The sequence below is a fragment of the Gopherus evgoodei genome, chromosome 2 (assembly GCF_007399415.2).
Source record: "Gopherus evgoodei ecotype Sinaloan lineage chromosome 2, rGopEvg1_v1.p, whole genome shotgun sequence".
Lineage (NCBI taxonomy): Eukaryota > Metazoa > Chordata > Testudines > Testudinidae > Gopherus > Gopherus evgoodei.
In genome coordinates, this window is record NC_044323.1 from 179,401,105 (window position 1) to 179,460,956 (window position 59,852).

At 39.5% G+C, this 59,852-nt stretch overlaps 1 protein-coding gene across 1 annotated transcript; it reads left to right on the top strand.

Moving 5' to 3' along the window:
* Positions 1-4,988: 4,988 nt before the first annotated feature.
* On the top strand, positions 4,989-55,588 carry SYCP2L (synaptonemal complex protein 2 like). Its single transcript, XM_030549436.1, has 35 exons — positions 4,989-4,997; positions 7,369-7,434; positions 8,449-8,586; positions 8,679-8,798; positions 9,822-9,926; positions 13,951-13,975; positions 14,870-14,955; positions 15,163-15,251; positions 15,550-15,584; positions 16,370-16,512; positions 17,802-17,854; positions 18,795-18,840; positions 19,706-19,798; positions 19,874-19,934; positions 20,940-21,088; positions 22,519-22,579; positions 24,783-24,889; positions 25,294-25,369; positions 25,480-25,558; positions 27,085-27,142; positions 27,934-27,998; positions 30,368-30,419; positions 32,985-33,040; positions 38,319-38,464; positions 39,683-39,732; positions 41,104-41,200; positions 42,443-42,537; positions 42,685-42,754; positions 46,344-46,475; positions 47,750-47,871; positions 49,068-49,090; positions 52,640-52,739; positions 52,831-52,889; positions 53,789-53,858; positions 55,526-55,588. Exons 1-35 carry the CDS (start codon positions 4,989-4,991, stop codon positions 55,586-55,588), a joined length of 2,799 nt encoding a protein of 932 aa, XP_030405296.1.
* Positions 55,589-59,852: the final 4,264 nt, after the last annotated feature.

Here is a 59,852-nt window from a genome sequence, read left to right on the forward strand (position 1 = left end):
TCCTAAAAGTTGACACTACTATACTGCTACGGTATGAAATATTCATTTTCCCCTCCCTCCGCCCCCGCGTCTGATTTCTAGAAACTAGAAATGCGACATGAAGGACAATAATGAATTCAAGGCTATACTAAATCACCAAGATCACAGCTTGTCTCTTGGTTTTAGATCAAGCCTTATTCATTTGGCCTCCAGTTCTGAGAGGGCCAAACAGCAAACGTCCAAAGTTTTGCCTCCTCAGTAAGACAATATATTCTATATATTGTGCACACACTGGTACCGATCATGATTTATGTCGCAGAAGGGGCGGATTTCTAAAAGCACCTGCATGTTGGAATCTGTGCAAACAGCAGGAGATTACATATGTGCAAACTCTACAGTGCTGCATTTTTGCTGATCTTGTAGCAAAACCTGCCTGATTCTTATCCAGCCCTGTAATTTCAGGAGGGCATGATACACCTGTGCTCCTGCAAGCCTTCGGGTATGGTACATGAGAAGATGTTTCCAGCAATCGCTAGGTTCGGAGTCTCCTCTCTAGCTGCTGCTATCGCATTCATGTACCATACCCGAAGGCTTGCAGGAGCACATGTGTATCATGCCCTCCTGAAATTACAGGGCTGGATAAGAATCAGGCAGGTTTTAGCTACAACTACAACGAAACATTCGAAGTGTTTTTAGCTGCTGCTATCGCATTCAGCAACAGCTAAAATCATTCAACAGCAGCTAAAAACACTTCGAGTGTTTCGTTGTAGTTGTTTAAAATGTGGCATTACAAAAATAATTCCACTTCCCTTTCTCCTGAGTTTGTGAAGTAGGTGCTGTTTACCCGCGCCTTGTGTGAAACCTGGTCAGTCTGTTGTTCCAGAAGGAGTTCTATCTGCTAAATACACATGAGGCGGGAATCTACGTTACAAATCTATTTATCCCAAATTCTATCCAGTCAAGCCTCCTAATGAAAACCAGAGAAGAATGGATGCAGATGAAACATACTCACTTCTTCTCAGGTAACAGGGCACCAGAGCTATACAATAAACCACCCTATTTCAAGACCACGCATCAGCTGAAATCATTCTTTGACAATGTATTCCTTACTTATTTTCAAGCTGATATGTTCACAGTTAAATGCAACAATTTTCTTTTCCCACATTGCAGCTGATCATTTGTGTAGCTGCAGCAGGATACAGTTTGTAGAGGAACTAAAGGTTTGCGATTGCGGATATCTTCCTATTTAGCAGAGCCAAGTTATCCTGCGATCGTTCCTTAAACAAAGTTCTCATGGAAACCGATGGGAATCTTGCTCGAGTGGATTTGCCTTTTCTGTTGGCTGGTTGCAGCTACGCAGAGGTTCCAGCTGCAGGAACAAGGTTGCTGCTCATCTCCGCTGCAGTGTCTCCGAGACACAAAATCACGCAAGCGGCTATGCGTATCCTCATTTATCCGAAGGTGCTTTCCGAAAATATAAACGGACACAGTATTAAAGGCCTAAGCCTGCACCACTGAAAACAATGGGAGTTTTGCCGTTAATTTCAGTGAGTCCAGGATAGAACCTTCATTTTGCACCACTGTTTGCAGCTTGACACAACTAGGACTTATTAGAGATATTCAGATCACTAGCCTCTAATTTCAAATATGTCTGAACAAGTTTGTTATAATCTGAAAAAAACCGCTTGGGAGTGATACTTATCACTATGATGTAGGCTATTGTTCTTTAGCTTTATGCATATATACAAAGAAAACATGCTGCTCTTACTAATTAATTTGTTGTGCTATTCATATTTGTACCCTTTCTACACACACTTATTCGAAATGGTTACATTAAGAAATAAAACAGCGACTACTTTAATCAACGCGTAGCAGCGTCTTCAGTGGAACTTGTATGATTGATGCATGACAATATTTGGTGTGATTTAAAGGAATTACTTTTTATTTTTACTCTTTCATTAGAAAACCTAATAAGCAAAACATCGTTGTCGTTTACTATCATGGAGATGTGGCAAGACATTGAAAGCTAGCTTTATCCTTTAGCTGGAAAGAAATTGGACATCTGCGTTTCTACAGTATGCGAGACGATAGTGTGCCTTGCCACTGCATTTCCGATTCACTGACTAGGTTCCTCTTTAGTTCACCTGTGAAACATACAAAATTTTCGTCTTAATTTAATAGCAGTTCTCTTCTTCCTTTTAATCGGGAAATAACTTCTAAAGCCAGCAAGGGTCTCGATTCTCCTCTTCTACTCACAAGGGCACTCCGAAAAAATTCCCGTTAGTTACTTTGTTCATCTATCTAGCGTGTATCCTTTTAGCTGTATACAACTTTGGGGGTTGTGTAATATTGCTCACACAAAAATAATTGCGATCTGAGCTGGCTACTGCAAAAGGAGAATCTTTCTTCTCCATTGCAGAAAAGGCCCCAGTTCCCTCCCTTAATGGGTTAAAGAGACATTTTCTTTCCTGGAATCTGGCGGACATTAGGGAAAGAATTGTAGTTGTTCACGTTCAGTATAACAATTCCCGGGCTGGAACTGCATCTGTAAGATGTATGAGCAGATGCCAGCCGTCTTTCCACGGATAAAACTCTCCAGTGAAGTCAACGGCGTTTTTGCCAGAGTTAAGGCTACCTGATCTGGCTCATTAGAACGTTCTTTCTTAACTAGGCAAATTCCACACTCTAAGAAACTGACGTCATTGATTAACGGAGGAAGAGCTGAGTCCAAAACAATGAGGGTCAGAGTGCCCCTACTAGCCCCACTTGTAGAAGTATTCATTGCAGCCTCAACTGTGCTGGAAAGCAGGGAAGGTCAGTTGTCTCTAGTACTCAGCGGAGCAAGCAAGTTCACGCCGATGCCCAAGGAAAAGTTTTTGCTGTCTGAGTCTGCCCTAACTTTACAGCAGAGACCTCTGTGCTAAGGACTCCACCCCCTTGAGATGGAACGTCGGGGGAGAAGCCTTCAGAGCAACTCCATCCACAGAGAATGGCCAGAGGTCAGGCAGAGATTGCCCTGGGCTTCAGGGGATCAAAACTAAAACAGGATTTAAAAAAGAACTAGATAAATTCCTGGAGAATAGGTCTATCAGTGGATGAGAGCTAAGGAAGCGTTATTCTAAGTCAGCCATAAAGATGTTGCCATATTGTGGGGCCATGCAGGTACCCATAGCAGTGCCTCTGACTTGAGGGTATATATTGTCCCCAAATGTGAAATAGTTGTGGGTGAGGAGAAAATCACAAAGTTCAGCCACCAGGTTTGGCATGTAACTAGTTCACAAAACTGGAGGTTAGGAAAATGCAGGGAAATCACTGCCGTGGATTGAGCTGGGCTGAGGGCCAGACACCCTTGCTCCTTTGTCAGGCAGCTGAAGGGAGGGAGGGGATTTGTCCAGGAAGAAGTGGATGTTAATTCCTGTTTGTTTTGGTTTAAATGTCAAGCACTTACCCTCCCGGGCATGATCATATAATTGAAGGAAAGCACCGAGCAGTCATTCAAAATAAAATAATGCTGCAGAATGGAATTGCCTGTGAAAATGCGGAGAGACTGTCCGCCCCGCGGCGGAGGCACATATAACAGGGGAAATAATTGTAATCAAGGCGCCTAGTTCGCCACTGCCTTGCGCCCCTGGAGTCATTTGCACCTGTGCAAAGTGGATGTTAAAACCTATTGTGTCAAGTATCAGAGGAGTAGCCGAGTTAGTCTAGATCTAACCAAGTGTAATGGAAAGCTCTTATTTGGTAGCATTTTTACCACTTTCCATAGGCGTAATCAGGCCCAATGTATATTTATTTTACTCCTAAAAAAACACGCCCCCAAAAACCCACAACTTTTCAGGCCCCTCCTGAATAGTTTATGAATACTATCTAGCGGTCTCACGTGTTATTTATTTACTATCAGCTTTGAAAGAACACAATTTAGAAATAGTCTGCAACTTTTGTATTTAGTTTAGTTGCAAGTGTCCCTTAAAGTTTCTAAAACCGAAAGATTAGCAAAAATATTTTCTCATCTTTTTCAGTTTGTTTACTTTGTGTAAAGCCCGTTTAATTGTTTCTCTTCCTAATCAGTTAAAGCCTAATCCTGCACTTAAACAGCTGCATATATTTACTTAAACATATTGACTTCAATGGAACCCATATACATGAAGTCAGGCATGTGCTTAGTGTTTTCAAATCGAAGGCTTTGATCGTACAAAATATTTCATGGGTTTGATCAGGAGTTCTTCAGAACAAATATAATTACAAATCCGTGGGCCTCTTCCTCAAACTAACTGCTGGGAGTAATCCGTATGAATGAGTAGTCCCAGTGAAACCAAGGATTGGTGTTTAGGCTCCTTGTTCTGGAGTTGGTTGCATCTTAAAGGTTAGTGCAGTAGCATCTACATGAGCTCGATATTGTGCAACTCTCCCCACCTCCAAGACTCAGTTAATCAAAACACCTGTAATTGTATAATTAGTAACCTACTTTGAGATACCGCTGAATTCATTACACAGTTACCAGGCTGCCCCCCATATAACGAGTTTGCAACTCATTGGTCAAATCTTGTAGTCCTACTGCAGCCTCCACGTTCCTTTTCGCTTAGCCGAAGGGAACCTGCGGCCAAATCATACAGCCCTAAGTGGAAACCAACCCTCGCTGCAAGTTCTCTCTGAGGAGATCTCTGTCCCCAGCTGCAAGTTCCCTGAGATGCAGATCCCGCAGCGGGCTCCTAGAGGCTTGGTCCCCCGAGGTCAGTCCCCAGTGCCCCCCCGGAGGAGTGCAAAGCGCCATGCCCGCTGGTCAGGCTGGAGACAAGCTCCGTAGCAAGAAGCACCCTCAGATTCCCCCAGTGCGGCTTCTCTCTGGGCTCCCCAGCCCAAGCCTAGCTGTCCCCTCGAGCGAGGCAGGGGGCGCCCCGGGCTCCATAACCAGCTGCACCTGGGCGGTACACGAGGGCTGCTCGGCGTCTCATTAAGGGCGCAGCTGGGTGGCTCGTGGTCGCCTCTTCCCTTTCTAGGGGATTCGCACCATGTTGAAGGTGAGTGAACGAACGAGCGGGCGGTGCCGAAGATCGAGGCCGGGAAATGGCCCTGCCCCATGGATCAGCTGCTCTAGTTCCCTGGCTGATGGAGGCTTATCTTTCTACCTCCAAGCCTTCCCAACCCCCATTCCTGTCTGGGGCGGCGGGGGTGTTCGTTCTCTTTCTCCTTTCTCTTCCTACTGCTCCATGGGTCTGGCCCTTGCCTCTTATGGCAGGTAAAGGGTATTCTTACTCCTCCTCCTAAGTGCAAAAGGGACCGACCTTCTGCCCTGGGCTGGGCCCCTCTCCAATTTCCTCCCTTTGCTTTAGAGGATCCAGCGCTGGTAATCCAATGTAGACACTTACCAGCGCTTTTCTTGACCTCCGTGGAAGGAGGAAGCCTCTGGTAATCAAGCTGGTCTCCTTTCCCGGTTTGCTCTCTCGTTCCCGGAACCCCGAGCAAGCAGGTCTCCTTCCCTGCGGTTTGCTGGGTGACTCCTGGAACGCGAGAGCAAACCGCGGCGAAGCTGGTCTCCTTTCCCGGTTTGCTCTCGCGTTCCCCGAACAAGCAGGTCTCCTTCCCTGCGGTTTGCAGGGTAGTTCGGGGAACGCGAGAGCAAACCGCGGCGAAGCTGGTCTCCTTTCCCGGTTTGCTCTCTCGTTCCCGGAACCCCGAGCAAGCAGGTCTCCTTCCCTGCGGTTTGCTGGGTGGCTCCGGGAACGCGAGAGCAAACCGCGGCGAAGCTGGTCTCCTTTCCCGGTTTGCTCTCTTGTTCCCGGAACCCCCCTTGAAGCCGCCCAACAGCGCTGCAGTGTGGCACGGATTTAAGGTCCGATCCCTTTTATTCATCCCTTTCAAATCATGCTCTTCTTCTCTCTCCCCCCCAAGGCAACAAAGGCTCCCTGTAGGCACCCTACTCCACGCAGTTTTAACTGCAGCTTTGTCCCCCGGCTCTCTTGGGCTGCGCTGTAAGGATGTTGATTTACCATCTCAGAGGTCCCCACTGCAAAGATCTTTCTTTTTAAACAAATGAAAATATGATGCCGGAATCATGGTGTCAATAAAGGCTATTTATGAAATAAAATCTATCCCTCTCTTTACTGTCTAGCCTTTGGGGTAACCTAAAGGCCAAAAGCTTCTGGCTCTGTAAGAAAATCAGGGGAATGAATTCCAGAGCCGAGAGCTCTTCTCTGTTTGTCCTTGAATATTAAAATCTACCACTGAATTCAAGAGTCCCAAGTGCCGTGATGATGGGGAGAGGGAGGAAGGACGGAGAGAGCCACTGGTAGCCGGAGCGTGAGCCATTTTTACTTTCTTTTGGCGTTTCAGCAACAAATCTCTCCTTTATCTCGTTACATACTATCCGGGGTATTCTGGTAATTTGGGGGAGCAGGCAGTGCTTGGTTCTTTCTTTTAAGTAATTAATAATAAGGTAATAAAAACCTGATTAATGCTTTACTAAGGAAACATCACATGTACAAAAAGGGCTCTGTTTAAAGTTCGTATGAGTCAGATAGTCATTTATTAGGAGGAAAAAAAAAAACCCTTGGTGCTGTAACACACACTGGAACTAACGTCCTGGGTTAATTCTTAGCCATGTTAAGAAAATCTCCAGCAATACTGGGATTACTACCTCAGTGAGGGTTGCGAGATTGATCCCTTTGTGGAGCATTTTCTGGTCTCTGATGAATGGAGCCACTAAAAGGAAAAAAACAAACAAACATTAGAATGTCATTGTGGCTGTATCCTTTCTTGAATGCTGCTAAGGATTCGTCTGGCCGGTTAATTTTATCGTGCGTTACAGAAACCAGGCTTCTTCTAAGGAAGGTTTACTTTCTTTTTCTGGCTTTTATTTTTAAAATTAAGATTTCTGTAGCTTTTAGAACAAAATTTAAATATGGATTCATTCTGGAAGTGAAAGTTTACCACTTTGGGGGAAATGGCAACTATAAAACTTATATTGGTTCTGTAAAAAAAAAAAAAAGAAGAAGACTTTTCTTCCACATACATGGGTTGTCTTTGTTCTGGTGGACTTTTACAGTTCCAACTGCTGTTGTCCCCCCACCCAGTTGTGGAAACTCTTATGATGGAGCTGAGGCTGGGGAGGGAATAATTTGAATTTGGAATTTTTGGTTGTAAAACTGCATATTTGTGGAGTGACCTGTAATGGAATGAGAACCTGGCTTTCTATATTTATCATTTTGTTTTAGTTATTTAGTTATTACTTTTAAGCACTGGTGGTTTGACAGATTGGGGAGAAATTTTGAAATAGTGTCTTAAAAACATGCAAGTAAAAATAGTTGATCAAAAGAGATTTTGATTACAAAGTACATTTTTTTTCACTTTTTAAGCAGCAATGAGTGCCTTTTTTTTCCTTTTCGTTTAAAGGAGGAAGAAAGTCAAGAACAGAGCAGTGAGATAAAGGAAAACATGGCATCCAGAACAGAATACTATGTAAATACCCTCTCCAAGCTGTTTCACCTTCTTTTGAATAGCCATTACTGACATGATCTTATATACATCAATTTTCAACATACTCTCAAATTCCTAATTTTATGTAGTCAAAGAAGTGAATGCATAATGACAGACATATACACACTGATGGAAATGGAAAATGTAATAGAACATTTAGCAAGAGGGTAAATATGGTATGAGCCAAATGTAGGCTCTAGTCCTACAGTTGGGTCAGTGCTAACAAGTCCATCTGATGTACTTGGATGGAACTGTGTGTGTGTGTACTCATCAGCTCCATCCAAGTACGTGTGTGTGTATATACAGACACACACAAATGGGCAATGTATATAAAAACAATGTTTTCTGAACAAGTAAATTCTTAAATGGAGGTGACAACAGTTAATTTTGGTATCTTATAGCAGTATTTATAAGGGCTGCCTGGGGGGGAGGCAAGTGGGGCAATTTGCACCAGGCCTCGGAGGGCCCCCCATGAGAATATAGTATTCTATAATATTGTAACTTTTTTTTTTTAATGGAAGGGGCCCCCAAAATTGCTTTGCCCCAGGCCCCCTGAATCCTCTGGATGGCCCTGGTCGTCAAGTATTTACAAGTCAAGTAGGTAACTATCAACTTCATTGTCTAATCAAACAATGCTAAAAAGTGATAAAATTAGTTATGAAATGGCTGAGTTGGAGGAATTATGAACATCCACTCTCTGAAAATCAGACTCTTTGGAGGTATCTGAAGTTAAATGCTGAAAAATTGAAACATGCCAAATCACTAGTCACTTCAGAAAATTTATGCCCATGTTTTTACAGGAAGTGATATACAAATTAAAAATATAATGCTCTAATTCTCATTGAAAGTCCTCTTCTCTCCCACGCCCCCAATAAGCACTGTTATAATAGCTTTAGGTGGGAAGAAAAGCTATGTTTATGAAATATAATATAAAATACATATGTTTAAAGAATAAAGATTATTTTCAAAGTGATCAGTCTTCATGTTTTTCCCCAGCTTGAATCACTCATAACTGATGCTTTTAAGGGAAAGGGATTTCAGAAAATAAATGAACTGTTTGAAGAAAAAGAAATTTACCCTCCTCAAAAATACAGCAAACAATTGTTTAACCAACTTGACAAAGTGCTGAAAAAGGCAAGTTGGTTAACTTATACTGTATCATTTTAAGACTCAAATTAAATAATTACTAAGATAGTAATCAAATTATGGTGGAAAATGTTTTATAGGAGTTGGACAAGAATGAATTCCAAAATGTTTCCCTGTTGTTGAAATGCATTCAGATGTACTTTAAAAGTGATCCTCAAGAAGGGGCAAGCTTGCTTATTCAGCAAGGACTGATACCAAAGATAAGTATAATGTTCACATTTAGTTCTGTAATCAAATTACTGCAATTTGATGATGCGATTTATTTATTTTTTTTAGACAAAACATTAAGATTTGACAACTTAGCTGTTCTGAAATCAAATCCCAGGGATCCTTTTTAATGGGGATGAAACGAACTAGGTCACCAAACTGAGTAGGGCTTTTTTTGTTTCTTTGTTTTCAGTTTCAGTTAAATATTATATTTGTTTTGCATTGCTTAGAATAGAAGCTAATGACTTTATATAGTATTTAAAAGAAAGCAGTCTTACTTTTAAAAACTTGTTATAAACCATGTACTGAATACTCACCATTAACCAGGTTAAGAGGGACAGTCTGCATGTGAGCTGAAATTTTCTTTCCTCACCTGGTTCCTTTTAGGTCCTGCAATGTGCAGTCCACTGCCACAGGCTGCCCAACTAGCTTTTGCAAAGCCCTTACAAGCTCCTACAAAACCTCTACAGAATCCTAGATCTTCCTGTAACCTATACAGGATGGAGAGGTGTCCTTCGTGTATTTCACATGGTTTAACAGCATTTCTTTACAAAATAAGAGATGTTGCAAAACCATAAGTAGAGAATAAAAAAAAAATTGACTTCCTCCAGAAGAGTTCCCCAATAGTTATTATGTCACCAGCATAATGTGTGCTGGAGCATCACAGCAGAGCAGGGGTCAGATGCAGTGGGGATGTAGATTTCATGGGAGCGTAAAGGCAGATGAAAGGTGAGTTGCTGAAAACAGAAACTGCTGCTCTTTATTACTTTTTTTCTTAACTAGTGGGTGCTGGGAGAGGCAATAATAACAACACAAAGTATTGTTAAAAAAGATGGGATTCTACAAATTTCGCTTGCAAGTCACCTTTAATGCAGTGTGGTACTGCTAAGCTCAGTGATCAAGCAATCTTGCGTGTTTGTGTAATGTCTCTAGCCACTGATGCCTTTGAGGTGAAAATCCATTCAACTGAATCGTTGTTAGCGATCTCTGCTTTATGAATTTATTTTTATTTTTACATGGTATCTTGGTTTGAAAGAGCAAGAGAATTTTTGATCCTCATAGAGCCAGAACAGAATAAATCTCTGCTGAGACTTGTGGAAGATTTCTTTGACTCTGCATTGGTAAGTACCCAATTCAAAAATCCATTTGCTTCCTTCAGTGGAGACGACCTCCTACTAGAAAGGCAGTTTTGTTCATTCAGAGCACCACCATTGCAAAAAAGAAACACAAGAATTTGCCTTTTTTTTTAAAAAAAAAATGAACACTGTTTTTATTTAAATAACTCAACAAACTTAGGAAAAAAAAGACACCTAGGGAAACTTTTGGCACCCTTTTGTTATTTCTTGAGAAATAAATCTGAGGTAAAGGACTGTTGTAGCTCGGAAAAGCACATCAACACAGAACTTGCATAGTGGTGTTATGCCTTTTCCTTGAATGCTCCCCTCATGAATGTGTTACAAATTTTGAGATGTTCCTAATGTGTAATAGCAATTCGAAGGGTTATAATTGTGTATGAGTGTCTCGTACAATCCTAGGTAGTCAAGGAGGCATCTCTTAAAAAGCTCCCCCTTTAAAAAAGGAGATGTGAGAATGGCGTGGCTATGAGTAATTTTGAATTTTAATGCATGTTAGTGCTCACTTTGATGAACAGATACATAGGCAAAAACTAATACTTCTAGAGTAAGTTAATGTACTGTCTGTTGATCCCTTTAACCATACCTGATGGCTGGGAATTTTCCATCAATGTTTGTTTGATGAAAACATACATTCTGCAAAATAACAAAAATTAACATTTTCTAGTGGATTGTTTTGTTGTTGTTGACACTTTTGTACTTCTCCTTTCCCAGAAATGAAAAGAGAATATTTCATGTCAGACTGATCCAAACTGAAACATTTTGGTTAGTCAAATAGAATTGAAATGTTGACCCAAGCCAAAATGAGACATGTAATCTGTCTCCCTGAGCTGCTGCAATGCCTCATGAAAATTGTAGTGAAAGTGACTGATGTCCCAGTCTTCCTTTCTGATTGGCCTGGCCAGACTACATCTCCAATTGTGCACCATGGTCTCCACTTTTCTTTAACTGCCATGACACAGAATGGGAGTCCTGTGCTCACAGTGAATAACAGAAGATGTAGTCTGGCCATTCAGGGAGAGACAAATTAATCTTGAATCAGACCTAAACAAAAAAGTGTCAGCATTATTGGATAGACACCTTTCTGAACATTTCACTCCACACAAAAACAAATTGACTTTTCATCCCACATTTCAGGACAAAAACAAACATTGAAATATCAGAATTTTCTGTGGTTTAGAAATTTTTATCTTCAATCCACTCTAATTTCTCTTGTTTTCATTGCAAATGTGATTAAAATAATTTTTAAGCTTTTGGGGTGCTAAGGCTTTGACCATCAGAAAAGATTTTTTTCTTTTTTTTCTATTATTGAGAATTGGAAAGTGGGTTACATAAGCTATCTTGCAATATATGTGTATATAGACGCCATACCCTATTTTGCTGTACATGAGCTGAGCTGTACAGTCAAGTCTATATATCAAAACCTGTTTGATCACAGTAAATTATTAATTGCAGGTAATGGTAATTGAAGTTTTCCTATAATTAAGACATTTTAAAAGAAACTTTAGCAGAGCTAAATTGTCTTGTTCAGACCACTAATAAAACCAGAAGTGGAATTGTATTCATAATTTATGCATGGTTGGGCATGGAGGAGGCAATTAATATATTTTAAAAAAATACATAAGTGCATTATATTCTGGTTTGTCTTTCTAGCCTCAGTTTTTAGGTCCATTCCTTTTGTGTTCCTTCATTTGTGTCCATTCATAAATTCCAAGGCCAGAAAGGACTATTGTGATCTAGTTTGACCCCCTGTGTAATACAGGGCATAGAACATTCCCCAAAATAATTCACAGAGCAGATCTTTTTGAGTAAACACCCAATCTTGACTTCAAAAATTGTGAGTTATGGGCAAGCCATTGTGACCCTTGGTGAATTGTTCCAGTGGTTAATTACTCTGTGTTAAAAATGCCCACTTTCTTTTCAGAATGAATTTATCTAGTTTCAACTTCCAGCTATTGGATTATGTTATCCCTTTCTCTGCTAGGTTCCAGAGCCAATTATTACAGATTTGTTCCCCATGTAAATACATATAGACTGTAATCATGTCACCCCTTAAACCCTCTCTTTGTTAAACTAAATAGATGAGCTCCTTGAGCCTAATCCCTATGAATATGTCTACACTGTAATGAAGTACCCATGGTTGGCCCATATCAGTGGACTTGGTCTCATTCAGTGGGGCTATACAAATGCAGCATAGAGGTTCATGAGTATGCTGGAGCCCAGGTGCCCACAAGTCGAATGTCTACACTGCACTTGTATAGCCTCACAGTCTGAGCTCCACGAGCCCAAGTCCGCTGACGTGGGTCAGCTGCAGATATTTTACTGCAGTGTAGATTTACCTTATAAAGCATGTTTTCTAATCTTTTAATCATTCTCGTGGCTCTTCTCTGAATTCTTTGCAATTTATCAACATATTTCTTCAATTGTGGACAACAGATCTAAACACAGTATTGCAGCAGTAGTCCTGCCAATGCTAAATACAGAGGTATAATAAACTCTGTATTCCTACCCAAGATTCCATTGTTTATGCATCCCAGGATCTTATTTAGCTCTTTTGGCCACAGTGTCACCCTGGGAGCTCACCACGACCCCCTGTGGGATCACACTAGAAACACACTTGTTAAATGATCATTCCCTGTCTGCAGTTACATTTTGAGACCTTCATTTAGGCAGTTTTTAATCCATTTAATGTGCGCCATGTTAATTTTATATCATTCTAATTTTTAATCAAAATGTCATGCAGTACCAAGTCCAATGCCTTGCAGAAGTCTAAATATATTACATCAGTACTATTACCGTTATCAACCAAGCATATGATCTTATTTAAAAAAAGATGTGAAGCTAGTTTGACAGGATCTATTCTCCATAAACCCATGTTAATTGGCATTAATTGCATTTCCCTTTTAACATTCTTTATTAACAGAGTCCCATATCAGCCATTCCATTATCTTGCCCAGGATCAATGTCAGGCTGACAGGCCTATAATTACTCAAGTCATCCCATTTACCCTTTTTAAAAAATTGACACAACATTAGCTTCTTTCAGTCTTCTGGAACTTCTCCAATGCTCCAAGAATTATGGAAAATCAACATTGATGGTGAAGTGAGCTCGTCAGCCAGCTTTTCTAAAATTCTTGGATGCAAGTTATCTGGACTTGGTGATTAAAAGAAATCTAACTTTAGTAGCTTCTGCTTAACATCTTCCAGAGCTACTAGTGGAATGGACAGAGCGTTATCATACGATATGATTATATCATCTGTTTTTCCCCCAAATACTTAATATATATATATAAATATATAATACTTCTGCCTTTTCTACAGTATTATTGATAATCCTACCATTTCTATCTAGTAATGAATTGATACCATTGTCAGGTATCTGTTTGTTCCTAATACATTTTAAAAACTCCCCTATTATCACTAACTCTGCAGGCCATAAATTCTGATTTATATTAATTACTATCAATTTACCCTTTCTTCCATTTGTTATACTATATTATTTTATTTTTAAAAGCAGCCTTTCTTCCCCTTTAAACCAGGTCAGTTTGACTTTCTAAAACTACTTAAATTTCCCCCAGAACTTCAGATATCAATGTCTTGTTATGACATTTAGCCCTATACCATACAAGTTTCAATGGTATACATAGATGGCAAAAATAACACTTTTCCTGCTATGGTTTGGGTTTTCAAAGGAACCATGTCTAAGAGAATTAGGTACCCAAATCCCTTTTGACATTTGAGGACTCCATTAAGTGCTTCTGCAAATCTCAGGATATAAGTTTAATTAAAATTTTTCACTAAATGTAACTGCAGCTTCTGAAGGGCTTATCTGGATGCAAAATTGAAATTATACCCTACTAGGGTGCTAAAGTGTCTCAGAAATGCCAGTGAGGGGTGAGTGGGATGGTGCTGGCTGCATAAACACACAGCGGTTCACTTTACTAACTCTGTTTGTTTGTTACAGTATCCAGTATGTAATCTAGATTCCCCTCTTTTTTTTTTTTCTTCATCAGGTTATTTGCAAATGCAACAGTGAAGGTCAGTGATTTTCCACATACTTTTATTCTGCACATGTCTCAGTAACCTTTTCTTTGTATTTTTTTTTAAAAGGGGGGAAAATAGATCTTGTAGGGGTAAGAGTTCCTACAAAGCCACGTGTATAACTATTTACAGGAAATTTTACTGTAACATGCAAATAAGAGTATTAACTTTTTAGTAACTATTGGGATAGACTGAGAACATGTACCCTTGCTAGTGCTACAACTAAAATGAAATATTTTCTTTCAAATTGTTGGTAGTAAGTAATTAGCTTGTTGCAAGGTAAATGGTATTATTGAAATGGATTTAGCATAGTCAAAATCCTCATGTTGTTGTGTCTGTCCCCCACCCCGGAAAAAAATTATTTTTTAAAAAAAGATCATTTGCCACTGAAAATGGCTGTGTAGTTCTATAATTTTTCTGTGTCTAGAAAGTAGAATTCTGGGTTAATAAGAATTGCAAAAAGGAATTATAGGGGGTTGTGTGTGTATGTATCCCCATGGAATAAGAGATAAGTTGCTTACTCTGCCTTAAAAATAACAGCTAGAAGCAGAGGAGGAAACAGCATTATTCAGAACATGCTTGTCTAATAGCCTGGCCTACACACTTTTTGGGTCAATTTAACTATTTGGGTTATAGGTGTGATTATTTTTTTCCTATTGAAATAGTTACATTGGTACAACTCCTCTAGCATGGGTGCAGTTATAGCTCTATACAAGTAACTTCTACCTGAATAGCTTATTCCCCTTATCATGTAGAAAGCCCCCTTATGCTAGTATAACTTCCTTCAGACTAGGAAGTTGTACTGTTTCAATTATAATGGTATAGCTATTAGTGCAGTTCTGTGTGTAGACAAGTCTTAAGCCAGATGTAAAACTTTGACTGTTCTCCTAGGAAAGAAACAGTTGCTGGATTCATTCTTACCTGACCTAGGACAGCTAGTGACTGAAACAAATGTTGGCTGTGCACTTCGGCAGGAGGTGAGACTCAAGTGAGAATACAAACTACAAATGTATGTCAAATGTTTAAAAAAAAACAAAACAAAAAAACCAATCCACCCCTACTTCCCCCCCAAAAACCCACCACCTTTTAATGGCTTATTTCTCCTCTTCTCCATACTGTCTCTTTCCACCATCTTCCCCCCACCTCATCCCACACCCCTCTCCAAAAAAATCCCTGCAAAAAAGGCTTTGAGGACTCTCAACTCTATGCTGGACAGTGTACCACGAGAAGAGAGAAGAAAATTTCCTATGTCTGAAGAAATGTGTTCGCTTACGTGAGTATCTCTACAGCAACTGTAACATTTGTTGCAGTGAGAAAAGCATTTAGTTATGGAGTATAACTTGCTTTTCAACAATCTGAGGCCATAATCTATAGATAGAACTCAATTGGTGAAAAGCTGATGAATTGTACAAGTGTGGATAAAAGTTGCAAGCTTTTCATTTTATTTTAATGAGTGGTTGCACTTTTGTTCAACTTTAGAGTAAAAGTTTTTTTTGTTTTTTTTAACTGTCCATATGCTTTGAATGGATTAAAATGGAAGGAAAAAACATTAATGGATTATGTTGTTTCAGGAAAGATCTGGCAAAAACAATTCTGGAGGTTGGTGGTAAGAAATACTTAGTCATTATTTTCATGAATTGAAGCTCTTTCCCCCTAAAATCCCTAATGAATTGTTACTTTTATACTTCACATTGTATTTTTAACTTTTTGAACAGGATTGTTGAGGAAAATAAAAATTAAGATGAAATATATTTTAGGACCTATTCATTCTTGTACCAAAAAGCTACTAATACTGACTTAAAAATACTCAAGTAATTAAATAGTAAGAAAGGATATGCTGAGGTACAGTAAGTCAAAACTGAACTTGTGGGAGATCAGTGTCAGGTGTTAGCATTTTGTTCTGTTAGTCTGGTAAGTGGTTAAGAAGTCCATCTACCTGTTAACAATTGAAAAATAAAACGTATGAGTTTCATCTGTTTTGTTCAATATAATAGCTTTGACCAAGTAAGTACTGTAAATATAGATCTTAGCCTTTCTCTGTAAAAACAGCATTTTGAGGTATCTGTGTTTGGCAAGTGAAATAACAGCCATAAGGAGTTTTGGAGATGGTGAAGTTCTCTTCCTTTTTACTTCATGGAATGTCTCCCAGACACTCATGCACAGAGAGTTAACAGTGCACTATAATTAGTTGAATAAAATAAAGGGACTATATGAAATCTCAGAACCGCTTGTGATATTTTGCAGGACAGTCTGGCTTTTGTCATCACTGAATCAAAGCACCAGCTTCTTAGGATAAAATTTAATGCAGTGGGCTGATATTCATTAAGCCATCATATTAACCTTCTGGTTTTTTTTGAGGGACGCGTCTATTCTTGTATTTATCACATGTAGATTATGACCTTCAGGTTGCTCTTTCGGAAGCACTATGTAGACTGATAACAAAAAAATGGAGGGATGACCTTGTTCACAACTGGTTTGAAGATGATTATCTTGCTGAAGCTTTCAAAGAGATAAAGGATAGAGAATTTGAGACGGTAAGGGTCCTTATTTTGAAAACAAAAATTGACAATTCTATATAGGGGTTAGTTTAATCAGGGTTTAGTATATAAAGTTCTTGATGATGTCGAAGAGATGTTTTAATGTCCTTGTAAGAAATTTGGTTCAATTACATTGTCATAATTGTATTAACATAAGGTATCCTTCAGTAAGCCGAAGAAATAATTTCATATTGTTAGCATCAACAGAAGTACATAATCATCATATTTACTTAAATATTAATTACAAAATAGAACTAATCACCTGGAATAGAGGCTACAAGAACAAGTGTGTGTTACAGTTGTGCCTTGCCTTCTTCTTACACCAGACCTTATACAGTTAATTTTTTTACTTTAGGACCAGATTCTCACAACCCTACTTCTTAAATAGTCCTAATGCGAGTATTATGTGACTCACTGTCAGTAAGGACAGCTGTCTCAAGCCATTTGGATCATGTCATCTGCTATTAGATATGTCTTGTCAAGCCTATGTCCAAATATTCCATCTTGTCAAGCCCTTTTTTTTAAACTTGTGCTCAAGACTTCTCCACATGCATTCTCTCATTCCAGAGTGTCCTAACTTATTCATCAAAGCTTTATATCAGAGCTTTATATAAGAGCTAAAATGCCCTTTCTCACCACTAGAAAAGGAATGTAGTATAGACAGTTACAGCAGAAAGGACAGATTATGCTAAAATGTGTGACCATTCTACCTAGGCATGTAACATGCCCTCAATTCAGTGAAGTCAAGGAATGACAAACGTAACAGTAACATTCTTTTCTGTAAATAAAATTGCTCAAATAGAACATGAATATAAATAACCATGGGGAATTATTTTTTAAATGACAAGCCATTTAGTGTTGTCTAACAGCTCAAGAAAACTGAGCAGAAGCTTAATGTAATAGGGTACATATAATTTGGATAGGGAGTTTTTTCCTATTATGAGTCCAATCCAACTCCCACTGATTTCAGTGGTAACTAAACTAAGCCCCCTAGTGAACAATCATTGGACCTGTGATGTTACAATATGTTCTCTTCCTTTGAATTGTTCCTCTTTTCTCTCTCGTGTTCCTGTACAGATTTGTGTTGTTCCTGTGTGGGATTTAACTAAACTGAGTTTGAATCAACTGATAGCTCCAATGACGCTAACAGCTTGGGTTTGGATCATTCGACAGTGATCCTGTCGGTGGTCTTAGTCACCACACTATTATTTACCCAACAAAATATTGCTTACAAGTGTAAACAGGAGCTAATTTTTTTTTGTAACAAGCTGTCCTTTGTTTTGAAGGACTGCAGAAAATTTCTCAATCAACTAAATGACAGACTTGGGGATAAAAAAAGGTAATTTCTCCATGCTGAACATGGAATGTGGTATCTAGCCTGCTGGACAGTCACAGTGATTGGCAATCTATACATATTGGAAAGAAAAATGCAAACCTTTTGGTTATGTAGTGTGTAAATTGCAACATGTCTGTAAATGAGTGGTTAATAAACCCCTTTTACAAATCCTGCATTTATTTTGGTGGAAGAGAAAACTTTCACATCTAAAAACTGAAATCATTTATTATGTGTTTACCAGCCCTCAGAAAGTAAGTTAATGAGGTTATGCTAGTCACATCACTTAATGCCCTTCTGAAAGGTGCTAAGAAACTGCAGCGATCAGGGAGGTATTCTAGCTTATTCAAGCTCTTCTAAAAGTCTGTTGCATAGATTTATAAAAGCTACCAATGAGTGAGAATCAGTTTGGTTCAGTTGGTCTCCTGTTAGTGCAAAGTGGCTCCTATAAATTTATCTAGCCTTTTTCTCAGTCCAGTGTTACACAACCAATGTGCTGAGCTACTGTTAGTTAGTTTGTTTACACTATTGAGATATTAATAAAAGAAGGCACTGGGATAATTTTATTCTTTTCTTTCATAAGTTAGTAGTCCTTCCTTTACTGTTTATAAATGAAATGGTGGCCCACAGGTCACACATTATTTTCTAAAGTACACCTTTTAAAACTACCCAGTGGGTCACCTTACAATTGAAAACAAATAAATTATTAGAGTTGATCTCCTCTACTAAGAGAATGAAGACCCAATACCTGCATAGTATCTGCCTAAAAGGATATTGCAGATGCTTAAAGGAAAACAAACTTATCTGATTGCTAGAAGAAATAGCCTTTTGATCAACAAGTCTAGAGAGACTTAACCTCTCATTCAGGTTTTTGGGTTTTCATTTAAATTCCCATTCTGACTTGTTCAGGAGCAATTTATTATGTTCAAGTATGCTTCTTTTGCAGAGTTTATTCATTTCCCTGCATATCTGCTTTTGCTGACATGGAGGAGGTAAGTGTTTTTTATGTACTGTGGTGCATTTCTTACACTGTTACTACGCTGTTGAAAATGGACAAAACAACCTCATGTGATTAAAGTTCTGCTACATCCTACAACCATGTGAAGGGAATACTCCTGTACATGTTTGCTTTGCTAAACTGCTGTTTTACCACTTTTTCCATTTTATTGTCTAGTTACCTACTATTTGGGTCAGCCAGACAATAAAGAAGCTGAATAGACTGGCTCTCTCTTAAAGACCATGAGATGAATCACCTGTGTTTTACTACAGGAACTAGGAAGGGAACAGGGAGGAAAATGGAGATTGCCCTTGAACAGTTCCTCCCAAAATGGGTGTCAAAGGGCAAGGTTTGCCTCCCTACCCCCACAGAACAGATCACAGGCTAGCATCTCATCCTACAGATCCACATGAGGATCCCTATATTATGGCTAGGTTTCACAGCTCTTTATATAAGAGGATGTTAAATACATGGTGCTGTGCTCCTTAGAAATTTATCAAACTAACGTAACAGAAGTATTAGTCCAAAGAGGCAACCATCGGCTCTGCTTAATAAGTACTGAAAAATACATAAGACTTCCTAGAAACTTGAACAAAACAATTGTGCAGTATTTGCTTCAGTCTTAAGTAAACATTATTTTCCCTTGGCTAATGTACAGCAATTTTCTGGTTCTGCTGGCATTATAAGTCAGTTACAGGCTAGTAGTTCACCTCTTCATACCATTTAGAAACAAATTTAAGTGGTGACGCTAAGGATAATTCATTTCTAGTTAAGCTAGTTAGCAGAGTTGAGGGCACCAGTACTGTATTTTTGTATGGATTCTTCTGGAAATAATGGCAATGGCTGTTCCATTTCTTAAGGTGAAGAAGCCATCAGATGAGAAACTGGAGGAGTTTTGGATTGACTTCAATGCTGGAAGTCAGAGTGTGTCTTTCTACATAGACAGCGCTGAGGTAAACACATCCTCTGATTACTTTTTGATTAGGCTAAAATATTTGAAGAGAATTCACTCCCAAATCCTTTTTTAGGGTGCTCTTTGGGACTCAGTGAGGCTGCCAACGGAAGTGGTCAGTAGTTACAGTCTGAGAGGTAAGATTATACAAAGGATATTATCTTTACAATCAAAAGTAGCCAAAAGAAACTGCAGATTTCTGTTCATACCTTTACACTGAACTTCCAAGAAGCATCCAACAGGATCACAGTTGCCAAGTGTAGTCAGCTGCTAACACACGAAAATTTGCAACATAATTTGAGGTCGAGAGTCTAACTCATAAAACTTTTATTGTGTTTTTGGCTTTATTTTCTGCAATATATTTAAATAAGAATTGAAATCAAGTTCAATCCATTCTAACAAATAGCATGTTTTTTAAATAACTTCATTTAAGTATTCTGCATATACATAAATGTCTGCTGCTATGAATACCTATCATGAAAATGTATGATCTTCCCCATGGGCCCAATGTAATGCTAACTGAAGTCAATGGAAAGACCTTCACTGGGAGGGAGAATGGGCCCTGAAAAGGCTTTTTTTCTAAGGCTAACCTAGCAAAGGGTACTTTTTAGGGATGTACTAGATTCTGTCTAACATAGCTAAAATAGAGATCAAATATGTGCTGGGACCATGAAGCAATAAATACTAATTTGGGCCTCCCCCTACTCCCATGGATGTAATTGGCAGTTCCCTCCCACTGGGAGCAAACATGGATCTTTGAGGCAAAGACTCCTAGCTGTGATGGTGAAGTAGACAGCCACAAACATGACCTAGCTGCTACATTTTAGATACACAGGTGGCAAGGCTGCAGAGGGGGCTCATAGAGGGACTCTGTAACCTTCTGTGTGGTATAAAGTTTAGCTCCATGAGGGCTGTGAAATCTAAGTGCACTGGTTGGTTTATGGAGAGGCCCAGGACATGGATATACACTTATTTGTACCCTGTAATGAGAGGAGGATAAAACTTGGTGCATACTCAACATTTATTTACTTTTGAAAAGAGTGACTCTCTTGGTGTGGGAAATGGCATGCAAATTATTTCAGTGATATACTAGCACTTTCTGTGTAATTCTAAAGCAGATTCTAATTTCCTTTTTTAAATAGAGGATAATGGAGAAAAGATAGTTAAAATATACATGAAGAACCCTACTATGATCAATGGCAAAGAAGTAACAAAAATCAAAATTCACTTCAATGCCAAATTTGATATTTTAAATACACTCTACGAAGTTCTGGGAAAAGACAAAATGATGGCAAGTATTAGTTTTTGGCTTTATTGTATGATCATTTACAGTCATAAGACTTTTAAACATCGTGGTTCACTTTTCAAATGCATTGGTTGAAAGTTTAACTAGCCCTGAAGATCTTGGCTATTAGATTTAACCAGAGAAGGAGAAAAATGTTTTGTTTCCTGTTTTGATGCTATGGAAAAATCTTTCAAGCCTTCTTAGTATACTATGCAGTCTTTTTCTTGTCTCCCCTACCAAGGCCAGGTCTAAACTAAAAAGTTCTGCTGGCATAGATATGTTGGTTCGGTGTATAGGAAAGCCCCCACATCCTAGTCAACATAGTTATGCCAGCAAAACCCTCAGTGGTGAGACAGCTATATTGGCAGACAAACGCCTTCTGTTGGCATACGCTGCATCTACACCAGGGAGCTTTGCTGGAATAGCTATACCTGTCTAGTTATACCAGCAAAGCCTCAGTAGTATAGACTAGTCTTTAGTCTTCTGCACTAGAAATTCAGGTTGTGTCTACCTAGTATTCCACCAGAATACTGGACATGAACTCAGGTTAAGGCTGATGTCTGTACTCTTACGGATATCCATAATTAAATGTTCCTTCTCCTTCTAATGTTCAGTAACTGTCCATATGTAAGTCAGATGCTGTGGCATTTTGACCAAAAGGGAAGACATTCCCCACCCCTTTAAAAAGTTTCTTTTTAATGCCCAAAAGAATGGCTGTGTTTAGAAGGTGAGGCCTTGAGCTACTACTGGCTGCCTAATAATGGGTTTGTTTACCTGCATAGTTGAGTCAATACAAGTATTTAAGTTTATCCTATTATTGTGCTTTGAAGTACATCATTCTATTCAGATAAATGGGGAACCTAAAAATACAAACGTGTTTTCTTGTTAGCTCATAGCGTAAAATGGACCATGACATGCACATTGGGAAAAGAGAAGCTTGTGGGTCCTGCAACATTCAAAATATTCAGATGAAAGTAAAAAACTGTGATCATACTCCTGTAAACTAATGGAACTCTATGGGCAAGGAAGGAAGACAGACTGACTTTGTTTTTTTTATGTACTTGGTAGAAACTCTCATTATGGAACCCATAGAAGTACCTAAATACCAAGGGAATAAAGATGTGTGGTGAATGAGCATACTTTTATCCTGGCAGCAGAGTAAATGATTTCCAAGTATTGACTACAGTAATACCCTGAGAGCAACAACATTATATGTCACTAGCATTATTCAATGCTTTGTTACCTAAAATATTTCTGTATAGGAAATTGGGTTTCTTGGATAAAGAATTGTGGTTGGGTTGGGTTTTGTTTTTCATAGAATCATAGAATATCAGGGTTGGAAGGGACCTCAGGGGGTCATCTAATCCAACCCCTGCTCAAAGCAGGACCAATTTTTTTAAAGATAACAGTAATGTTAGATTAGTTTACACCAACAGATCAAGACTGATAACGAGGATCTCATCAGCACCGAGGAACAAACAAAGCAAAATGGAACATGTGAGTTTTTAAAAACCTAGATTTCTTGTAGCTGATGGAATTCTAAGAATTATGAATGACACCAGAAAATGGCTATTCTCCAGAAAGCATCAGCAGCTGTAGAGATTTTCACTTTAAAGTAACTTTCTATATAATTTCCATAGTGATTAGATCTTTAACAGTGGGAACTGAGGTACTGTTGCTGAAGTCATAAAGCCATGTTGAAAATGTCTCAAGACAAAAAGCAACATTAATGAAAAGAATCAAAATTGCAAACAGGATTTAGTAGCTGAAGTAGAATTTATGCCTTAAAAATATCTCTCTGAAAAATGGAATAGACTCAGATATGAAGTCTTAGCATTAGTCTCTAAAATGTAAGTTTTCTATGAATGAGAAGACTGGGTAAAACTTTCAAAAGTTCACTTTGGGACTTACCCTCCAAAGTCACCTAGGCACCTCAAAAAGTTTTACCAAGTCATCTTTGATAAGAACACCAGCAAGTGGTTTTGGGGCTTCCTTTTGTTTCCAGAGCTGCAATGTTTTCTTACAGTTCTTATGGTTTGTTTTTTTCTTCCCTTGGAGACTTTTAATGATGCTGAGTCCCATGTATTTTCAAATTAAATCCTGGTTCCGAACTTTGAAATTGAAAAATAAAGCCTTCCTAATAAAATCTTAAAACTGTAGACCTTTTCATAACTCACCTTGCATATTGAACCCATGGGATGGCTACTTGTTTTGGCTACTAAATCTACCTCTTTTATTTTCTTTGTATAATATTTACAGTGAAATTCAGAAATAATGCAAGTAGTTATACATTAGTGTATTGGGGCTTATCTCTTCTAGAAAACTAGGTCATGTTAAAAGACTATCTTGAAGTCATACTAATGAACATATTAATCACATTTTTCAGTTAATATTGACAGGTACAAACTTTTTAACACTGTGTCACCTGGACTTGGGTAAACCCCCTAGTTTCTGTTGGGTATACCACGACCAGTTGATAAGATGTTAAACATGATTTGTCCCTGTTCACACTAACTGCAAAGGCTCTAACATGACCCAATTTTCTAATAAAAACTAGACCATGGTGCTCTCTTTATATGCTGATGGGGCAAAATACTGCAGGAAGGTTTAAGACAAAGAAGGCACCACAGTTTTTTGTGTCTGCTGGGTTGCTTTTTCTCCTACAATATCCCTGAACTACCAGCATTCATGGTACTTCTGGATTTAATTGACAAAATTTGCAGCAAATCTCTTAGGCAGCACTCTCACTTTGGTGTAAAACATAAAGGCAACTCACCACTTTCCTATTAGCTATGGTGATGCATTGATGCCACAATTAAAGCATCAGAAATGCCTAAGGCAGCTACTCAACTACATTTTCTAGCTCCAGTTATCTGAGACAATAACTAGCACTGGTTTAGTAGCTTTTCCCCCATCTCCCTGCCAACCTTGCTGCCCCTAAATCAATCTGTTACTGAAGGTCCCCAAATTCAGTGGAGGCTCAGCTGTGTAAAGTGGACAGCAGGTAGATTAGATGCTGCGGCTGTTCATTCTTTCAAGTATCAGAGGGGTAGCCGTGTTTAGTCTGGATCTGTAAAAGCAGTAAAGAGTCCTGTGGCACCTTATAGACTAACAGATGTTTTGGAGCATGAGCTTTTGTGGGTGAATACTCACTTCGTCGATGAAAGCTCATGCTCCAAAACTTCTGTTAGTCTATAAGGTGCCACAGGACTCTTTGCTGCTGTTCATTCTTTGTCTATCTGAAATACGCAGGAAGGCAAACCTCACCAAAATAGATACCCTTAAGTATTTGATCACCTAGCTGCTCCATGGAATGTATTTGTGGGGTTTAATGCCAACTGCAGAATGTTGGTCTGATATTTTCAGAATAATAGCTCAGAGAGGACCTAGCCATGATTTATGGGGAAGGGTTTGGTCCCATTATGCTGTGCATTGTACAAACATAAATTATAGTCTCTACTCCAAAGCGCGTATAGCCTGATTAGAGACAAAGGTGTAGAACACAGTGGAGAAGTGTCTTCCCCCTGCTAATACCTACCTAGTTGTTTCTATTGACTATGTGTTCAGTGTGGAGGATTTGTATGTCTTTTGTTGGTCAATACAATGTAGAAGGCTGTAGTGCCCTTCACATTTTGCTGGAAATAAAGAAAGGAGAAAATCTATGTATTAAGATATTATTTCCCAAATTACTGTTTCACAGTAATAACTAATGAATCCAGCTACTTACAGTGGAAGAAAGATTCTACAAACATTGAAAAAACAGACTCTTTATCTGACATCCTGACATCTCAATATAGTGATCAATCAGTAAGTACTTCTACAGTAAGTATGAGTGTTTTGGGATCCTATGTAGAAATGTAATAGTTTCTCCCTTCTTTTCATAGATGTGGTGGATGGTACTTTCAAATGTGCTACAGTGACTTAGGGTAAAATTTTCTAAATGGCCTGTCTTTCCAAGTCTCACATCTATCAGGGGAAGGTAAAAATGTGTTTTCCCAAACTTTCAAAAAAAGATGCTAGACTTTACTGCTCAGGAACATTTCAGTTCATAAGTGCAGCCATAATTAAGTCACACAGACTAGCACTTTCCCACCAAATGGAACAATACATTTGAATATTCAGGAATGTTTCCTAGCTGCACTTCTCTTGGAGTAAACATAAATGTTAGTGTCACATGCATATCATGTTGTTAATTTCATATCTCAAACCAGCATAAAACTAGTTCTGGTATCACTACGAGCATGGGAAGCCAACAGACTGAAACTGAAGATGCTAAGCTAAGCCAAGGTCAGGCATGACTTCTTGTAGTTTATAAATATCATTCATGCATAACACTTAAGAAATGGGTTGCTTTTGTAGATCTGCACAAATACTGTTTTACCTCTTAAAATTTTCAGAGTGTGAAGCTGCAGTTTCCCAAACTCTTTCAGCAAAAAAGTCTAAAACTCCGTCACCTCAACTGAATGATAAAACCAGGTAAGCACTTTGGAGATACAAGATCTTGTCCAAAAGATTAAAATTTCCTAGGGAACTTCTGTATGTTTCTGTTTAACAAGCCATCCAGAACTTAGTTGTTACTACGTCAAAACTGGTGTTTACTGCTGTAAACCTAGCCCTAAGGCATGGCTGCAGCCGCCTTCTTTTTTCTTCATAGTTATGGGTCCTGGATTTACCTATAAGGTGCCTGGTGCCTCCACTCAAGGAAACCCCTCCTAGCTCAAAGAACACAGTATTTCATACACAATCTCATACAGAGGAGTGTCAGTATTTCACACAAATAAAAGAGCAATCGCAATTCCCAGAGTAACAAAACAGTAACTGGAGCTTTATTAGGTATGGGGCACTCAGAATAAGGGACAGTGGCAAAGAGGATTAAGATAAGCACAAACAATTATACATAACTCTACCTCTCCCAACATTTACAGCCAGAAGAAACAACACTATGCTCCCTGCCAGAACATGGCTAGGCAAATAGTGAATTTAGGCTCAGTCTGTGATGGGTGGTGCAGTGCAGAACTCAGTGGCCATCTTAAAATAAAATAGCAAAATAAACAAAGCATCCACACCAAGGATGGTAAGATCATTCTTGTGGCTCTGTAGTCTGGATTCCACTGCTGTTAGGTTGGTTCTTGGTAGCCTGACCATGATTCTCCTCAGCCTTCTAAGTTTCTGGCCTCTGCTGAGATGACACTGAGCCAGGAATCTCAAAAGGCTTTTCTCTTGGTAAGGAATGTGGAGAATAGAAGGGTCCTCCCTGACTGTGATGTTTTTCTCCCTGCTGCACAACAAACACAGCCAAAAAACCAAAAGTAAAACCAAAAGTAAAACCAAACACTTTGTCTCGGAGTTCTGGTTGGTTCTGGTAGTGTTGCTAGCCAGTTCTCTCTCTACCCTGGATCTTAAGCAATTTGGGCAACGGAATCCTGAGCCTCTGTAGTCATTGCTGCTATAGTCCAGGAGTGAGTCCCTAGTGGGTCTGGACTCTAAAGGGGTTACACTACATTAATAGGAAAAAGGGTTGGGGTGGGGAGAAGCTGCCTATTGATCATAGAAGAAAAGTTTATAATCAGAACTTCTGAATGTTATTCCTGTTCTTAGTGGTTTGCTGTGACCTTAATTGCTGTTTTTCATTTAACCAATCCAAAAAATTGGTCAAATACTTTGTATTACAGGGTTAACTTTTCTAATGTGCTCTGGGTTGTTTGGTTGTCAAGTAGCTATATTAACACAGTTTTATCTTTGCCATGTAGTAGTCCCACTAACTGTCTCCAACCTTAAAGCCTAGTTATCTCCTCTTTCTTAATAGTGGTACAGAATAGTATTTCCCTTATTACTAGATTGTGTTGTTGGAACTGAACAATTCTCTCTCCTCTTTCCCCCAATCTTTATTGCATTGAAGTTAACTGGGCTATGGCATTACCTTCACATCACTTGTTTTAACTGGCTTTAAATTGATGGTACTTTAGAATTGTTTTCTCACCCTTTCCTTCTGTTGTTTATAGTGAGTCACCCGTAGAAGAACAGCCAGATATACAGGTTATAGAAGAACATTCCCCAGAGGTAGATATGTCTGTATTGGGGCACAATTTCCATGCAAAAAATTTTTCTTCAAGTGCTTTTTTTCTTCACAGTAGAACAATTAAATTAGAACACTGCAACTATTGATTACATATTGAGACAGAACAGTCTTGTTCTGTGTTTGTACAGTTCTTAGCCCAATGGTAACCAGGCCCGTGACTGGGGCTCCTGAGTGTTACCATTATTGTCTCTTGGTCTGTTCTTTCACCCTTGTAATGTGGGGGAGAAATTAATAATAAAGAACCTAGAAATCTTAGCTAGAATCTTCAAACATAAATGCCTAAAATAAGGTACCTCATCAGAAGTAGTCTGATGTCTCTTCAAAAGGATTCGAATACCTGGACACCTAAATAAAAGTGATATTTGATTTAAGGTCAGTGGTCAGCACCTGTGAAAATTCAACCTACTATAACTGGTCCCTGGCCTCGGGTGCCCAAGTACTATGAAACAAACTTTTACTTTTGTCTTTTCTGGGCAGGCAAGGTCAAACTTTCATGACTGTGCCTATCCTGTGAATGAATTAAAGATTTTAAGTATTCTATCTTCTCTACCCCTGTTCTGGTTGTTTCCTCACTGGTCCACCCCTTCCCTAACTTCTGGGTATAAAGTATTATAGAACATGGTATTATGGTGGATTATGTTATTAATTAGTTTTGGAGTGATTCTATGAACTGATATGGATGAATGTGTCCTATTTTCAGTTTCAACATACTGAGTAAATAGCTTTACTCTGTGTGCCGTAGTTTTAAATCCTATAACCTCCTTTCTTTTAGGTCGTTGAATGGGGGGAGAAGAAGAATAGAAGAACAAGCTTGGGCAAAGAAATAATAGAAGCAAAGTACAGTATATGAATCTTGAACGTGTATTAAACCTCAGTGCACTGTAGCTTAAATGTTCCTACTAGTCATGTTCATTGTTAAAACTGGATTAAGGAAAAAATGCTTCTCGGCTGCTCTCAGAAGATAGTGTAAACTGACTAGAGCAGCCATGCCCTCTAGTGATATTTTCCAGTACAGCAATTAATCAGTCTTGTTGAGGTTACCAAAGGAGGATCCATTCCTATACTGCCAATACCATAAAAGAGCTAACTGATATACCACAGAGGAAATTTCTTTTTGACTTGCACTGATTATATTTATGCCCTGAAAGAGGAAGACTGGTGGCCTCTGTAAATTTACTTTAGTATGGCTGCCAGTAACCTAATTTGCAAATGTTACTATATGATGTCAAATAACAATTTCAGAACAGATTAGACAAGTTCCATCAATAATTTTTTTGCATGCAGTGTATGGGTTTTTATTTTTATATATATATAATATAACTTTTAAACTTGGAAGCACTAGACTGATGTATTCTTAGGTTTTGAAGGGGTCTGCCTAGCTTTTGAGTAGCCCCTTTAGGGACCCAGGAAGCAGAGGATAGCCAGAGTGCCATGCTTTAACACCATGCTCCTGAACTGCACCCTTTGTCATGCAACAACCCAACACCACTCTGTGAGCCACTGAATTAAAATCCAGTCGTTTGGATTCCAAAGGCATACATGGAGTACTTCATGGTCTGCTGTAGCAAAAGATGCTGACTACCATTTTCTAGACTAGTTAAAAGTGAAACTCTGGAGAAATTCTTCCAAAAGGCTGAGAGGAAATGGGGTTTAGCTGACTGGCTCCATTTAGTGGGTTTAGACGATCACTCACGCATGAAGGCAACAGAAAATGAAATAATTTAGTTGCTTCTTTCAAATGCATCTGTCTTCTCTAAAATCTGAATATAATCTTTTTAGTGTCTACATCTCTGAGAGCCATACCACTATAAACTCGGGCATTGTCGTCTTGAATCTGCAGGCAGAAAAACAGGGAGGAAGCAACATCGCTAAATCTCATCCATCCATATGACTGGGTGTTGATTCAAACACAATTATACCATTTAAACTATGGAACCAATTCTCTGCTGCTTGTAGTAACCGCAACTTCCCTCACAAAGTTCTCCACAGTATCTGGGTGTTCTTTTTGTACCCTTAGATGATGTGTCTATGCTTCATATGTATAACATTTTAAGTTTTGAATATCTAATGTTCTGTCAGATTCTTAGTGTTATCAGAACAAATAAGAATTATTGTTCTTAAAATTAGGGTGATATTGAGATTTTCATTGCAGTTAGCTAAAAATGTGGCAGTTTCAATCCCCGAGTGTTCAAAAATGAGATGTCAAAGAAACAGAACTTTTAGCTGAAATTTTGAATTGGTTGTGGATGGAAACTGAATAATTGACATAGAAAATCTTTGGTTTAAAACATAGAAATCTTAGTGAATATTTGAATTTATCACAGCAGGTGCCTCCTGGGTTTGAGAAAGGGGTTGACTTCACAGACATTAGAAATGGAGAAGATGAAATTCTAGGTTGTCTAGCTCTCCATCACTTTGCCACTGCAGGATTGCTTCAATGTAGTTCTAAAAGCAAAGTGGCTTCCATCTTTCCTGTTGGGAATCCACAGACTGAGAGAAAGGACCTAGTTCTGTGCATGCACCAGTCTTCCGCTGTTAAACAGAAGGGTAGAATACACAGCTATTTTGACAGCTAATTTTTAAATGGTGCTGAATCTAATAAACACTGACGACTTTACACACACACTTTTACTAATGTTAGGAAATATGAAGCCTACTTCCAGATGCAATATAGAGATGTGACTAGAGAGCAACCAGTAAGAGGTGACTTTTTTAGATGTGGTTAGGGAAAAGGCCTCTTTTTTAAAGCCTCTTGAGTTCTTTTCAAAATCCTATCTGCATACACTAGTGATGTTTTTTTCTTGCCTTTCTCTGTTCACCAAAAGCCAGCAATAATAATAGAAAGATAATTTATATAAATTTTAAGTAATGTGCTAAGTTGGCTTAAAAGACGCACAATTGTCCTGAACTTACTTTCTAAGGAAACAAGGCATGAGAACTCCCCCCCCCCCCCAAAATAGAGTAGGGAGGAGAAAGAGATAAGAAACCAAGACTTAAAACAAGAATAAATGCTTGCTCTGACTGTTGTTAATGCATCTTGTTAAGTTTTAGATACATGAACTCTGTGTATCATATTAACGATAGATATTGTAAATGGCTGCAGTTTTTTTCAGCACTCTATTTTTAGTGAAGTTATGCAAGTTGAGTGTTCTTTCATAATTGTATGCCAGAAACATTTGACATATTAAGTACGTGTTGCTTTGCAGGATGAATTCTTATGACTTTGAAAATTCCTCTGACTCTCTGAATTATGAGAAGGTAAAGTTTGAGAAAATATTGGTGTAGGAACCAAAACTAAATCACATTTGCTTTATATTCAGCAACCAGTCAATGGTAATAAGTTTCAATAGGCTGTGTCTCTTAACTGCAGATGAAGTGAAAAGCTTTTCTGAGAAGGTTGAAATTGATCCTATAAGCTAGGAACAAGCAATGATAGACATGGATGAAAACTGGAGATGTGAGACTCATGTCTCATTTCACAGGATTGGACCCAAAAGCTTGTGTTTCTCTTTAAAGGAGTAATTATATTTTGGTGCAGGTTGTAGTGGACATCATATGGTGCAGCCATTTGAGTCCAGACCATTAAATTTGTTTTCCTTACCAACATACATTAACTTGATTTAAATGAGATTGAGAATATCTTGCTGTGTTTAAATAGTCAATTTTTTTTTCTTGCCTGGATGGAGAGGATGAACTAAAGTCAGTGGTTCTCAGCCTCTTTCTTATCATGACTCCATGTTGCAACAGAATGTTTTGGGATCCCAGTCTTGCCATAGAGAAATGGAAGGTGGTCATATCTCACAGGCTGAGAAACCGCAACGAAGTCAATAATGGAGAAGATACTCTTCATTATAAAATAGGTGTCTGACTTAAGCCTGAAACTTGTCAAGAACTTTAATGAAAGCCAAAAAGTTGCCTGAATGGTGCATGTCTTTACAAGAAGTTAAGAAGTACTTCTGCTAACTTCCTTCAGGATAGATTTCACACATGAAACCTCTGATTTTTGTTACTGTAATTCTCATTACTATTTGGTAGCATACAAAAATAGTGGTGGTATAGGCAGGGCTGATATGGGTGCCGGACACTTCTCGTTTTCATATTCTGTTCTCAGATGCTTATAGCTTTTCCAACTTTAATGATTTGGGCTGAAATTTTTCATGACAGATCTCTGCCTCAGGCTGAAATGGTTTGGAAAAGTTCAGCCAAAATGGTTGTCACTTCTGAGAACAAAGCTAGGGGAAAAGTATTAGCATGCATTAAAATTCCAGTAACCTTTTTGTATGAGAAGTTCTAACACTCCATGTTTGGGAGCATGGACTTGAAATTTGGTGTGTGTATTGGGAGCTGGTGAGGCCAATAGCCTTTGTCATGGATGTGCCTCTCAACATCCCCATGAAAAAAGTTCTAAGCCTTGGAAAAGTCACAATTTGTACTTGGGACTTGCTAGAGAAGCACAACATCCTGAGCATGTTCCAGCCAGAGGATCTGGAGGATTTTCTCTGCAATTGCAGCTCTGGTCTGCTGCAAGCCAGATCCAGACCTGGGCACCAGAACTGAAAGCAGGAGGTTCTTTCTTGCTCTTGTACCCTTTTGATGTCCAGGCAGGATGGAGAAGAAAGTTGCCGGATTCAAATGCAGAAGGCATGAGAGCTGGACTTGGTGCGGTAGTTTAGAAAGGAGGCTGGCAAGGGTAGGAGGGGCTGGAGGCTGGGCTGGAGGCTGGCCTGGAAAGGACACGGACTGGAAGTAGAGAGGAGACTGATACAGGCTGGGCAGGAAGACTAGGACTGGGAGCCATTCAGATGGGGGAATGTAGGTGGAATTGGGGGGGGGAACATCTCTGATGAGAAGTCAAAGTGTTGGTTGAGAACTGTGTTTGGCTGGATAAAGAGAATGGAACAAGGAGGGGTCGAGAGAGGGGTGTGTGTGAGAAAGATATTTATTAACTAACCTACATAAGGTAAGACCAATCTAGTAAGTGCCATTATGCCAGGAGAATTCTTGTTTGTTTTGTGGTGAGTACAGTTGCCCCTAAAGCTTCTGTTGCTGGTGGTAGAAAGGGTGCAGCTGCATCACGGGTGAAATATAGTTAAGACGTTTGCTAATGTAGATGTACCTTGAGAGTGTTTTGATGTAAAGCGAAGTGTCAAAACTCAACTGTTCTCGTAGGAACTCATTGCACTTCTATGTTAGTCAGCCCTTAGTGAAATATTTAAACAGATGTTGCAAAGAAACAAGGTTATTGTAACCAACTGCAGTTTAACTGCTCTCAGCCAGATTCCATTACTGCCCCTACGCTTGCTATCAACTCCATTATTACCTCTTCCTAGTTTAATGTCCCTTAAATTCTAGCTGAAAAGAAAAATCTGAATCTCAGTCAAGTATTTGGCATCTTACATTTTTCAGTACTACCACTAGGTGTCAGCATAAAGCACTGCTCTCATACATTCTACAGTATGTTACACTTATTGTTTATCTCGGTCTAAATATCTTTATCCAGCATTTGCCATGTCTAGCATTTTGTTTTTTATCCTTAGCAGTTATCAGGGATATCTTGATTTGAATGCCATTTCAGTAATATATTCTGTGATTCAGAATTCTTTTAGTAATAAAGCAAGGAAAAAGAGAAAATGCTATTTTGAGGAACCCCATTTCACTATATATTGTTTCACTTAACTGATTCCTTCTATTTTAAAAGCAATTTTATTCTGGAATATTTTTAGTCAATTCCCACTTTATCCCCCTCCCAAGACCTGACATATATTCATTTAACAGATTATTGTAAGGAATATTGAAATTTAAAATATGTGGCTTCTATTTTAGGTTACTGAAGCAAAACAAAAAATTCTTGGCCAGAAGGTTTCTTTACAAAACCAGAGGTACAGCATCATAAACATTTTTTTCATAGTAACATCTTGCATTGGTAAAGAACACAGTGCCTTCTTTAAGAAGATGCTGTGTTCGCTTATGCCCAAATAAATCTGTTAGTATTTAAGGTGCCATTGGACTCCTCATTGTTTTTGCGGATACAGATTAACATGGCTACCCCATGTTGCTTTTATAAGGTTAGAACAAAAAGGAAGATGCAATATATTTTTCATTAGAAATATTTTAGTTGTTGGTATTGTATCTGATACAAAAAGACTCTGGGAGAAGAGAATAACCATTCAAATCCTGTTTGCTTGTCTCACAAAAGAGATCCTATTCTATTCAGTGCCCAGGATATTCAACTTGGGCACCTAACATTAGGCACGCAACTAAATGGCCTGATCTCTCCCCCTGCCCAAGAGAAGTGCTACTTACACCACTCTCAGCATTCTCGTGAAGTTAGAGAGCTGTAGGGTGCTCAGCATTTCTGGAAAAATCAGGCCACTTAGGTATCTGATTTAGATGTCCTTTTAAACATTGGCCAATGACTATCTGTGACTATGGAAAGTGGGATCTGGCCTTCATTTTTGCCTCTGAATGATGGCTGCTGTTATGACTGCCTCTTTTGAAGGGGTTGGGGGAGTTCTCTGCTACTCGTCTTGTGTGGTGTTTTTTTTTTAATCACTGACCAAATATCTCTCTTCTGATGGGAAAGAGGCAAGATACTTTGAAATCTACGGCCCACAAAAGGATCAGCCAGTAGAGTGTTCTAAAAGATTTTCCATATTCCCCCTTTTCTAAGCGCAAACATATCACCTTTATCTCCCTTTGCCCCTCAGACCCCTTGCTAATGCAAGCTGTTCCCGCAGTGTTGCCAACTCTCATCTTTATCCTGAGGTTCACAGTAGTTGGTATCTATCTTAAAGCAAAAGCTTCTGGAATCAAGAAATTGGCCTGAGAATCTTGGCTTCTATTTTTGAAAAAAGAAAAAAAAATTAAAAGCTTCTGGTCCTGAGTGTTGCAGGGAAATAGTTGAACATGTGAAATGAATGCATCCTCAAGACTCAAAAACCAAAAGGCAAATAAACTCCACACTGAAATATTTTTAAAAAATCTTATTATTTCTGTTTGACTCATGATTTTTGAATGCCTGGAGTTGGCAATGCTCCTGCTTGCAGAATGGTCATATCTTTCCCAATCCATCATGATCTGTCGCAAGCTTCATTGACTAGTTCTAACAGGCATAATTGTGGATTACTCAACAGAAGCCATGAAAATGGAAACATGAAACGAGAATCAAGCAAACTAGAGAGAAGGCCGGTAGGTAATATATATTTCATTATGGTAGATTGTGTAGAGCATTGTGTAAATATTAATATGTGGCCTGTTTCTGCATGTAAATAAACTGAAAGCATGGCCTATTTAAATTAACTTGGGGAAATTGAGAGATTAGAATTGGTGATAGTGAACCTCCCCCAGACTTATTCAGATGCATGATTACTTTCTCCTACCTAACCAAACTTCCATACCTTTAGAGAACCTATTGTGGAGGCTAGCACCTCTGGTGCACTCTCTGTGGAGTTGTGACCACCACTGAACTGAAAATTTAGATGCATTCTTTTGTGCTCAGCACTCTGGATCTGAAGTTGGATGGCTGATGCCCAGACAGCCTGGCTTGAGTAGTCAGGAGGGGGTTAAGCTAATAGTAAAATGGGAGTGTAAAAAGAAGAAAGATGGGACCACTCGGCAAAAAAATCAAGATGTTGAGAACAAAATTAATCAAGGAACTAAACAACATAAAGAAAAGAAATTATTCATTTGCCTGTACATCAATGCTAGGAGCCTGGGTAACAAACAAGAAGAATTGCAATTGCTCATTTATGAGAGAATATTTGATCTAGTTGGTATTACTGAAACCTGATGGGATGGTTCACATTATAGTCATTGATTGTCAAATTAAAATCATCTATTTAGGAAGGATCACATGGGCAAAAGGGAAGCGGAGTACCATTCCCCATCAAAAATGGCTTTACCAGTTTGAGTCACTGATCACTTAGAAGAAAATGATCTTAAATGCTTATGGATTAAGGTGCTAATAGATAAAGTGCAGGATAGGGTATTAGTTGGTGTCTGCTACAGACCACCAAATCACCCAAGGGAACATACTGGCCAGCTCCTTACACCCTATCTATAAGGTGTAGAAGGAAAGAAGCTGCATGATTTCAATTTGAGTGACACATGTTGGAGGGCTCATGCTGCCAGGACTAAAACATCCATGGAATTTCTGAACATTATAGATGACAATTTCCTAATCTTACAAAGTATTGGAATATTAGACCTTGTCTTAAGAGACAAGAGGATGACAGAACTAAACATTAGATTAGGTACAAGTGACATTAACTAAATCACATTTATAATGTGCAAGCAGAATGAAATGCCATATAGCCCAGATATATACTTGGTGCTTTAAAAACACTAATTTTACAAAGCTGGAAACAATTATGAAAACAGGGAGGAAAAATTTAATCTGAAAAACTGAGAGTCATAATTGGGAATTGTTTAAAATCATTTTACTAGGTGCCAAAAAGTCATAATCAAGAAAGAAGCCCATACTGGTTTAAAAACTGACCCAGTTTTGAAAGGAAGAGATGGAAGCTAGTGGAGGTGGGTGCAGAATGGGGTTGGAGGGACAGTTCATAGTAATGAGTCTAAATCAGAAGCTAGAAATTGTAGAAAAAGGATAAGGGGAAGCAGAAGGACACAAAGAGATATCTATGGCCAGCAGAGTTAAGGGCAGTAAGAAGGATTTTTAAAAAAATTTATTTGGAACAAAACAGAATCCAGGAAATAGTATTTATCTGTCACTAGAAGGAAATGGTAGAACTATTTCTAATAATGCAGTAAAGGCAAAAGTGTTCAATAAATATTTCTGTTCTGTATTTGGGGGGGAAAACAGATGATTTAATCATATGGTAACAACACATTATCTATTCCACTTTTTAAATCAGTAGGTCTAGCTAACTTGCATCCAGGAATTTTAAAAGAGCTGGCTGAGGAACTCACTGGACCATTAATGATGATTTAAGTCTTGGAACACTGGGACAATTCCAGAGGACTGGAAAAAAACTATTATGCCAATATTTCAACAGGGTAAATGAGATGACCTGAGGAATTATAGGCTTGTCAGTCAGGCATTGATGCCAGGCAAAATAATGGGGTGCCTAATATAAGACTCTCTTAAAGGAGAGCAATTAATGCCAACCCCTTAGGTTTATGGAAAATAGAACTTCTCAAACTAACTTGATATCTTCTTTTGGGATGACAAATTTTGGTGGACAAAAGTAATAGTGTTGATATAATAGACTTGATTTTTTTTTTTTTTTAAATCAAGAGTATGAAATTAACGTGGATCATATTAAATGCATTAAAAGCTAGCTGATAGGTTTCAAAATGTAACTGTAAAGGGGAACTCATCATTGGGTAGCTATGTTTCTAGCAGGATCCCACAGAGGATTAATTTTTGACCCTACTCTATAAATCAATGACCTCGGAGAAAACAAAATTTATTACTGATAAAGTTTTCAGATGACCCAAAAACTGGGGTAGTGGTAAATAACGAAGAGGACAGGTCACTGATACAGAGTAACCTGGGTTGCTTGGTAAGTTGAGTGCAAGCAAACAATGTATTTTTAGTATAGCTAAATCTAAACGTATACATTTAGAACAAAGAAAGTAGGCCATACTAACAGGATACTTACACTGCTTTCTTGGGAAGCATTAACTCTGAAAAAGATTTGGGGATTGTGATGGATAATCAGCTGAACATGAGCACCTACCTAGTGCAGTGCTATGGCCAAAAGGGTAGTGCAATCATTTGGATGCAAAAATAGGGGGAATCTTGAGTAGGAGTAAAGATGTTATGTTATTTTACCTTTGTATTTGACATTGGTGCAGCTGCTACTGGAATAACTGTGTTCAGTTGTGGTGTCAACAATTGAAGAAGGATGTCAATAAATTGGAGAGGGTTCAGAGAAGAGCCATGAGAATGATTAAAGGGTTAGAAATCATGCCTTTATAGTGATAGACTGAAGGAGCTCATGTGGCTTAACAAAGAGAAAGTTAGCGATTAGATTACATGGGAATGTGGGAAACAAATATTTAATCATGGGCTCTTCAATCAACTACAGAAAGTTCTAACATGATCCAGTGGCTGGAAATTGAAACTAGACAAATTCAGACTGAAAATAGGTGTAATTTTTTTTAATGTTAAGAGTAATTGACCATTGGTAGAATTTACCCAGGGTTGTAGTGGAGTCTCCATCACTGATCATTTTAAAATCAAGATTGGATGTTGTTCTGAGAGAGCTGCTCAAGGCATTATTGTGGTGCCATTCTATGGCCTGTATTATATAGGAACTCAGACTAAGAATCACTGTAATCCTTTCCTGCCTTGGAATCTATCCGTTTATGAAAGTTAGTCACTGCCTGGGCTCTGTGTCTAATGGAGCTTTAAATGAGTGAGGTGGGTGAGCAGGGAACTGGGCTTTATTGTTGGGCTGAGGAGCTTGTCTACATGAACAGTTAGACTATGGCAAACTGTGGTATAAATCTACTCCACACTAGCTTACTATAGTCTGTCCATGTGCACCCTGCTGACATGTGTTAAGTTTGTTAAAACATTAGAGCTAGTCCTGTTTTCAAAGCAGACTAGCTCAAAGCATTCTAATGAACTGATCACATCCATCAACTGGGTGCATGCTGATGGGCCATGGTAGGCAGGCCTGGGGTAGATTTATACTCTGTTTGCCACAGGCTAATGGTTTGTGTAGACAGTCCTTATGTTGCATGCTGCTACAGTTTTGTAATTCAGAGCAGCTGAGGGTATGTTTAGACAGCAAAGAAAAACCTGCATCCATTGGTGACTTTATTGCTGTGTCTTGAAATGATGATTTGGTAGCGGCTGCCCCTGCACCCCAGATGTGTATGTGATCTTAATACCAATAAGAGGTGCTGGACCGACAGCTTTAGACACTTCGGGTATGTCAGCACAGCCACTAGACCCTCACAATGGGCCCATGCCATCTGACTTGTGCTCACGGAACTTGGGCTGCGGGACTGTTCCATTGCAGAGTAGCCTTCCGGGGTTGGGCTGGAGCCAGAGGTTTGGGACCCTCCCACCACACAGGGTGGTGTTGTGGGCCATTGCTAATCTGCTGGTAAAAAGATTTGCCCCGCCATTTGTTTTTGGGAGTTAGAACTGACATATTGGTATATTTAGTCTGATTATAGGAAACATCTTTTCTCTGAAAGTAATTGGGACACTGCAAGCAATAGTCACAGTGAAAAGAGCTGGATCCTTGATTCTCAGAAAAAATCACTACCAAAAACCCTAGATTATACCCGAAGAAGGCCAAGGGTCAGGAGTAAATTAAAAGGTAAGGGCTATGTCGTGTGTGGCACAACATAGCTGATGTAACCTACTGTGTAACAAAGGTTTAAAATGAATGATGAAAATGTCCAAGTCTGGGTTTGGGTTAAGCAGTGTTTGGGAGATTGAGAACTTGGATGAAAACTGTCCAGCTTGCACAAGACTAAAATCATGCTGGGATTCTAATAGGTTAGGGAAGATTTTGCCAAGATTTTTGTCTGCCTGCCCCTGCCTTGAGGGAGTGCATCAGCTCTTAGCAACACGTGTCTATAATTTGGGTATAAAATGAAATCTTGGGGTGTTCATAGATGCTCAGGTAGTAGCAATGTTCAAAGTGCTTCTTTTGATCTCTGCCCGGCAAGAATGTTATGAGCTTTCCTTGAGGTTGGGGTCCCTGCTACAGTTTTGCATGACTTTTTGTCTCTAAGATTCCTGAAATGTGAGCTACATGGGCTGCATCCTCAGACCCAGCAGAAACCGAACTTGTGGCAGAAAGAGGCTGCCAACTCTTTTACTTTTTCAGACTCATGAGTGCTCATCTTCTGTTCTGGGTACGTCTGCAAAATAAATATAAATATATATATATATATATATATGGACATTCTAAATTTTGATGTCTTTTCACTCTCACATCATATACTGTATATCTTTTCTAAGGAGTACACAGCTCCAGTGCTCCATAATCAGCAGTAGTTTCTGATACCCTTGAGTTTAACCTATAATCTTCTGAATGGGTTGGAACCTCCTCACCATTGGCATGAGGAGATGAGCTGCACAACTACTCATGATGGAGCCCTTTAGCGTGTGTGAGTGTTTAAAAAACAAAAATAAATGAAAATAAAAGGAAGTGGCAGCAGAATGTCCCCAGTGTGGATCCCTCAACTTTTAAGACCTCTTCCCATTTCTCCATACTTGTTCATCAGGCTTTGGATTTGTTGCCCTTTCAGACAAGCTGCAAGGTCCACCTCTTTGCCCAGATGTTCGAGGATGAAGTGGTCTTAATATTATTTGCATTTGTGCTAATGGGCAGCTCTGTAAGCAAATGAGTGTTTTTTTTAACATTTTAGTGTGGAAATATCTTTAAGTTGGGCCTTGTATGTGCTATGAAAATCCAAATAAAACTGAATGAGACATAACCATGTTGCAGAAAACTGTAAATTGACTGATGAGGAGCAAAAGTGTGCAATGTCTCCAATAATTGGTTAAAACCTTCTTTTTTTCTTAGTGTTGCCATTATCATCTGCAAGTAGTGGCAGTGACTACCACACAAAGAAAGTAAGATGCTATGGTATTTAGATTATGCTGCTACTGATGCTAATGCATTACTTATGTGAAGCATATTAAGGGATGAATATGTAGCATGTAGCTAGGTAAATATCAAGAGTTACACCTGGGTTTTCAAATACAACCTAAATTTATTTATTTATTTATTTTTATTTTTTGATGGAACATACAGTTCATAATTAGTCATATCTATATAGTAATAGACCAACTCCTGTAGTCTGCTACCATCAAGATGTACTGAGCTGTTAGCTGCAGGTGTGTTGCACCTCAGGGCTTGTCTAAAGGGTAAGTGACTGTGCAGCAAGCCAGAGTGTGAATCTATAGTGCACCAGCTTGCTTCACAGTAACTAGCCATGGGGACGCTGCTACAGTGCAGTGACAGCCCTGGAGTGCACCTTAGTCTGTACTACACCCTTCAAAGCAGTGTTCACTAAAGGATCTTACCTACATTCTCCTCTACCTTTTAGAAATGAATCTGCTAGAGATTAGGGGTAAAATGTATTTTAGTTGGAGATTTAAGGCCTAGGGGCATATGGAACATGTAAAATTGTAGAATTTCTACCCCAAATAAGCCTCACTTAGATTTTATTTACCTGTCCTTCTTGAGAGGGGGGCAGGAATTAGCATGCATAATCCAACATCAGCTTTGGAAACCCAACGGTACTTCAGTTTCAGATAAGCATCCAAGAGCCACAGCAGCTTATTTGAATATTTGGAACCTCATGTCTGGCCTGTGCTCCTCTATCCTGACACAGTTTCTCCTCTCCCTTCCCGCCTCTGTTTTTTGTCTGAGCCTCCTGTCCTGCTTCCTTCAGTGGTAGTCCTGATTCCCTCTGGCCATTTTTGGGGCTCATTTTCCCACACTCCCACATGCTCCCTGGATAACTCTCACTCCAAATCAATGTTTCCATTTGATTCAGAACTACACTTCAAACAATGGACAGTAGTGATGCCAAACTTTTCCAGTGTTCCAAATGTTAGTATTGCCATGTCTTGTGAGCATAGGAGATACTGTATGAATTTGAAGATGTTTGCAAAAGCATGATAAACAGTAACTATCAGAAAGCTTATATCAGGCTTCTTAAATTTTCTCTCCTTCTGCTCTCAGTTAAAACATTTTGTGGTGTTTCATATGAAGAATGACTTGAGCTGTAACTGTGCTTGCTAAAGGGGGAATTTTAGAATTGCCTCAGATTTAAGAGCATGAGTCCCTTGCAAATCAATGGAGCTTATGTTCCTAAACCGCTTGAGTGTTTCAGGAAATCTTCCTCTAGTAGTAACTAGGCTATTGACATGTATAGGCTCCTAATGTTTTTTTTTACTTCTTGAATAAAATAGGTACTTAAGATACATATATTTTAGGTTGGTGTTTCAAGACCAACAATGCACAGGGAAGTGCTGAAGAAGGAAATTAAATCCAGTGCAATGAGGCTTGATTTCTCTGCAGTGGAACTCCCTGGTATGTTATGTATGTTTTTCCTCCCATTCCCATAAAGTCTAATAGAAAGAGGCCACATATATTTTATATTTATTTTATACCCGTTTCCCATAAATTCCTGCCTACTTGTGCCTCTTATTGCAGTGGTGAGACTTCAGCAGTGTTTTAAGTAAACTGTTTTGGGAGGGGGGCACTGAGCGATATTTTGTTCCCTGATACACAGGTTCAAGTCAGCTCAGCTCATCACTACATTAGGAGGGCTGCTTATGCTTATGCTTTGTGGTAGACTGGTTTGTCATCCAGGCTTGAATGTCCAATCCCAATAGATGGAGGGGAGAGGAAGGGGAAGAAATCCAGATTTAGGATTTCTGGCACTTGAGCCACTGATGTTCACCTCATATTCAGTTCCCAAATCCATGAAAATTTGGAATTTTATTTTCTGAATAGGACTCTTTTTTTACAAATTTTAAGAGGCAGTTAAACTGATTAATGATTTGTATTGTTTTAAACTTGAAACAAATCTTTGCTGAAGACTTTTCCAGTCCATAAGACTGGTATCTCTTATGACATAAAAATTCCCAACACTGATCTATAACAGTTTACAATGTAATTTCAATGTAAGTATATTAATGTATCTATCATACATTTACATACTGCTTTCAGTGCTTCTACTGTATGCAAATAACTATAGCAGTTATGGATCTACATAGATAATGCTGTTGTGTCCAAATATCATGGGATATTTGGAGCCAGTATGATGTATATTATGGTATGCTAAACCTTACAGTTTGGGACGGGAAAAAAATCTGTCCAACAGTTTTTACAGTGTAGTGTCTACATATCTGAAAAAGCTACTGTAATAAAATGCCATCTTGTTCCTTTCATGTCCTGGCATCATAAAAAATTATCCTGCTGGTTGTGTCTATGCTTGTAGCTTGCATGGTAGTACAGAATTTTATATATAGTAATCTGAAGTATTTTCATTTTTCAATTCCTTACTTTGTCCCCTCCAGGAGCATACTGGCTGGAATAGATAGTGATGTATGTATTGCTTTAGATGTGTGTATTGCCACTGCAGCAGTCCTGTGAAGGGAAAGAATGCTGTTCAACTGCAGCTTAAAATACAATAGCACTCTTTCATGTGCTGATCGTAGAAGAAGGTGGTGGTGTGGTGTTTGTTACCCACTATTCAATGCACAGAGAGATTGATTCTCCAAAATCGATTGCCTGTATTACCTGTCCAATAATACTTCACTTATGCAGTTAAAGCACTTCTTTCAGATGATTTGGAAGCAGACGATCTGACACTACCATTAAGTGCATCTTCCCATGAGTATTCTGATGCTGGAGAGAAGAAGGTGAGGTATAGAATACTTTATTTTACCCTATTCTATTTTAAAACGAATAGTTAGAGAACAATAAGTTTTGTTTGGAAATGAGGTGGTCTTTTCTCCCCCATATACAGAGCTAATGCAATGCATCTTTCTCTTTCCCTCTCTGTCTAGAAATATGTGGAGGTATCCAGTAAGTTACCAGGAAAAGATAAAGTCTCCAAATTTAAACGAAAAGGTTCAGGTATAGTAGACACCGTCTAACTAAACACGAAAGCTTTTCAAAAGCATAACTGCATGGAGTGGGGCACCTAACTGCCCTTTGTCTCTGAAAATCTCCCCCTATATGTCAAGGGTCTGAATAGACTTCATTTTCTTGTGCAAATTGTGAGACTGTTAATTCCGTGCTGTAGCTCTTATATAACTTTGCTCCTGTCTAGCGCTCTCATATTTATTTTTGGCTTCAGTTAGCCAGTAATGTGACTACCTTGAGCAGAGACACACACAGTGAAGACCCTAAGAATGGCATGAGGGTGGAGAAATGTGAACCTTATTACAGATTTGGAACTATGATGTAATTAAATCAGTATTTCATTTAGAAATAGTCAGTTTCTATTCCCCAGGTATAAGAGTGGAGGGTAAACTTTGTGCTCAAGGTTATCCTTCTATTTACCCCTTTCCAATAATAATCTTTTTGGTTTCACTGCCCAGTATTTCTATTAAAGGCAAGCAGAGTGTGAAGCCTCACAATATTGAAACGTTTTAGCTGCTGTCTTGTTGGACACCAGCATGTAGAAATCCAATTCTTTTCTTGTTTTGCTTGATTACTATCTGATGTCTTTTTTTGAGTGAGCACAATTCATTTGTAGCAGGGCGTATGTGTAGTTGTATTTATCTTGAGGCTGTGCTTTATCTTTGTAATTAGCAATATGGCACTGCTTCTGTAGGAAGCAGAAGACCTTCAGAGGATCTTCTTTCCCTAGCACTTTCTGCGTGGCCTTTGCATAACTATCTGGCAACTAGAAGAGTGTGGGGAGGGTTAGCAAAGCCAAGAGTGTGGGGAGGGTTAGCATCTTGTTAGAGAAGCATAAGGGTTCAGGTTCTCTGGCCTGAGGTGTCAAAATGGAATGTCCTGCTGATAGTGGTGCATGACCCATATCTTGCCTGGCCATTCAGTTCTTCATTAAGGTGCTAATGACTTTTATTGCATTAAAGGTGCTCTATCATAATGGCTCATTGACAATGCTGTAAATCTTAATTGAAGCAAACTCAAACAATTTTTTCTGGCTTTAGTGAAAGAGAAATTCCTTTAATCACTTCTCTTTTTATATCTTTCCCCTCTCTTGTATCCTATTTTGCATACAATTTAACAGTGGGGTATTGCTTGTGTTTGCAAGTTGTTTGTGAATATTTAATTCCCATACTTAAAAAGCATCAGTACAAACTACTATCATCTGCTCTAAGTAAATAAATTGCCAGTGACGTGTAAGTACGTGTTTTCAGTGAGAATGATTTCACATAATCTTCTTCTAATCTGCTATTCAAGTGGAGCTGCAGCACATCCTTCCTTGTTGGAAGAAAACTAGTTGTATGAGAGCTAAACAACAATAGGGTTTTGGGGTGTGGTATTCATGCAAACATTCTCAACACTGATCCAATTACCAGACAAAACATGTGGTTCACTGTAAGGTTGCTACTATCTTACTATGTATATATGGTATACCAAGGAACTGTTGGTTTTAAAAAAAAACAAAACACCAAAAACCTGTTGTGAGTCTGAGACCTCATCTTCCGGATACAGGCTGCATATCCACCCAGTGTTTGTAGGAAGTGAACCTCAGGCTACGTCCACACTTGGAGCAGAGGGTGTGGTTCCCAGCCCACGTAGGCGTACCTGCACTAGCTTTGCTCAAGATGAGATGCCAGCCAGAGAAGCGTGGGCAGCAGCAATGTCATGGGCTAGCTGCCTTGAGTACAAATCTGCCCCTAACTCATGGATATGTATTCAGGGAGGCTAGTCCATGCCACCACTCCCTGTGCTAGTGCAGCTAAACTACTGTTCTTAGTGCCTTAACTCAAGCAAGGCTAGAGTGGGTGTGTCTATATAAGCTGGGAATCACTTCCCCTGCACCGAGTGTAGATGTAACCTCTGAGTACCCATACACCAGATCAGGTTAGCACTTTTTTCTTAATTACTATACAGTTGCATTTTGTTTATACGTAGGCCATCTTGATATCTTGTTTTTCTCACCAATTTAAGCTATAGTCTACATTCCATACTTACCTAACTCAAGGTTGCAACAACTTCTCTCACAGTTCTTTCCCACTCCCCTCACACACTCCTCGCTTCTACAAATCTTGCGTTATTAGGATTACAGCTTAGCCTGACAATTGCTCACAGAGGGGACTGTTTGCATTGAAATCCCCTTCAAATCCCTGTTAGTTCTTTCTCTACTTCCACAGGAGTCAGCGTGTCTGCATTTATTATCATTTGCAGTTAATGGTGGCTTTAAGTCAGCAATTGTGGTAGCTCTAGTCTACAGTGTAAATGTAATCTTATTACATGGTTGGGAGGCTATCTGGTGGCAAAGTTAAGGTTATTTATGGAGAATATGCATTGTGATATCGTGAGTGCTTTTTTGTTTGGAGATATACTTAGGGGTGTAATTGATTATTTACTTCATGAGCTCTGGGAGGGTGCGAGCACCCCAAGATACCACTGCCTTGTAGAGCTTATGAGCTACTCAAGGGGCAGTGGCAGATTAATGATTTTGCTGCCCCTAGGCCCTGAAATAATTGTCGCCCCACCTGCCCCTGGCCCTGCCCTGACTCCACCCCTTCCCCGCCCCCATTCCAACCCCTTCCCCGCCCCCATTCCAACCCCTTCCCCAAAGTCCCACCCCAACTCCACCTCCTCCCTGCCCCTCTTGGATCCCTTCCTCAAATCCCCTCCCCAGCCCCACCTCTTCCCCCAGCATGCAGTGTTCCCCCTCCCTCCCTTCCCCACGAAACAGTTGTTTCGCAGCACAGGCGCTGGGAGGGAGGGGAGAGAAACAGGACATGGCAGCACGCTCACAGAGGAGGTGAGATGGAGCAGGTGAGCTTCTCCGTGGGTGCTCATATTTGCCCCCCTTCAAATTTGCTGGCCTAGGCCTTGTTGGCCTAGGCAATAATATGCCGCTGCTCAGGGGCCCCAGCTGCTCCTGCCTTGCACTGCCTTACCAAGTTTAGGAATAATTCAAAGTTCCTATTTCTCTTCTGTTCTCCTTGCCCTGCATAAACTTCAACAAGCACATGTTGCACCATGCACATGTCATCAATCACACATCATTAAAGCTGACAATGAGGACTGTTTTTATAAATGTTCTCCTTAAAATATGGCTTCCATTTCCTTAGATGAGCCTAAGCCCTGATAGCATTAAACTGGTATGTGAAGTTTGAAGTTTTACTTGCAATCCTTATTTTCCCTTTCTCCAGCAGCTCAGCTGCTCTTGCTGGCAAACTGGAAGAGGTGGCAATGAGGCTATGTGCACTCGCTGCCCTTGTCCACTCACTCCTCCAGCCACGTTTGCATGAGAGAAGCAGCAGTTCTGCAGAGGCTGTGCAGGGTCTGACGATGCAGGTAACCTGTGCAGAGGAATAAGGAGACTCCAAACTGTTCTGCAGAAATACACAACCAGTGTCTCAGATAAATTCGGATTGCTCACTGAGACTCTTTAAACCAGCAAGCAGTGTTAGCTATTGCAAGAGTGGTGGGTCACTGTTCGGTCATGCTAAATACTCAGTAGAACTAAGTTCTAGATCTCTACTGTACTGATATTATTGTTTTTTAGATCTGTCACCTGGTGGGGTCGTTAAAAAGCCTAAACTTTCAGGATGGGAAATGGGTCAGCCATCTCCTGGCATTTCACCTGAGCCAAGAAAACTTTTTGATTCAATAGAGAAGAAAAAGGAGATTCAAACAGGTAACCCCAAGCCAGTGTTTGAAATGCTCATTTTAAAATCTTTGTAACTTGGCCTTATTGACTGAAATTGTAGTTTGTGTCCAAGCCTAAAGAGAACTATAATGAACTCCTCTTAAAATGAGCCATTCTAATGGGGCAGATAAGTGGATCAGCTTGTGAACTTGCAAGAGTGTAAATAACTGTTAACTCCATGGAAATAAATGGAGTTAAAGGTGTAAATGAGAGGAGAACTGGTCCTGTTTGCAAGTTCTGGTGGGGAAGCTGCATGGAATTGACATATAAATTCCCAGAAATGTCAGCAGTTTCAAGTGTACCTGCTCCCAGATTTCAACTTAATGGAAAGTCAAGCCCACTGTCTTGCCCCTTCTATAGTTACTAGCAACCTTTGTGGAAAGTACATGGAAATCACTACAAATCAGAATGGTAGTGGGTTACATCAACGCAAAGTGACTATAAGGGACTACACAAGAGGCAAAGCAGTAGTATCAAGGCCTGAAAGTACAGAGACCACACACTTTATGAAGAGTGTACAGCAGTGGTCCCCAACCTTTTTGTCTGGCGGGCACCAGATGAAGGACGGTGGCGGTGGTCGAGCATCTGCCGAAATGCCACCGAATTTCGGCAGCATTTCGGCGGTGACACTTCTTGATGACGTCGCTTGTTGGTGGCAAGCGGTGTCATCCAGAGGCATCGCCGTTGCAAAGGCTCGACTGCCGGCCAGGACGGTGCCTGCAGGCATCACATTGGGGACGTCTGGTGTACAGTCTTTGGTTTTTCTGGGACACACTTCCCTCTGGGGAATGGAAGCAAAGGAGCCCAGGATGGAGCTGTCACAGATTTCAGCCAGAGAGTAGCAGGGCATTTTGTTGCCTCACTTCTGTACATAATTTCCATTCCTAGTAAAGTGTTTTGTCTGGAAACAAACCTGCTCAGCAGTAAGATATTAGAAGGCCCAATGTTTTTTGGTCTGATACCCCATATTTACATACTAATACTTGGTTGGTGTCCAAATATCTGTTCTACAATGCATTCGTTTGTAATAGATTGACAATTCCTTCTCAGACTTCCTCATTTTTGAGATTGTTCTGCTCCAGTTTCCAAGAACTTTAGAAGAGTGATCGTGAAACGCCGTCTCACCCCAACCTAAGTTGTCACTTGCATCTCATTGAAGTGAAGAAATGTGCTGTAGTGCAACAGATAATGACTAGGATCAGGTCTGCTCGAGTACTTTAGAAACATTTTTGCATGGAGTTGTACCTTCCTCTCTCTTGCAGGTGGGGAATCGGATGAATCAGATGACATCTTCGTCTCCAAGATACTGCATGAGGACGTCAGTGATTCTGGTGTCATTGCTGCCTTTGAAAGCTTTACCAGCCAACTAACGAAAACTTTCTGGGTAACTCTCTACAACATGCATGATTTTCCTAGTGTGTATCCAGTGTGTGGTATGCGTATACCTAAACAAAGCAACCAAACAGCTGATTAGCTGAGATGCTTGACTTTACTGTCCCTAAATTAATACATCTGGGGGAAGGGAGTTATTTGGAGAGTACTTTATTCAAGAACTCATCCTGCCACATCTAGGTATACTGCAAGGTCCAGCTATTCTCAGAAATGTCCGAGGGGAGGTAATGGATCAGTTGCGAGATGATGGTTTTAATTGGAACGGAGAGTCCTTTTAAGTGAAACTTTATTCTGTGATGTCAATTTAGTTGTATTTAGATGTTCCAAATAATTTGATGGAATGAAGGAAAGGAACAACAATTTTTAATCCTATCCCAACATAATAGTGGCATACCTGGATTGGGGCCACATATATATTTAGAGTGTATACGTGTACATATATGGTGGATGGAGATAGAAATTGTATTGTTTTGGGTGGATTCTTTAATTTAATGGAAATTATTGGCTACTGTACAGACAGAACAGTGACCAGTAATGTCCATAAACTAAGCATCTTTTCTGTAATGAGACAGAAAACTATATAGTCTGACTTGGCAGTTAGAGCTTATGTAGACCTGTAGATATAGCTACACAGCATTTTGGTGTTTGTGGGAACAGACCTCCCAGTCTGGGTCAACAGATCTGGGCTAGCGGGCCTCCCACTAGTGCTCTTAAAAAAAGCTGGGTAGACAGCACTTTGAAGATGTTACTCAGGCTACGGTGTAAGAAGGAGGGGTGTGGGCTTCAGACCCTGAGTCACAACTTCAAAACTCTGTCTATACTGCTATTTTTAGAGCATGCCACAAACCCTGCAGGCTTAAGCCTGTTAACCTAGGCTGGAAGGCTTGCTCCAAGATGCTGTGTAGACAAACTCATAAGGACTTAAACATGTCTCTTTGGATTTATATTACATAGAGGCAGTTCCATTTACCATGGAACTTAGTTATGACCCTAACACACACTTGGAAAAATTCATATTATTGTTGATTTGAGATGGTGCTAACTAACAGTCTGATCTTGCAGCCCTTCTGTCCCATTTCAGAGTGTGAGTAAGGACTTGAGGATAAGGCCCTTAGTAACTTCTCAGGTAGTAAACTGATCTCTTTATGGGTTAGATGTTCACTTGTAGCATACTCTGTGTAATTTAAGGTTTTGTCTACAGAGTTCCAAAGGTATAAGTTGTCCTAATATAATTCCCAACTCTGGACCTTAGCGTCCAGGATATGGGTACTAGCCTAAAGTCCTCTAAGCTTAATTACCAGCTTAGATTCTGTAGTGCTGCCACCAATCAGGAATTCCAGGGCCTGATACCCTCTGGTCCCCCAAACCCTTCCCTGGGGACCCCCAAGACCCAGATTCCTTGAGTCTCACAACAAAGGGGAATAAACCATTTCCCTTCCCCCTCCTTTCTTCCTCCCAGCTCTTTCCCGCCCTGGGTACACTAGGAGACCACTGTGATTCAACTCCTTGAATCACCACCCTGAGAGGAATGTTACCTTCCCCCTCCCTTCTTCCCCGGACAGAGATACAGAGATAAATGCAGAGAGCAGGTTTTTCTTCCTTCCTCCCTTTCCTTTCTCCCACCAGTTCCCTGGTGAGTGCAGACTCCTTTCCCTGGAGTCTTACAAAAGAAAAACCAAAAAAAAAATCAATTAGATTTAAAAAAAAAGAGGAAAACTTTATTAAAGAAGGAAAAACATAAAAATTGGCTCTGTAATCAAGATGGTAAATATACAGGGTTTTTATAGCTTATAGACAATAGAAAGAAGCTTTCTCCAGTAGAGAAATAATTTAAGCTACTTCCAGCAAGTACACATCTGCAAATAAAGAAAAACAAGTTAAAAGACTATAACCGCCTTTTTACTTACTCACTATTCTGAATAGATAAGAGACTGTAGCAGGGAGATTGGCAGAAACCTGGTTGCACCTCTAGTCCCGTCCAGGACCCAGAGAGAACACACAAAAACAAAACCCACAAACAAAGGCTTCCCTCCACCTAGATTTGAAAGTATCTTGTTTTCCTGATTGGTCCTCTGGTCAGGTGTTTGGGTCCCTGTTTGTTAACCCTTTACAGGTAAAAGAGACATTAACCCTTAACTATCTGTTTATGACATAAGTAAAGGAGTAAAAGTGAATTGATTTAGTGAAACCAGTGTGAACCTTGGTGTAGACACTTTTTTTTTTTTTTTTTTTTTTTGTTTGGGTCTTATTTCAATTTAGCTTATGTTGATTAGAAGCAGGTTTAACCTAAACCAAAATAAGTTTGCCATATAAGGGGTGGCACCAGTACAAATGTATGTATGGACAAGTTTTAGACTTAGTGTTTTGTTTTGATATTGTATGTTAAGATGGATATATTATGGTCTAGTCTAGGTACAAAAGAATGGAGATTTGTGCAAAGAATGCTTTGAAGACATCTGAAAAAAGTGTGTCAGCTTTATTAAATCAGATACATCAATGCAGGTAACTAATTTTCTACTTGCCAAAAACAGCTTAAACTTTGTATGAGTTTTCTAGTAATCCTTAAAAATGAATGCCTTTTGTAATAGAACTTGGCAGTAAAGTATTGCACTTCTTAGAGTTACAAAACAAAATGACAGTAGCTGACTTGTTTAAAAAAAATCCACTGGGAGCAAAACTCCTGTGAAGTTCATTCGTCTGTGGTGAATGGGGCTGTTCATGTATAATGAATCCCTCCCGAACTCATGGAGCTGTACGTGTAGGCAATGTTGTGCATGATCCACTTTCCCTGCGAGGGGAAGGAGCATGGAGTCAGTGCAAAAGGTACTAGAGCCAAGAGAATGGACAACAGAGGCATTTTGTGTGCCATTGATTGGCAGGCCAGGTTACTAAGTCTGCTTCCATTAAATTCTTTTTGTTTGTTATCCTCAAACAGCATCACTTGTCTCCCCTTTAAATAGAAAAATAATGAAACAGAAGTCAATTTCTAGAAAGCTCTTCATACTCTTAATGTCATCTTTATAGTCAGTTACGCTGTTCTGCTTAACTGCATAAATATAAATCCAATTGTGTGTGTATGTATATAAATAATGCACAAGCACAGTTTGGGATCAATATTGATACAGAATAATCATGAACATTTGTGGCAAGTATTACACCTTTAAGTTGTAAATGAAATGGGATGCAAATACTACCCATTGTATCAGTTTTGTATAAAATATATAGCTTGCATGGTACTATGCACCGGTCTTGATGAAAGTAAATGCAGAAGCAAAAATAAAAATCTGTTAATTTCTCTCAGAAGTGCAGAGTGGGTTTACAATAGAAAACTGCTGTTGTGCTTTGTATACCAATCAGAAATGGAAACAACTATTTAACAGGCGGGGAAAAATCAAAACTTTTGGTCTTTATTTCTAATTATGAAATTTTGTCAGTTTTCAGATTTGAAAAAATCCACTCGGCTCTTAGGTTACTTTCTCTCTGTCACTTTCCAATTCAGTAGAATATTTTTAATTAGAAAACCTTGGTGGATAGCCTTGTGTCACCACTAACAGACATGCTTGATCAGCAATAGGCTCCATTTTAATAGCCATATGGCCGGATAGGCCCATGGAATTAATATACTCTTTAAAGGAGCAGGGCTGATGAAGTTGCTGTCCTGTTGTGCCAAAATCCACTGTAAAATGTGTTTAAAGCCTGTGTTTGCACCTTTGGCCCACTGACTTTAGTGGTGCTCAGGAGCAGCAGGAGTCAGTGGCTTTTATAATTGCCTGCTATGAGCTGGACATAGATGTTTGTTGGTCTAATGCAGACCACTGAAAAGCTGTCATCTAGTACAACACCTATGGTACGTACTGTTCTTGCACCTATCTAAAAGCCGTAACCTAGGAAGGATAAAGCCTTTACATTATATAGCCAATCCCCTGAATCCTCTAATCCCCACGTGTTACAGAGTGTGGGGGAGTCTGGCCCTGCACCCCTCTTCCTGGGACCCACAGTGACTCTCAGCCAGCCAGTAAAACAGAAGGTTTATTGGACAACAGGACTGCAGGTTACAGCAGAGCTTGTAGGCACAGCCAGGACCCCTCAATCCAGCCCCTCTGGGGTCCAGGAAGCTTAGCCCCCTGAATTTCAACCACTCAGCCCAAAACCGAAACTAAAAACTCTCCTTCTCCAGCCGGCCGATTTCTTTGTCCAGCTTCCCGGCCAAGGTGCTAACCCCCTTCCCCCTACCTGGCTCAGGTTACAGGCTTAGGTCCTGTCCCTCACCTAAAGTCATCCCCAGCTCTCCCATCCCCCACACAGACAGCCCCTACTCCATCACACCACGTGCAAATTATTCTTGCTTGCTCGTGTGTATATAGCTGTGGTATCTTGGCAATGTATATCCCTGGAGATAGTTCTGACTTGAGAAATGTACCTGATTTTGTCTTATTCCAAGAATTTCCTTATGTTTACCTTTGCAATCTGTTGCTCTTGCCCTTGTCTGAAGATGTATACTCTGGGTTTTTTTGGCATAGTATTTCCTGTGCTGGCTATATTGTAAAAAATTGTTTACTTTCTGCTAAACAGATATTTTTAAAAAATCAGCTGATGTTGGGTTGGAAAGAAAACACCTGTCTTTTTTTTTTGTTTGTTTTTTCTCCTTACAAAGCTGAAGAGCTGTGGCCTGCATAATACATAAACCAACTTGCAGCAGTCATCTGCTGTCTTGTGACACTGAATTTTAAAGATGTTGAACTTATATTTATTGCCTACAGACTGAATAAATTGGAGAACTTCCACAAGGTTGTTGTCCAAGAACTTGCCAATCTTGAGAAGGATGCTCAAATTTTATCCATCCTTGAGAAGGACACGGTGGTGTGTATGTCTTTAATTTGTTTTTGACCCATACATAGATTGTATGTCCAGTTCCAAAATAACACGTGTACTCTTTGGGAAACTCTTGTAGGACTTTTGGAATAAACAGTCCATCAAACTGAGCTCTTTCTGTAATCATCAAAAGCAAAGGTATTTATCTTCCAGCTGTCTTTTAAATGTGTCATTTTAGAGAGAGGAAATATCTTTGCTCATTCTTAGTTATCTAGTTAAATGGCCAGTTCTGATGCTGGTCATTACTTCTGAGACAAAGTAGGAGAGGTAATATCTTTTATTGGACCAACTTCTGTTGGTGAGAGAAACAAGCTTTTATTCTGTTTTAACCAGTGCTGCTTGGAAACCTGTAACTAATAGAAATGGACCAGAGCAGCAAAATTTGGATTTAAATATTTCCATAGTTTTTCAGGTGCTTGGATCTGAGGTTTTGGTACAGGACCACCTTTGTTGCTTACATGTGCTTGAAGTAACTTTCTTTTGGTTAGCAGGTTTCGTAAACTGTAACGTGGTGGTAGTTCTTTGCAGGCTTCCCTGGAGTTTTGGTTTTGCATAAACCCAAAATGCAAATGAAACCCTTGACTCCTCCAAATTGGTCCTTACGGCTTCTTACCACCTTAAAATAGCTTGTCAAGTCCAGCATCCTTGCTCCAGTATCTTCTGTTATGGAGCAGTTGGTCTCTGACTGGAATTTTTGAGGAGGTGCCAGATGGCTGGTCCCTATCTTCTGTATTTGAGAGCATGTCTGGTATGCATTTGCCCCCCAAATTTCTGAAATGGTTTTCTTGAGGAGGCTGGAGGCTCTCACTATTCAGTCTGGGTAACAGTGGACAAAATAAAAGCATGTTCATTCTGTGGCTAACAGTGGGAGCCATGTGCACTTGGTACTAGGGTTTTCCTTATCCTAGCTATTGTGTTGGCCATTGAGCTGCAGTTAAGGGAATCCCAGGAATGAATTTATGAAATAGTAAGCATGGACACACTGAAATGAGGCCATCCAATGAGATTATCCAAGTTTATTTTTATTTTTCTTCCAGGATTCAGTCTATGAATTCAGTATTGGAAGAAACTACGAGGAGTTTTAAAGATACAATACAAAATACAAAGGTAGGTGCTGTACCCGAGCCACTTTGTTTCAGGATTCTGAGCTGGGAGCACTTGATAAGCAAATGAAGTATGAATCTTATTTGCTGAGGAATTGTTAATGAGAAACTTTTCCATTAAGTAGATAAGGCAAGATTATCGCATCTAGGATGTTTCATGGTCTGGCTCCGCATGCTTTGTGATGGTTGGCTGTGGAACACTGTGCATATAAGCATGGTTCATCCTTCCCCAACCTATAGAACGGCTCGTCACAAGAGCTGTTAAACATGATGCATGTTGATGATAAAACTTTGGCTTGTTCTGAAACAGACTCTAGATCAACCAACATTGTTAAGATTAGATTTTTCCTAATTCATGGTTTTTGTCCCTTTTCTTGCCAAAAAGTCACTTTGGTGTTTCTTCTTTGAACAGTAAAATCAGCATCTTGTGAACCCAGTTAAAAATAGTACAAAACTGCAGAACTGGTTACGTGCCATTTTTAGCCTTTTGCCCAGTCCTTCTCCTCTTGCATTCACACCATGAAAGGGCCAGGCACAATCATACCTCCTTCTAGTGCCCCCATGGGTCTCTATCATCACCCATGGGGGACAAAGAGGAATTTTCCTTTCGGGGGCTCCGCTTGGGACTATGACTTATGGCTAAAATGTAATGGCATAATAGAACCATTAATCTTCTAAAGTGCTAGAATAATACTTCACTTGTGGTCACTTCATTATTTAAAGAAAATAAATGTAGAAGGTCACTTGCATTTTCTCTTGCCTCTGCCTGTTTCCTTTATATTTTTTTAAAGCAAAATACAAACCCTAATTTTTTTTTAAATGTGAAAAATCTCTAAAATAAATACTGGTTCCTTTTACAGTAGGAGAGAGAACTCATGCTGAATTATGATTCTACCAAGGATCTAAGCTACATATTTTTGTATAAGCCATTGAGCAGGTGATAGAGTCCTAGCAGGAGAATCTTTAACAGGGTGTTCAGCTGAACTAAACATTCAAAATGTTATAGATGAATTACAAAGGTTTTATCAAGCTACACCCCCACCACACACACTAGTGCCACTGTTCGTTTCTTATATGTAGACCTGTTTAATGTCTCTGGCATAGCTTTAGAAGCTTGTGACCACTGCTTTAGTATTCTTGTGGTGGTGGGATCTTCTGGTTTCTGTGATATGTACATAATGCTATTGGTGTGCATGGTGCCTTCTTGAGCTCCTAAAAGCCAAGTCCCCCTGCCAAGGATGGTAAGCCATATAATAGTGATGATAATTATACTAGCTAAAATGATGATGTTCATGTGGCACTTCAGAGAAAACCTTCTTTCGCTTACATGTCAGATCCTGAATTCACGATTCTGTTTCGCATGACACTGATGGCTTTGCAAGCACTTGCTAGTGGAGGGAGTGCAGCCCTTTGCTCTGTTGTGGGCAGCACTTTTGAAAGTGAAATGTAGAATGCTGAATCCTGGAGCTGTCACATCACAGAAGGTGTTCAGTACCCTGCAATATTATGCTCTTTACTGAACAATTGGCAATTAAAAATAAACACAGGTTGTTTAAAAAAAATTAATTGATTTCTAAATTTCAATTAATTCCAGATTACTTTTGCAAGTATTTTTATATTAATATGCTCATATTTTTTTTTCTGAAATACTCTTGGTTTTTCTCCCTGCAGTATGAACATCCACAGGAGAAGGCGGAAGAAAATAGTAAGGTGTTCGTTGTTGCTTCTGATTAACAAAACACTATTGTACTGTAAAGCAATTTTTGAAGACATCACACACCTTATGTCATTTCTGTAGAAGAACTTTTAGTCTTGTGGAGAATATGGAGGATTTATTTTCCTCAATCTCTCCCCTCTCAAAATAATTGCTTGTTTTGACTTTTTTAAAAGAAGGTGCTGCTAATTTCTCAGGTGTCTCCTTCCATTGTCTGTAAAGATTGGTACTATTGAGTTCCTTGCAGTGCTACCTTTAGGTCCAACTTATATTTGATGAGTTTCAAGGATGAACAGAAATCCAAATAAACATCATGCTTTATATCACAAATTGATGTAAAATGGATTTCATTAGACGTTTTGTTAATACCTTTACAAATAAACTCCTTTACTCACTATAGGCTGTTCATTTTAATGATTTAAGCAATATGTTACTCCCTTGTGACAATTAAATTCCCCTTCGTTTCTTTGTGTTATAAAGAGGAAAAAAATTTCTCTAAATGAGGGAAAAATATCAATTTATCCATCTTTTTAACCCTTTAGTCACTTAAGAAAATCCTGTTATTGTTGTGTTTTTGGTTAGCTGGGATGTATTACTAGGGCCCAATGGGTGAGCTAGGGTACACCTCTGACTCTGGTGCTCACTTCCCTCCTGTGTGTACCTGATGTCAAGGAAGTTGCCACAATATACTTTGAAATCTGAACTCTAGTGCACGCCCCCACCCCCAATCTCAGCTATCAGACTTCAAAGTCCACAAGGATGCCTCTCTTGGGTCTAGAAGATTCCATGCTGTTCACTGGGCTCCAGGTTTCCAACCCCAGAGTCCCACTTCTCTGGCTTTGAAGCCATTGTCTTTCAGTTTGCACCTTCTGCTTTGAAGCTGGCTGGCATTAGAGAGGAAAGGCTCATATCTATGGCCTGTGGGAGCCCAAAACGCAGGGAAGAGAGAAGTTTCCTGGGCTTGGACAGAGCCTAAGCAAAGTCAAGTTAATGGAGACTCCTACTTAAATGGAGTTCAGAAATCATGTTTGCCTTGTACAGACAAACTGCATTTAATGGTATAGCAGAAAGTAGAGAGATATCAGGTGCTGGTATCAAGGACTTCACTGGAAACCTACACTTGGTAGATTTGCAAGTTGCTATGTCTGTCCACAACCTTTCAAATTCCGGCAGCACTGAGACAGCCATTGAGGACAAAGATGACCTGGTCCTGCATGACCTTCTTCCGACCAGGACTGGCTCTGAAGGGTGGAGGGAAGGGGTCTGTTGTGATATTTGGGCTTACACATTTACCGTAATTGTGAGCTCAACTGTGAAAAGTGAGTGAAAATTAATAAAATGTCACAATCTGTAACAAGAACTGTTGATGGGGGTGGAGGGTGGGAAGAAACAAGAGAGAGACTGACTAAATTAGTCCAAACTATAAGCTGTGCTGATGTAACACAAGACCTGTGTTAAGATCATGCCTGGTAAATAAGAGAAGTATAGGACTAGAAATCAATGAACCAAAATTTGCCTATCCAAAATTAGGCCTAACTGGTGGATAAATTAATCAGGGGATGGATTATTCCACTCATCACTCCTTTTTGGGGATCCTCAAAGAGCCTGGGGGGGGGAGCTGGCTACCACAATACTGACTGACTTAAAGGAGGGCATGTGAATGCTGGCTGAGTGAAAGACGGGGAAGGCATGAGCTTCCATCATGAGTACCACCCCTGCCATCTCCTGAGACTTTCTTCTTCCTACTCTTGAGTGATGTCCTGTCCTGACCAACCAGAGGGAGCCAGAAGGCAGTACCACCTCCACTGGCTTTAGCTAAATCCTGAACACAACTTGAGATGTGAGACACTTTCACTTCCTCTTCCCTGCCATATTTTTTTTCTTTCCTATCTCTCTCCTTTTGGTTTCTGTCTAACAGCAGTCGTATTTAGCTGGCCAAGACTGCAGAGTTTGCAACGCTGCTGTAAACGGTGACCAAAAACGCAGCAAATGTCATTCCCTAAACAGTCCAATGCTGATGCAAGTTTGCCAGGTCTCAGAGTAGGAGATAAGACCATGAGCTGATCCTGTGTTTTTGTTTGTTTTTTCACGCAGTGAATTTGCAAACGAGTCAACACCAACTTTTCTATGTTTGTTCTTTTCTTTCCCCTTTTGTGTGTGTTTTGTGTAGTTTTGTCTGCTAGGAGACGGGACTGGCCTCTTGCAACAACAGCTCATCTCTGCTAACTTCTTCCTCAAAAGGACAATTATCTTGAATACCATTTAAGAGATCATTAGGCAAGGGGTAGGGGAAGCGCAGGGAAGAAGGGTTCTTTTTAAAAAACCTCTGCCTAGCAAAAGGGAAGGGATGACCAAACAAAAGCCTTATTTAATACTTTACATTTCAAATGCTTAAACTGATTTTCCTTCTTTATCTTTAATACAAGGTTTAAAAGACTTTTTTTAATAGTGTAATTGCCATGGTAGTAAGCAGGCCGAGGTCTCTCTATACAAAACTCTGAATCTTCTTTTCAATTGTTTTAATGTTAGACCGTGACAAGATCATATTAACACCTCTCAATCTTATTCCATCCAAATTAATACAACATACTCTGATGAGATGTTTCTGCTTCCACTCCCCTAGTGATTTTAAGAAATTCAGGAGTGGCACTCAGTGGGATACAAAGTTATCCGTTGACTTTACTGACAGCAGCTAGTGTGATGGTTTCACCTGGCACAGAGACAAAGTGGGAGGCCGATATTAAGAAAATTGCCTCCAATCTATTTTAGTATTTTGTGTTTCGCCCACAAGAGAGCTAGACCTGCAATGGTCTTGTGTGTTTATACAGTTTAAGTTTTCACAACTTCTGCTAGATGATTCCACACACATTAAGTTCAGCACTTTTCACTTTCAAAATGACAGGGTATTGAATATCTCTTGAGCAGTTTCATTTTGAATATGCACCCACTACTGTGGAATTTGGCTTGTCATGTGCAGCTCAACTACAAGCGCCTATTTAAAATAATCACATTGTACTTATGTACAGAAAGCTCATCAGTTGAGTTTGTCATATTTTAAATGGAGTAATGTTCTCCTGAATTGCTACTATTTAAATATTTAAACAAAAAATGGATTTGCATCAGATCACCTTCAAATGTGCCTTTACAAAAATGTTAAATGAGCTTGATTTGGGGCCTAAATAGTAATGAAACTGCTGGAATTTTATATGAATTGCAGAATTCTCATGGTTAGTTTTCAAGTTGAATATAATTAGTGCTGATTTTATAAATGATTTATATGAAGTTTGTTGGTGTCACTAGGCATAAATCTAGGTAGCTCGGGAGGGTGGAAGATCACAAGTGCCGATGAAGCCCTCCTGCTCAGGCCTCAATGAACCAATGTTCCTCCATGTTAAACACTTTGTGTAACCTAGTGTAACCTAATGTACTAACAGCTGCAAAAATGTAGTGTTAGCAGTTAGTTTTCGATTGTAACAGCCAGTTCTCTATTGTAATACATTGAAGCTAGGCTAAAGCACGCCCAAGGCCGTTTTAAGATACTGTATACATGTCTCAGCAGCGGAGAGGGGGAAGGAAGGGGGAAGACAAAAGATTGAATGAGAAAAGATACTGCAGCTGGATGGGAAAGGAGGGGGGAGTGAGAGATCAGCTAGTCAGCAAGAAAAAGTTTTGTAGTAAACAACTGGGATACAAAAGGAAGAAACTGCTTGTTTTAGGTATGCAGGATTTGAGAGTGTTTCTCCCTTGCACCTTATTTGAGCTCAAATAAACTTGGTTGTTTGCTTCTCCACCCTGGTGTGTTCATTGGCGCTACGCACTCTGGGTATCGAACCACTGTTGCTTGCCTCGGGCACCCTCTGTGTCGGCAACAAGTTCAAAGCTTTATAAAACAGGTTCTGGCTAACTGTGACAGTTAGAATCAAGGGAATATTTCACTGTAAATGACAGAGTTCATAACCAAAACTACTTTTGGTATGACCCAAATCTGTCAGTCTCCAATTTCATCATCTCTCCTTAGAGATTATTCTATTCCTGCCTATGAAGATCATGTAACATAACATCAAAGAGCAGGGCAGTGTGTAGTCTGTGTCTCTTTGCACATGATCATTTACTGAAGATCACACCTACATTTTGATAGCTTTAGCTGATGCACTGGAAGTATGATTCCTGTTCTGGTGGGGTAGGGGGAAGAGGAAACAACTACAGATAAGCACTGTACTTGCTATTACTGAAAAGGTTGATGGAAAAATTAAAACCAAAAATGCCCCTCTCCCACCTGGGGGA

Bases quoted from the DNA above. Each gene is read 5' to 3' on its own strand.
- SYCP2L (XM_030549436.1), top strand. The intron at 15,585-16,369 runs GTAAGAAATACT...TATCACATGTAG, and splicing joins AACAATTCTGGAGGTTGGTG to ATTATGACCTTCAGGTTGCT. The intron at 33,041-38,318 runs GTACAGCATCAT...GTCTGATTATAG, and splicing joins GTTTCTTTACAAAACCAGAG to GAAACATCTTTTCTCTGAAA.